At 38.8% G+C, this 72089-nt stretch overlaps 1 protein-coding gene and 1 pseudogene across 2 annotated transcripts; one reads left to right on the forward strand and one right to left on the reverse strand.

Annotated features, from left to right (window-relative positions):
- Positions 1 to 9122: 9122 nt before the first annotated feature.
- BMS1 (BMS1 ribosome biogenesis factor) lies at positions 9123 to 56877 on the reverse strand (the record flags this gene model as incomplete). Its single annotated transcript, XM_084244485.1, has 22 exons — positions 9123 to 9347; positions 9876 to 10037; positions 12491 to 12666; positions 12984 to 13131; positions 14229 to 14351; positions 15056 to 15114; positions 15311 to 15491; positions 15578 to 15766; positions 18606 to 18782; positions 19926 to 19999; positions 35402 to 35483; positions 41142 to 41296; positions 42182 to 42283; positions 42500 to 43254; positions 43824 to 43963; positions 49774 to 49967; positions 50284 to 50405; positions 51099 to 51241; positions 52103 to 52291; positions 54199 to 54278; positions 55514 to 55704; positions 56702 to 56877. 22 exons carry the CDS (start codon positions 56875 to 56877, stop codon positions 9123 to 9125), a joined length of 3843 nt encoding a protein of 1280 aa, XP_084100611.1.
- Positions 37272 to 37436, forward strand: LOC311178109 (short coiled-coil protein B-like; annotated as a pseudogene). Its single transcript has one exon. The product of its transcript is annotated as a short coiled-coil protein B-like (transcript).
- Positions 56878 to 72089: the final 15212 nt, after the last annotated feature.

Raw genomic sequence — 72089 nt, forward strand, 5'->3', positions numbered from 1 at the left:
ATCATTTTGATATTTATATTGTTCATACCCAACATCCCCAGATAACTATTCATCACCTAGCCTCGTATTTCCATGTCCTTCTGAGATTTTGTGTGCATGAAAATGCTTTTCCTGTCTTGTCTATTTATCCATTTCCTCTGCTGTTCAGTTAGAGCTCTTTCCCTCTTACATCTAATTTGCCCTTATGGCCATTGCTTTCTCTGGGGAAGGTTGGTCACTTAGCTGGTCAAATATACTTGACAGGAGGTGCAGGGAGACATAGCACCAATCAGTACCTTGCAGGTTAAGTTCAGGAAAGGTGGGCAACAGGCTCCACGGAGATTTTAGGGCAAGATAACCTTGCTAGGTCAACTCCACAAGGCTACTTTGGCTCCCAGGGAACTTCCCTGTCCTTCTAGCATTGGCACTGTCTTTGTCCAGGGGCTGCCAATCTTCATTGTTATTGATGCCCCTTGGGTTGGAGAGATGCCATGGGAGATGCTAACCTGTCCAGATGTAGCACTCACTCAAGGCAGACTTCAAGCTGCTATGGCATCGCCTGCGTGCATGTGTCTGATATAGGATCTCCTAAACACAGAAACAGTCTGGGTAGCTGATTGCAAGGCAATGCAGGGAGGGCAGGACCTCTTCCATCCTAGCTCTGGGTTACCAATTTCACTCTAGAATGTGCCTCGCTTCTCACCCAGAATCCCACCAGGCTCTGCATCCTGGGATTTCTCATGGATTTTCATGTGTTTCTGGGGTCCAGCAATTAATTATTCCTTTTGTGGCATCTCCAAGGTTCATAGGATAAAGCCAATAATCATATAAACCAATTATTAGGAACCAAAAGCAAATTTTGAAAACAAAAATCCTAACATTACTTTCATGGGTGATGAAAATTAACATGTAGATTGTGCTTGTAGAAATATGAATCGTTATACTATACCAAGGGACATTGTGGACATTTAAGGATCCCAAATGCTTGAAAAATCAGCTGCATGTTTATGACAAGATGGTGTAGACTCACCTGTCCCTGCTCTTACCCTTCAATATGACTAAATGCAATGGACATCAGTTAACATACCATCATGAAAAGGCTGTAAGTGGAAAGAGAAAGAGGCTGGCCAGAAAGCTCAGTCTGCGTAGCTGGTGAGGTATAACATGAGTTCATGAGTTTTCTTTTTATCGCCCATTGTCTTAGTCTACTTGGGCTATATACAAAAATACCATAAACTGATGGGCTTAAGTACAGAAATTTCCTTCTTGCAGTTCTGGAGGCTGGGAAATCCATGATCAAGACCCTGCTGATTCTGAGGTTCAGGAGATATACAGGCTGATATACAAAAGCAAATGCAGGACCTCCCTGGTGGCTTAGAGGTTAAGTCTTAGCACTATCATCGCGAAGGCCCTGAGTTTAACTCCTAGCCAGGGAGCTAATCCACGTGGTGCAGCAGACCTCTCCTATTTCATGAACCCCTGCTCCCCTTAGCAGTGTATTTTGGTAGATCTGCCTGTTCTCCTCCCCACTCTGTATCTGGTGAATCCTCCCACCTACCTCCACCCCCACCTCTGGCCTAAACCCCAGTTCTTCTACACACAATATTTTTTTTTTTTTTTACAAAAATCAGTTAAAAAAAAAAAAAAAAAGGACAGAATGCAGGAAGACCCAACTATAGTCCCAGCATTTCAGTCACAGCCATGAAGCCTTGGCTCTTTATGACTCTTCCTTATCAGAGAATAATTTCTTTCCTTTTCCATCATACAATTTAAGAATAAAAGTCAGATTTTCTTGGATCAAAAAAAAATGAAATTTATATCAGAAGGGAAAAGCCCTAGAATAACTGCAACAATTCTGAAAACAAATGAATTTAGAGGGATCGCACAACCCCTAAAATAGTCTTAATGATAATTAAACAAATAGTTTATTATATAATCACAGTGAGGTTTCAGACTTGAGAAGCAGTCCCACTGGTTTTACTCTGTGAGAGCTGCTCCAATAAACACAAGTTTGAACTTGGTTTATATGGGTGCAAGCAGGGAGTCATTGCCATTAAGAATGTAATTATTCTTGATAGGAGGGACTTCTAAGTTGTCCCAATCTAAAGATATGCTAATACTAGAGGAAGGCAATGCAAGATTTAATCTCCTTTCTTAAGAATGCAGCATAGAAATAAGCCAAAAAGAAAAAGAAAAATACCAGATGGTCTCACTCATAGCAGGAATCTAGAAAACTTAAATAAGGGACCAGGAAAATGAATAACTATAAGAAAGTGAAAATCAAAATCAACAAAAAACTATGAACCAGAGACACTTTTAGGGGGGCGGGGGCGGGAGGGGAGGGATTGGGGTCAGAATGGGGGGCTGCAATTGTATGGGGAATATAACAATAAAATTTATTATCTAATAAAAAAAAATATGAAGACAAAAAAAAAAAAATAAAAAGAATGCAGCATAGAGGGCCTCCCCTGGTGGTGCAGCGGTTGAGCGCTGGGTTGCGAAGCTGCCCGCAGCCTCTGCAGCGCCGGTTGGATCCCTGGCTGCAGGCGTGACAGACCTCTCCTGCCGCGTCCACTGCTCCCCTCAGCAGTGTATTTCATCACTCTGCCTGTTCTGTTCCCTGCTCTGGCTCTGGTGACTTCTCTCACCCTCCCGCACTTCTGACTGTACCCAGTGCTTGCATAAATAAATAAATAAAACTTAAAAAATAAAAGTCCTGTTTTTCAAAAAAAAAAAAAAAACAACAACAAAGTTATGAGACAAATAAACAGGAATGTATAGTTCACACATAAGAAGAAAAAAAAAGAATGCACTGTAGAGATGCAAAGGCTGGGTACCCATTGTTAAATCTTTTTCATCTGGTTTCCTGATCACCATGGGTGTGAAAAGGCTTACTTTACCTGCTGGCATCAGATTTTGTATAACTGTTTCAGATACACATATGGCTTTACTCTCTTGCCTGCTGGAGGCTGAAAGGAGGGGGCTTGGAAAGGGGGCGGAAAATTTTTTAATATATTCACATGACCCAATTTTAATTCTTATAATAAAGACACAATAATCAAAGTTAATGGCAAAAGGATAGACATATCAATCAATAGAACAGAATAGAGAGCCCACAAATAGATCTTCACAAACATGCTCAACTGATTTTTGACAAGGATGTCTTGGGGTAGTTTAATAAGGTTAAAAACTAAGCCCCTACTCCTTGCCCAGTAGGTAATTTTGGGAGGCTTGAAAAGATAAGGGAATAAGATTGCCGTGGGAAATGGGTCATAAGGCCAACCACCATTACAGAAAAATCAGTAGCTCCAGGAATGCAGAAGTAGAGCTAGGGCATATTATGTGTCAAAGGCCAGCACCCAAGACCAGACATCCCAGCAGGTAACTGAAGTAAATTGGAGCCCCAACTAAGAAAGTTGGCAAAAATAAGAGTATAAAAGAGACCCTCAAATCCTTCTTTCATACAGATATCTCCTCTCTCATCCCCTAATCCCTTGCCGGTATTTCAATAAATCTGCCTTCCCTGTTCTCCATTCTCTCTCTGATGAATTCTTTCACCCCCACACCTCTGGCCTCACCCCAATATTATACCACCACAGGATGCAAAGACATTTCAAAGGGGAAAGGATAGTCTTTCACAAATGATTATAGAACAATTGTCTATAAATTTTTTTGATGAAGAACTCCAATCTAAATCTTATACCTTATGTAAAAGTTAACTCAAAATGAAAATCACAGAACTATATAACTATACAACCAAATTCACAATCCAAAAAAGAAGAAATTTAAAAATTAATTTGACAAAAATTTATTATTTTTTAAAAGATTTATTTTTATTTTTATACAAGAACTGGGATACAGGCCAGATGTGCGGGAGGGTGAGAGGATTCACCAGAGACAGAGCGGGGAACAGAACAGGCAGACTGACGAAATACACTGCCAAGGGGAGCAGCAGGCGCGACAGGAGAGGTCTGCCACACCATTGATAAAAATTTTAAACTTTGCTAAAGACACTGTTGAGAGACTTAAAAGACAGCTATAGACTAGTAGGAAACAATTGTGAATTACATAATCTGATAAAATATATGAAGAACTTTCAAAATCAACAATAGGAAAACAAGTCAAATAAAAGGTTGGTAAAAGCTGGAACATAAAATTCACCAAAGTAAACAATGCATAGGAAAAGATGCTCACCATTCTTAGCCATTAGGGAAATTCAAATTAAAACCATAAGGAGCTAGTGATTCAGGACTAAGTTTCCATTATCAGTGCTTTACTTGAGGATTTAATCCCCAGTTAGGCAAGAAGTGAGCCTACTTAGTTGCTGTTGCTGTTTTACGTATTTTTGGTAAAGCTTTTATATATTCCCTTATTTTAGCCAAATAAAATATTTTGACTGGAATCTACTTGGTCAATACTTACTAACTAAGGCTGCATCCTCTAGTCCAGTGGAAGAGGAATGAGTCTGGGGTCAGAATGGCAGGCCACTATCTCTTGACCCAAAGCAGTTCTTTTTCCCTCTTTGAACCCGGCTGTCTCACCCAGTAATATGAGTGTTGATCTAGAATATGAGATCCCAGAGCTAAGGAGGATACTGTGGAATCCACCAGGAAATATGTTAAAAATACCAGCTCTTTGTTTTTGTTGAGTCATGTCAGTTGTTTGTATTATCTTTGTGATCAGTCCCTTATCAGTTGTATGGAATGCAAAATTTTTTTCCCTATCAGTGGGGTGTCTCTTTGTTTTGGTTAATGTCTCTTTTGCTGTACAGAAGCTTTTCAGTTTAATATAATCCCAGGTTTTTATCTTTTCCTTGACTTTCTTTGCTTGGGGAATGTGTCTTGAAAGATGTTACTGAGATGTATGTCTTGTAGTGTTTTACCTATATTTTCTTCTATATATTTTATGGTCAGGTCGAAGATGTGGTATATATACACAATGGAATACTATTCAGATATCAAAAAAAGATAAACTCATGCCATTCACAGCAATGTGGATGGAGCTAGAAGGAATTGTATTCAGTGAAATAAATCAAAAGCAAAAAAAAAATATCAGATGGTTTCACTTACAGGAGGAATACAGGGGAACCAAACAAGATTCTCTGCTTATAGGTTGGAAGAATTAACATTGTTAAAATGGCCATATCCAAAATAATATATGAGTTCAATAAAATCCCTCTCAAAGTTAAAATGGTATTCTTCAAAAAAAGTAGAGCAAACATTACTGAATAGTACATCTGAAATTTATACGGAATCATAGAAGACCCCAAAGTCAAATGAAACTATGATTCAAAAAAATGAACAGAAGCATCATACTACCAGACTTCAAACTGCACTACAAAGCAAGAGTAATCAAAACAGTATGGTACTAGAATTTAAAAATAATCACACAAACCAAAGGAATAGAATTGAGCCCAGAAATAAACCCACAGTTACATGGACAACAGCTAAACTACAACAAAGCAGCCAAGAGTATATATATTGGAAAAAGGAAAATCTCTTCAACAAATGGTGTTGGGAAAACTGAACAGTCTTATGCTACAGAATGAAACTAGACCACTCTCTCACACCATACACAAAAATCAACTCAAAATGGACTAAAAAGTTGGATATAAAGCTATCATTAAAACAAGGAGACCTGGGCCTCCCCTGGTGGTGCAGCAGTTGAGCGCTGGGCTGCAAAGCTGCCCGCACCCTCTGCAGCACCGGTTCGATCCCCAACCGCTGGTGAGGGTCCCACATGGCACGCAGACCTCTCCTGCCATGCCCACTACTCCCCTCAGCAGTGTATTTCGTCGGTCTGCATGTTCTGTTCCCCGCTCTAGCTCTAGTGAAATCTCTCACCCTCATGTGCTTCTGACTGTACCCAGTGCTTGAATAAATAAATAAATAAATCTTTAAAAAAAAAAAAAAGGAACTCTCGTATACTATTGGTTGGAATGTAAACTGGTCAAGTCCCTAAGTTAAACAATATGGTAGTTTCTCAAAATATTAAAAATAGATCAACCATATGATTCAGCAATTCCATGCCTAGGTATCTACCCAAAAATGCAAACACGGGCTTCCCTGGTGGCGCAGCGGTTGAGCGCTGGGTTGCGAAGCTGCCCGCGGCCTCTGCCGTGCCGGTTCGATCCCCGGCTGCTCCCCGGCCACCGGAGGAGGGTCCCACATGGCGCGCAGACCTCTCCTGCCGCCCGCTGCTCCCCTCAGCAGTGTACTTGGGTCCTTCTGCCTGCTCTGCTCCCCGCTCTGGCTCTGGTGAGTTCTCTCACCCTCCCGCGCTTCTGACTGTACCCAGTGCTTGTATAAACAAACAAACAAATAAATAAATAAAACATGCCTCTATAAAAAAAAAAAAATGCAAACACACCAATTCAAAGGGATATGCTTTCCTATGTTCAATGAAGCACTATTCACAATGGCCAAGTTTTAGAACACTCTAAGTGCCCAAGGGCAGATGAGTAGATTGAAAAGCTGTGGTACACATACACAATGGAATACTATATATATATATATATATATATATATATATATATATATATATATAAAAGGATGAACCATTTGCAACTACATGAATGGAACTGGAGGGGATTATGCTAAGGAAATTTTAAGTCAGGAGAAAGGCAAATGGTCTGAAGAGACAAAATGGAGAAAGACCAGACGGTTTCAGTCAGAAAACAAAGAAACAAAAGGGTCAGGCGAAACCAAACCAAAAACAAACCCTAGAAATTAGACTGTAGAATTGAGGCTACCAGAGGAGGATAGGAAGGTGAAGGGTGACGAGAAAAAGGGTGAGAGAGCCCATCAGACTATGGTGGAGCACATGACTACTTTGGTGGTAGGTGGTGTGCTAACTTAGATCTGAATAGTCGTCTCCTGTATCTCTGAATCAGTGTTATATAGCAATGTTACCTTAATTATTATACATATATACTGTCTTTAGGAAGGACAATTATCTGCAACTGTGCTTAAATATTCTTTTATTTTTCCATCATTTTCTAATTGTAGACTCTTAAAGCTAGGTTATATTCGGCAAAAAAAAAAAAGTTGCAAATCGTGGAAGACTTGGTGTTACAGCCTATATTTTTTATTTAGCTTCATATTTTAAAATGTACCTGCAAAAAATGGAAATTAGTCTAAAATACTTTTCTAACTTTTATAGGGATATTATGTGTCAGTCTCCAGACTTATTAGCATATTTCCTAACTACTGCTGAGGAATGAAGGAAAACTGACACCTCGGTTCATTAAAAGTGACAGTGTCCTACTATCACTTTCTATGAAGATGTGGCTCTTGCAGAATTATCTCATCTTCTCTTCTGCAGAGTAGTAAAAAGCAGTTATGGAGACCCAAGGAGAGTTTTGTAAAATCTCCCAAATTAGGTCAACTTATTACAATTCTAGTGGGAAATCTATTGTTAGCCCCAGGGGAATTTACTTTGGGGTGAAAAACTGAAAACAGAGAAGAGTAGAATGGTCTCTGTGCAAGGATGACCTGAAATTTTGTGAAGTGTCCTGTATTTTTATACACACACAAATGAATGTAAGTAAAATGGGAAATTGGAATAAAATCAATGGACCCTATCAATGTTAATATCTGGTTGTGCAGATAAGGGACTAATATCAAAGATCTACAAAAATGGCCCACATCAAAAAAACTGGACACAACAAATGCTGGCAAGGATGTGGTGATAAAGGAACCCTCTTATCCTGCTGGTGGGAATGTAAACTGGTCCAGTCACTATGGAAAGCTGTGTGAAGGTTCCTCAGAACACTAAAAATAGATCTACCATATGATCCAGTGATTCCACTTCTAGGAATCTACCCAAAGGACATAAAAACACTAATTCAAAAGGAAACCTGCACTCCTATGTTTAATCACAGCACTATTTACAATAGCCAAGATATGGAAACCTAAATGCCCCAAAATTAGATGAATGGATCAAAAAGTTGTGGTATATTTATACAATGGAATACTACTCAGTGATCAAAAAAGACAAACTCAAGCCATTTGTGGCAACATGGGTGGAGGTGAAAGGGATTATGCTAGCCAAAATTAGTCAGAAGGAAAAAGATAAACACCAGATGGTCTCACTTATATATGGAATATAGAGAATCCAAATGAAAGGTCAAGAAAAAGTCAAAACTAGCAAGCTGACCATAGAACTGAGACATTCAACAAAGGAGGGAACAGGTGGGGTGAAAAACAAGGAAGGGAAGAACACAAAGGAACATGGTGATGGTCCACGGTGATACGGTGGCATAGGAACTATGGGGACTACAATGATGTAAGAAACAAAATACAATAAAATTTTTTTTAAAAAATAGTTAAAAATATATATCCTGGTTATGATATTTACACTATAATTTTGTAAAATATTACAACTATGGGAAAGTGTACAACTATATGTGGATCTAAGATTATAGCAGGGCTATATCAATATATAATCATATATATGCACCATTATCTCAACAAAAAATGCAAGTTAAAAATAAAGGGCTGGGTGTTAATGAATGAGTGTAATACAAAAAGCCTAATATACATTATTTCTCAGCCCTTATACATAGCAAAACTAGCAATCCTCTGTTTAAAACAGTATTTACCTATTACACTAACACAAAAAGCAGGTGAAGTAATATATAAAACATTGATTAGTCAAAGAATATAACATATGGCAGACAAAAAACCAAAATAATACACTTCTCTAAAATTTTACATTAAAGCTGAGGTTCTAAGTTAATATTTTTTGCCCTTCTGGAAGATTTACATGAAGGTATAAAATAAACAGTTATCCACAACCATCAAACATTCTTTCCTAATAAAAACTACTAAGCCAAAATTAAGAGGAAAATATTTTAATATTTTTGTGGTACAAAAATCAAAGTAAGACAGGTAAAAGTGGTGTAAAGGAATCTATAAAACTATAAATTACAACGCTTTAAGTCTTGACCTAGATGCTGAGAATAAACAGGTTCATCTATCAGCAGTTTTCCATTTCTCTTCTCAAAGGCACCATCGGGCAGTATATCCAACAAAGAGATCTTTCTTGGCCCCGTCCCTTGACTTGTTATTTATAAGTACAATAATACCTGAAACTATCCGTCTCTGAAGATCCAAATGAGTCTATCTGTATAGAGCTGGCTTCTAATGCTCCTCATGCCCCTTCAAGCTAGACTTCTGATTTCTCTTTTCTTTCTGACCCTGAATTCGGAACAGCTTCTTCCTGAGTTCCTTCTGTCTCTTCAGTTTCTCTTCTTCCTCCTTTTGTTTCACTTTGAAGTGTTCTTTATTGTGCAGATGTCGTTGCTCCTTGGCCTTCTTCATCTTCTCACTGTGCACAGTACTCAGAGCATCCAGCAGTGCAAGGACCTGACAAGTATAAAACCCAGTGAGCATCAAAGTATTTTTACAGCCACAATGTACTTACCTCTAAGTTTCAGGGAGCCTAAACACCTCAGCTAGCTGTATCAAAAGCAGAGTCAGTCCAAGATTTAAATGAGTATTAACCTAGTAGAATTAGAAAACCATTGCTTACATGAAATATAAGTAGAAACATTATTTACTTAGCAAAGTATTTAAGTAATAATTGTCTTTACCACAAAACCATCTTTGTTAGTCACTCTGTGGTTACAGATACACGTATAACTAAGACAGGATTCACCAGCTGTATGCCTATTATCCACCATTTAAATGCAAAAGGCAGAGCATAAGGAAACAAAAGAAGGGAAATGGGTTCTGGCCTTTCCTCTAACTTCCAGATCTAGTGCCTTTAGTAAGTCTGGCCCTTATCCTTTCCTGATGAAAAAATGAGAATGCCATAGAAATGCCAAGTTTGCTACAGAAAGCATTATGTTCACATCTAATTGAGAACATCAGGAAGTTTTCCAATGACAGTACCTTTCTTTCATGAGGCTCCCGTATGACAGCTGGTCTCAGCCTGTCCTTTGGCGTCTTGCCTGCCTTTGCTTTAGACTTGGGCTTGTTCTTAAAAGGCAGGGCCTTCTGCAAAGCTTTTGGAATGTGCAATGAATTAAAATGTTTCTTCTGCCTCACAATTGGCTGAAAAGAAAAATAAAAGAGTGTGACATTATGATCTATGATTTATATGCACTTAAAACTTAAAATGAATTTACTTTTCCACAAGATCAGTAATACCAGTATCTGCTAACCATCATAAAAACAAGGATTCAATCATCTATGAACTATCTCAGTGGACATGCACAAGTCTGGGCAAAACAGACGACTATACAGAATATGTTTATAATTCTTCCAATAAATCAACTGCACCCATTTCTATGGTATGAACTATGCTATCTCAACCAAATAGGTGAACAGACCCAAAGTTTCCTTTCATGAAAATTCAGGCTTTATCTTTAGGGCATTCAGATGTTTTTTTTCTAGCCTACTAGTAAGAATAATCCAGTTTTTCATTTTGACTATCAGTCTCTGGATTTAAGGACATGGTTCCTCTAATCAGCGGCCACTGATTCTAATTAAGAAATTTAATCTTAATGGAAGGCTGGCTGAGCAAGCAGAATTTGAACAAAAGATGAAGGCAAAACACTCTGTATTCAATTTTCAAGGTTATTTATTTATTTATTTGTTTGTTTATTTTTGTGGGACCCTTTCCGGCGGCCGGCGGCCGGGGGAACGAACCGGCGCTGCAGAGGCTGGGAGCAGCCTTGCAGCCCAGCGCTCAACAGCTGCACCACCAGGGGAGGCCCGGTAATTTAAATTTTATGCTTAACGTGAGATGACTAAAATTCTTAACGGTCTTATTAAAAATAAGTTGGAAGCTTCACCCTAGATTTTTTTCCAAGGTCAACAACAACCTAATAGAGAATATTGCTGCTACATCTTTAGATGTATTAGATGTATTAAAGACATCACCCATGACAATGACCATGTTCTGTTTAGTAATTTTAAAATGCCATAGAACAAAATTATCACTCTTCTCAAAAACGAATAAACACCAAAGGCTGGGCAATAGGTATCACATCCTGAAGCATATATAGAAATTCATGTAAGATGATTCAAAATTTTATCATTTACAATTTTATAGAAAATGTAATGCATAAGAAACTTCCATTTCTGGGCCTCCCTGGTGGCACAAGGGGTTAAGATGTAACCTATGACGCTCACCACAGCCACTGCAGCACGAGTTTGATCCCTGGCCAGGGAGCTACCCACATGGTGCAGCAGACCTCTCCTGACTCGACCACTGCTCCCCTCAGCAGTGTATTTCGGTCAATCTGCCTGTTCTGTTACACACTCTGTCTCTGGTGAATCCTCTCACCCCCCAACACCTCTGGCCTGTACCCCAGTTCTTATATGTATAAATAAATAAATCTTAAAAAAAAAAGAAACTTCCATTTCCACCAGAATGGCAGACCCTGAACGACCCTCTTATTACAAAACATTAAGTACCCCACATTAAAATAAACGTATCTTTTCAAATCCACTGTTAACCTGTGAAGATAATAAGAAAAGGTCTCAGAGACCAAAATCTAAATGAAATGGGAATCTAGACGGGCTTCAACAAAGAGGTTACTGGGTTATAGAAGGCTGGAAAGGCAAACAGGGTACCAATGAGGCCAACTAATGGCAAGGATGTGGAACAAGAATGCCGACAAGCTGTTAGTGGGAGTCTATCCTGGCATGACTTCAGAATACTACAGGCATCCACTAAAGTTAATACCCTGTCGCCTGGCAATCCCACCCTTGGGTATCTATGCAACAGAAATGTATGCACATGCACACCAAACAAGTGGCATGTAAGAGTTCAAGTATTCACAATATCCAAAAGCTGCAAATAACATCCATCAATGTATAAAGTGACACTGTCAATATAATGAAATTCTACTCTACAACAACAACCAATGAATAGCTGCTATATACAAGAACATGGATGAATCTCATTCCATTAAAGGAAAGCACCTAGATGCAATAGTATGTGCTATAGTTTATAAAACTCAAAGACAGGCAGAACGAATTTACATGTCAGGAGTCAGGATGGTTGCCATCTTTGAGGTGAAGAGAGAGTAGTGCATGGGAAGTCACAAGGAGGAGCACCTGTTGTAATGGTAATTCAACGGCTTGTTAAAATTCACTGTATACTTATGATTTGTGTATTTTTTTGTACATATGTTAACAGTTCAATAAAAAGTTCAATAAAAAGTCTTTTGGGGAAAGACTTTTTCCTCAAAACCCACGTGGCTTCAATAAGAACTAGCAAAATAAGAACCACCATACATAAATATGGTGGAAAAAGAGTTCAAAAGAGAAAAGTTTTAGTATGCTTTTTTTTTAGTATGCTTTTAGTTTTAGTATGGAAAGTTTTAGTATGCTTTCCAATCCACAAAAAACTATTACCACTTCTTAAACATTCTATAATATATAACATATTCAATCAGATTTACCATTAGACTTTCTACTTGAAAATTCAAAGAACAGAAAACATTATGTACAAAGCACCTGGATAACCCTTGTCTAAAGGTTATATATGTCTATACCTTATACAGAGAATCCTTGTTGGGCTTTAGTTTGATACCATGAGCAAGACGGAGTTGACCCGTTGTCCGCATTCCCGACCAGGTGTCTTTCTCACCGACTGGCTTCAACAAAGAGGTTACTGGGTTATAGAAGGCTGGAATGGAAACAGGGTACCAAGTTCTCATGAAGACAATATCTGGAAAGAGAGAAATTTACTTTATCATTTTCAAAGAAGATTCATTCATATAATTTTCAAGAAGATTCATTCAACTTATCAAGCAAAATATTTACCCCAAACTATTTTTGAATATCACAAAAACTTTGGCTAGGTATGAACCAAATAGCTCCAAATGCAGCATGATCTGGCATAGTGCTTAAGATGCTCCAACTGAGAAGTGATGGAGCTAACTCCAATTTTCTAAAGATCTAAATTACAACCTCTTATCCATGCTGGCTATAAATTAATAGTGAAAGGCAACACATTGTGACAAATGCAGCAAAAAGGATATTTACCACTCATCAGCAACTTATCCTCAAAGCTGGCCCGGAAAGCTCCTTCTGGAGCCCGGAGCGCTTTCTTGATTTGTCCCCTTATTCCACTGACAGTTCGAATTGCAGCACCTTCAAATTTAGCCACTTCCAAGGCAGAGTTAAACATTCCCTACAGGTATATGAAAAGTAAAAATAGATACACAAAGTCAGGTACCTTTCCTCTGAGTTCATAAATACCAAAAATATATCCTTGGTTAAAAAATAAAAACTTATTAGAGAATGATAAAGTAATAAAATATCTCCCTACTTAAAAGAATTACTAAAAAACACAACTTTGTGGGATCACCAGCAAGCTCATCACTGATATCTTTGTAGAAGAGATCAAAGAGGTGTTTATGAACTGGCCTAGATAGCCTTGGCTATCATCTCATAGAGATGGACTATAGCTCAAATCCTATCACTTATGTGCACACACACTCAGAAAAAAACAGTAATTTGCAAGCTGACTATAGATCTGAGGCATATAGCAGGAGATGGGAAACAGGGTCAAAACAGGAAAGGGAAGAGAACAAGGCACTGTAGTGATGTATCACGGGTACTATGGTGGTGGTGGTAGAACTACAGGGAGTACACATGAGAGAAGAAATCAAATACTGCCTAAAAATTAACAATAATGTAAGAAAATAAATTAAAAAGAAAAAATAGTGAGATAAATGATGATCCCTATTACCTTATAAGAATATTTAATAATCTTAAACACTATCTTTAAACTAATAAAATCATCAATATGTTGGTCAAACTACCCTCTCATATCATAGTGCTAACAATGTCCATTTCTCTGTACCCTTGCCAAGAGTATTTTGTGAAATGTTTCTATTTTTTTCACCAATCTGTTTGACAAGTCTGTGGCTTTCTCCTTCTCTTAACAACAAACCAGAATGGCAGGTAACTGTAATTCAGTGGATGAGATGACAGGGATCAGTTCTGTGATAGTGTCAGATGTAATAATAATGCCCATTGCTAATTACCTCCATTTTACTTCATCTTAAGATTTCTGATCATATTTAAGCAACATAGAGACTGTATCAAGAAATAAACAAAATATCAAAGACCAATTTTACAAAAGATTTCAAATAATCGTAAAAATATTACTTCTATTAGAAATATTTCATTTTTCTTTTAACAGTGCATAAATTTATAAATATATGAACATTATATACATATACATATATACACACACACACACACACACACACACACACAGACCTTAATAAATGAAGTGTTCTTGAAAATTTTATATGGAAAACCAGTGAGCTTTAATTTCTTCACAATTTTTATGGATTTATCCAGATCAAGGACCACTCCTGTGGCAGCTATCCGGAAATCAGGCTAAAAAGGACCCCCCCAAATTTGAAAACAGGAATATCAGCAACAGGAACAATTTTGTGCAATGCAACAAATTACTAAAGTACATTTACTTATAATCAGCTAAGAAAGAATAAAAAACACTGAACATGCAAATAAGTATTTTAACAAAAGCAATCTGAATTTCTAATACATGGAAGCCAAACTAATGATATCTTCAGTATTATCCTGAGAGTGATTCCACTGTAACATAATTTCACAACAATGGCCTATTTGGAATGAAAAGGAATATGACAATTTGCTTATAATCTTTAAGAAATTAAATTGTGTATCTCTAAGGCAGATTCCATCTGTTCATTATTCTATTTTCTGTTAAATAGATCCAATAAACCTGTTCTAGTTGATCAAATGAAGACAGTGTGAAGACATATTTCACTAAACCAGCATTAGCAGGCGTATGTTTAGATGGTAGCCAACGTACCCTCAGAACTTTATGATGCTTAGCACACAGTGATCATTGCTTAAATATTTTTAGAAAAATAAATCTAAAATATACATAAAAAGTAACATGTCATCGATACCATTAAACTCTTACCTCCTCCATTTCCACTCTACTTTTAAAGATGTAGAAAAATTAAGAGACATTTACTATACTCTGAAAATGAATAATTTTCAATGTTTATATTCAAGATACATTTATCAAACACAAAAACATCCAAGATATTTACCATTATGCCACTGACAGACTGGACTGCCAAGAACCCAGTTCCTTGTGGAGTGATAGGTCCTTAAAGACAACAAACAAAAAATATTGTGAACCACAAATTTTGGATTCTGTTTAAACCACATGTATAATCCACACCAAAAAAAAAAAAAAAAAAACAATCTTAGGAACTGGGATTTTGTAAAAGGAAAAAACCAAAACTATATAATAAATTACATTCATCTTAATCTATAAGAAAGTTATTCTTATCATATTTTACCCCAAAAGGTTGCTCCACAGTGCATATGCTGCGGGGTATATTTTAGAAGCCTCTGTCTTCCATTGTGGTCTTCAATATAATAGAGTGGAATGGTCTGAAACCTCCTCCACCCTACAGAAAAAATGATTGGATCTCGGGACTTGAGAATTTTCTTATACCAACGATGTTTCTTCAGACGCATCTGAGGGGAAAACAGATTTCAATGGAGTATTGATGCAAGTATGTCCAAAAAGCCTCAAATGTAAAGATGTATCAAAGGGTACCTACCTGAACATAGCCGACATTGCCTTCACTATTGCCCAAACCACCCAAAATAATTGGGTAATGGGGGTCAAAATTAAGCACGAATTCACAGGGAACATTCTCTATCTCAATTCGGACATACATCCCAGGTCGAAAACCCTCATACTGAACTCTGGCTTCATCATCTTGATCTTCAAATTCTGCCCGATTAAGCTATATATGAAAGGGGAAAAAACAAACAAAAAAACCTCACAATGCTGTTATCTTTAAAAACAAAAAAGATTAACATTTAAAAGATAAGCAATTTCTAAATAAAGGAACCACAGACAGAATTATTTAGGCTTTATCCTAATTTAAAATAATATACATTTTATCTTTACAGTCTGCTCAGGATATATCCCAACTGCTTTCTTTTCTGCTGCTCTAAGATAAAGCAAATGTAAACAACTGTGAAAGGAGCCCTTAATGCTGGAGAGCAAACATTCTCAACTTCTCCAGTCTACACTTCCTTTTCTTCCCAATTATTTCATACTTCCTGCAAACATCTAATGTTACTCTTCATTCTCACTCCCAGCTGTTGACTGCTTCCTAATTTGTTCAAAAATTAAGCAATCTAAAAGATTTTCTACAGTCAACCCTCTACCAGAGCTAACATCCAGGTCTAGCCTTTTATTATAGCTCTACATTGTTCAATACGGTGGCCACTCAAGACTACTTAAATATAAGTTAATGAACATCAAGAATTTAAAAATTCACATCCTCAATCACATTAGCCACATTTCAAATGGTCAGCATCAACATGTGGCTAGTGGCTGCAATGTAGGAAAAACATTTCCATTATTATAGGAAGCTTCACTAGGAAACTGTTAGAAATTATTTATCCATGCTTTTTATTTAATGCCAGACTTCACTTGCACACTGGATGTCACCCACTCTTGCTGGATTTTATCCAGCAGATATTGTCTGTTATTTCTCTCATCTTAAAGTCTTCTTTGACCCTATATCTTCCATCTATTGCCCCATTTCTGTTTCTGTTTGAAGAAAAATCCCTCATAAGTTTTCTATCACCATAACTAGTTTCTCTGCTCCCATTCTCATAAATCCCTTAAAATTGGTCTTCTACCCACACTCTATAAAAAACGCCACACTCTATAAAAAACGCCAAGTCACTAAAGGCCTCCCCAAGCAATTAACACACTAATGGGTGTGTTACTTTTTCCTACCTAGAATAATTCATGTGCGCTTTGATGTCTTCTCTCTCCTGTACACTATTCAATCCCTTTGCTGCTTCCTCCTCTCTGCCCTGCCTCCTATATTGAGTACCAGTGTCAGTCCTGGTCTTCTCTTCTGTCTTTATGTTTACTCCTTAGGTCACCCTATCCATCTCATGGTTTTAAGTAGCATCTAAATGGTAAGGATTGGGCCTCCCTGGTGGTGCAAGTGGTTGAGCGCCATGCTGTGAATCTGTCTGGAGCCTCTGGAGCACCTGTTTGATCCCGGCCAGCGAGGGTCCCACATGGCGCAGCAGACCTCCTGTTGTGCCCACTGCTCTCTTCAGCAGTGTATTTCCTCAGTCTGCCTGTTCTGTTCCCAGCTCTGTCTCTGGTGAATCCTCTCACCCTCCTGTGCATCTGGCCTGTACCCCGGTTCTTGTGTAAATGAATAAATAAATCTTTACAAAAAAAAATAAAATAAATGCTAAGGATTGTACCTCAAAGTCCTTCTATCTAATATTCCTCACTGACTAGCTTGACATTCCACTTGTCTGAGAGATTACCTCAAATCTAAGAGATCCAAACTTCATCTTCCCAGACAAACCTGCACCAATTAGAGGCTTTTCTCTCTTACTTATGCCAACCTTCTCCTTCCATTAAGTCATCCTTATTTCCTCTCTCACATACCGCATTCAATCTACTTGGACTCCCTATCCATCTAGCTTTCAAATAAAGTATACCAGAATTTAATTCTGGTCCATCGTCACCCTACCCTCACCCCACACCTGTCCCTCAGAGTGAATCACCTTAATCTTCTGAACTCTTGCCAGGCAATCCTTTCAAGGTATGTTTCCCTTCTGCTCAAAACTCCCATGGAACCCCAGAAAACTCAGAGTAAAACATCAAAGTCCAACATCAATGGCCCACAAGGTTCTAGGCAATTTAAATCATAAATGGCCAGAAGCAAAGATTTCAGAACTAGCTTTACAATTCTTAGTTGCTTCTGTCAAAGACCAATTAGACTTGGAACCACTATGTAAATGACTAACTAGATTATACCATCTTTGACTAGATGAAGGTCTAGTTTGAACACAGCCTATTAACCACAAATTCACAAATCATATACTTAATTTGCATAACACACAGGCAGCATTAACATTATGTTCCAGCTTACAGGAATTCTTAGTGGCCCCTCTTATCAAAGGGGAGCTCAACTGTGTATATACATCTTTGTGTTTCCTTCAGAGAGGGCTGATCAACTCAAATAGTTTGCACAGTATCAAAAGGCAGGAGGGCCAGAATCTCCCTTTCAGTGTTGCAAGAGCTCCCTTTATCTCCACACAATGACCTTATACTCAGAATATCCTCTGAACTCTGATCAAGGTGAGTCCTCAAATAATCTTCTCCAGAAAAAAAAAAAAAAACCTTCTCCAGAGAATACAGATGTGTACATAAATCATGCAGGCCAAGGATTACCTACTCATTCAAATTATTTACTTATGGTTCCAAGAAGCAGTACTCAGAATGGCAAGATAATGTTTGCATTTAAAAATAAACACTGTCTCAAATTACTACAGTGTGAGATCCTCAAAAGTGGCTGTTCTGCGCAGGCCATTCTGTTTTCTCAGCATTTAATTCTTGATACAAAATACATACTCATAAATTTCTGCTGAATTTCTGACTGAAGAAATAATTAGATGACTGTGTGAATAAACACATTCACTGCTTACTTAAATAGGAGTCCAAACAACAAGCACAGAGGCAGGCCAGGAAGCAGAGACACAAGTTATGAAAATATTATTACAATCTTGAAGCTAACAGGAACTGAATTTTCTTACCTGTGCTTGTTTCTGCATTTCTCCTTTAAGATCATCAAAATAGGTACTTTCTCCCTCATCATATTCTGCATCAAACATTTCCTTCAATTTTCTCTTTTTTTCCAAATGCTTTTTCTTGGCACTTTCTTCTTCATTTGGGTCAACTTCTTCCTTGACTTCTTCCTTGACATCTTCAACCTTAAATTTACAGAAAAGAAAATGTCTTAAAAGTTTGTGGAAATCAGGCCTCCCCGGTGGTGCAGCGGTTGAGCGCTGGGCTGCGATGCTGCCCACAGCCTCTGCAGCGCCAGTTCGATCCCCGGCTGCCAGCGAGGGTCCCACATAGCACGCAGACCTCTCCTGCCATGCCTGCCGCTCCCCTCAGCAGTGTACTTCGTCAGTCTGCCTGTTCTGCTCCCCGCTCTGGTGAATTCTCTCACCCTCCTGCGCTTCTGACTTTACCCAGTGCTTGTATAAATAAATAAATAAATCTTAAAAAAAAAAAAAGTTTGTGGAAATCTTTTCTTTAAATCATAGAGAATAGGGCCTCTCTGATGGCACAGGTGGTTGAACACAGCGCTGTGAAGCTCTCCACAGCCTCCACAGTGCCAATTCGATCCCCGCCAGCCTCGGAGCAACCCACATGGCAAGCAGACCTCTCCTATCTTGCCCGCTGCTCCCCTCAGCAATTTATTTAGTCTGCCTGTTCTGTTCCCAGCTCTGTCTCTGGTGAATCCTCTCACCCTCCCGCATATCTGGCCTGTACCCTGGCTCTTGTATAAATAAATCTTAAAAAAAAAAATCATAAAGAAAGATTAAAAATTTATATTTGAGCTACAAAAGTCTTAAGTTATTATCATCATATAAACAAAACAAAAAGATTTTGGCTCTAACATGTATAGCTATAAAAAACATTTACGATACATTAGAATTCCTTAATCTGGTTGGGAATGCTAAATATGAATGAAAAGTGTCCTTAACCCAAATGCTCAAATGCTCCTAGATGTTGTTCAAAAGAAACATTAGGGAGAATAGGGGGCTTTTGTTTAGGTGGCACTTAAATTTAAGAAGAGAATGATGGAAAAAAGAAAGACAGTGACTCAGGAGCTAAAACTTTCAATGACTGAAGAATCGTAAGGACAAGAAGTAGTAGGTATCAAGAATAAACCAGCAATCTTTGATTTATCCCCATCCTCTATATTTTTAGGAAGCAATCCAGCCAGTCTATAAATCTACACAGAAAACAAGCAAGGCCTGCACTTCTTAATATAGGCCGCTCTCAGAACATACTGACCACAGATCAAGGATCAGTGGCAAGAGCTGGCTATGAAAAAGGCATACCTGAGTTTCTGGGCCAGACTTCCCTTTGTGCACGTCCCCTGTTTCTAGGTCTTCAAAGTCACCATAGAGTTCTTCTGGAAAAAAGATCCAAATGAGTCCTCTGTGAATAAGGTTGCATATGACACTCTAGCACCACCCAGTACCAGGTGGGCTATGAGTTCTGCATCCCAAATTTCACTTTTCTTGTTCCTATTGCTGCACCCCCCAAAATAATCTGTACTTGTTTCTTTTTCTTTTTAAATTGTTAGTATTTTGTTACATGTTTAGGTTAATTAAATGGACCCAATTCATATTTCCATATTTTACTTCAAAATCTCACTTAGCCAAGAGCTATTTTTCCAGTATAGGGAACAGATACTCTGGTAGCAGATTCACACAGTGGAGGCATGTGGAGGACTACAGCTGCGTCCTCCAAAAACCAACAGTTTAAAGAGCGATTTGAAAAGCTATGGCTTGATAATAACAAGCGTGAAAAACTTTAATAATAAAGATCAACATAACACAACCATATGTCATACCCAGGAAAAATGCTACATTACAAAAAATACTGCATTTGGAGTATAAATAGTACCAAAACAGTGCCAAGCCCACATGAAGAGGTCATCCATCCATCCATCCATCCATCCATCCATCCATTCATTTCTGGAGTTCTAAGTTTAGTTGTAGACAAGAAAATAAATAAATAAGCTAATTGTTGGAAGGCACCATTTATTTTCATATAAGATCCAAAGAACCAAGAGATAAAGAAGATATAATAGATGAACAATTCTATTCATAATAAAAACAAAGAAGAATGAAATACTTAGGCATAAACCTAACAAAAGTGTCCTGAAACTTCATTTTTAATTTTTTAAAAGCTTTACTATGTTACCAAAGGACACATGGAATAACATTAGCTAACACTTGTAAGTACTTTACACTCCGGTACCACTCTAAGTATCTTCCATGCCTTAACTAATATTCTTCAACATCACCCAGTGAAGGAGGTATGATTATCACCTATTGAAAAAATAAAGATTACCATATGCTTGCAGTAAAAGACTCATTATCATGAAAATGTCAATTCTCCCTTTTAACAAGGTTATAATAATAATTTTTAAAAAAGTCACAAAGGATTTCTGGTCTAGTAAAGATGGCGTACCCAAGGTTTCTCTGTGAATAGATATAGCCATCAATTCTAAAAATAATACAAGAGCATAGAGACAACCAAAGAAGCAAACTTTGAAAGTTGAAAAGAAATGTTGGTCAATGAGATTCCCCAGGACTAGAGGAATGGTGAAGTGGCCAGTGTCTCACTGCACTAAATCCACAGAAAGGGCAACCCATAAGGTAGCAATAGAAGGCAGCCCACGTACAGTCATTCTTTCCCCAGATCAAAACGGATTTCCCTGGTAACTTCAGGACATCACTGATAATGAACTGATGAAGGGAAGTGCTCTCCTTCCCCAAAGAACCTGTATCTCCTTTCAGGAGACCAAGATTTATCAGCAAAGGGGGAGTTTCTCTTCCCCCACCTAAAAATGTGTGCCTGCCAACGTCGGTAAAGGAGATCCCCCCATAACAAGCAAACTGGCCCCATAAGCCAAGACAAACTTTCTCCACTTAGCCCTACCAGGTGTCCTAGTCTGGGGAAGCTACTCTGTTCCGGCGAGCTGGCACCAGCAGGGACCTATGGCACCAGATGAACAAAGCAGGCCAACAAATACTGCAAAGACTCTGAAATTAAACTATCATTGGAACCACAGCCCACAAGTAGATATCAAGACAACACACATGCAGCAAGAGATATGGAAAGAGTTTATGACTCATCTAACAAAGTATTATGAGGAAAGCACGGCAGATGTCCCAACCTATTCTAAACATAGCTAGAGAGAGCAGGGAAGAAAAGAATAGGTTGGGCTTTTAATGGTGGTTGGAGCAGGAGATTGGGTTGAGGGCAGGGGTATATATGGCTTGAACATTCTGCTGGTACCAAAAAACAGAGCACCTGGTGTAGGACAGGTATAGGACAGAAAGGGGGAAAGGAGAGGTGAGACTTAAGTCTATACAAATAGACTTAAGAGGTGGAGGCAAATACAATTACAGTTTCTTATATAAGTCAGGCATCCGTCTAACTTAGAGTCCGATCATTCCAATCACAGGAAAAATGAAAACAAATTTCCACAGAAAGACCTATAAATGAATGTTCAGAGTAGCCTTCATTATTAAAGTCTCAAGCTGGAAATAACCTCAGTAGTCAGGAGGAGAAAAATAAAAATTGGGGTATATCGGTGCAATATAATACTAATCAACAAAAGAGCAAACTACAGTTGACCCTTGAACAACAATGAGGTTAGGATATCCTCCTGCCCCATAGTTGAAATCACGTATAACGTTTGACTCTTGCAAAACTTAACCACTAATAGCCTCTGTTTACTCGAAGCCTTACCGATAATAAAAACAATTAACTTATTTTGTATGCTATATGCATCACATACTGTTTTCTGACAATAAAGCAAGGTAAAGAAAATGTTATTATGAAGATCACAAGGAAAAGAAATTACATTTACAATACTGTACTATAATTATGGATACTGTAAGTTTACTTTTGTTTACAAGAAATTTTATGTATAATTGGGTCCCACAGTTCAAATCCATGTTGCTTAAGGTTCAATCATACAAAATGAATGAATTTCATAAACAGTATGCTAAGAAAAATTAATCTAGAGACAAAATAGAGTATACTTATTTTGTAATTCTAGAAAAGGCAAAATTAATCTACATTGACAAAAAGCAGATCACTGGTTGCCTTGAAGCTGGTGTGGTTTTAGGGGATAAAGACTGCTAAAAGCCCATGAGGTGCTATCTGAGGTGAAAGAAACATTGGAATTATTTTATTTCTTGGCTGCAACAACAGTATATGAGCATACAATATCCAAACTAACCAAACTATATTCTTAAAACTGATACATTTACTTGTATATAAAATATATCTCAAAAGGTTGATTTCTTAAAAGGAAAACTATTATGTTGAGGGATAGAACCCAGAAAGTGAAGAATACATACTTTCTGATTACTTTTGTATGAAGCCCAAACTATGGTAATAAGAATCCAAAAGTGGCTGACTAAGGATTGGGTGCTCACTACAAAGTGTACAGGGAAACATTTTGGGATGACAGAAATAGCCTTATCTTGTTATGGGTGACAGGTATAGAAGTATAGAACTGTCAAAATTGATTAAGTTGAACAGTAAGTCATACCTCAATTTAAATAACAAGGCTTAAAGAACAAAAAATTAAAATTCCATAACTAATAAATACAAGTAAAAGGAAAAGCCAAATCTCATTAATTTTCTAATCATGAGGAAAACAGAAGTAAAAAATAAATATGCAAGTATGGATTCACAAAATAGATAACATGCAACTGACTAAAAAAATGGATGAAAAATACATATGAAAAGTGCTTATAACAGATCAGTTTAATTCTAAGTTCAAATTTTCAGTGAAAGTTTTGCGAGAAAATATAACTCATAGCATTCCCATTAAGATCTGGAACAAGACAAGGATGTCCACTCTCACCACTGCTTTTCAACATAATACTGGAAGTCCTAGCCAGAGCAATAAGATAAGAGAAAGACATGCAAGGAATCCAAATAGGAAAAGAAGAAGTCAAACTATCACTATTCGCTGACAATATGGTAATATACATAGAGAACCCCAAAAACTCCACAGAAAAACTAAACTAATCAATCAGTTTAGTAAAGTGGCAGGATACAAAATCAACACACAAAAATCAGTAGCCTTCCTATACACAAACAATAAATCTGAAGAAGAAGAAATCAAGAAAACCATCCATTTTATTATTGATATTAAAAAAAATCAAATACTTGGGCCTCCCCGGTGGCGCAACGGTTGAGCGCTGGGTTGCGAAGCTGCCCGCGGCCTCTGCGTTGCCGGTTCGATCCCCGGCTGCTCCCCGGCCACCGAAGGAGGGTCCCACATGGTGCGCAGACCTCTCCTGCCGCCCACTGCTCCCCTCAGCAGTGTACTTCGGTCCTTCTGCCTGCTCTCCTCCCCCGCTCTGGCTCTGGTGAATTCTCTCGCCCTCCCGCGCTTCTGACTGTGCCCAGTGCATGTATAAACAAAAAACGAACAAACAAACAAACAAATAAATAAAACATGCCTCTATTAAAAAAAAAAAAAATCAAATACTTGGGAATAAACCTAACAAAAGAAGTAAAGGACCTTTACAAAGAAAACTATAAAACACTGTTAAAAGAAATAGAAGTAGGCACAAAGAAATGGAAAGACATCCCCTGCTCATGGATTGGAAGAATTAACATTATCAAAATGGCCATCCTACCGAAAGCAATCTACAGATTCAATGCTATTCCAAATAAAATTTCCATGTCATTCTTCAAAGAAATAGAAAAAATATTGATGAAATTCATATGGAGCCATCAAAACCCCTGAATAGCTAAAACCCTCCTGAAAAAAAAGAAAGGGAATGGCAGCATCACTCTCCCAGATTTCAAACTATACTACAAGGCCATAATAATCAAAACTGCATGGTATTGGAACAAGAACAGACACAGGGACCAATGGAACCGAATAGAAAACCCAGAAATAAACCCACAGATTTATGGTCAACTAATCTTTGACAAAGGAGCAAAGAATATGCATTGGAGCAAAGAAAGTTTGTTCAATAAATGGTGCTGGGAAAACAGGGTCGCTACAGTGGTTGCAGCAACTCAACTCTGCCATTGAAGCTTACAAAGAGTCATAGCTAATACTAAGAAAATACAGTGGCTGTGATCCACTAACACTATTTATGGATACTGAAATTTTAATTTCATGTAATGTTTATATGTCATTTTTAGTCCTTTAAAAATGTAAAATCTATTTTAGCTGCAGGTCAAACAAAAATAGGCAGTAAATTTGATTTGGTCTTCAAGTCCAATTAGTGGGCACCTGATCTAGATTATAAGACGACCAAGAAATTAACAGCTAATGTTATGCATGAAATCAATCAGATCTGATAAGGGGAAAAAACCTTGGCTGGAAACATCTGGGGCTAATTGGAAGAATCTGAACATGGATTAAATTAGATACTATTATGCTACTTTCTATACAGATAAGATTGTAGTTATGCAAAATATCTCTAGATTTAACAGGTGGGCCTCCCCGGTGGCGCAGCAGTTGAGCGCTGGGTTGCGAAGCTGCCTGCAGCCTCTGCAGCGCTGTTTCGATCCCAGGCTGCTCCCCTGCCACCAGAGGAGGGTCCCACATGGCGCGCAGACCTCTCCTGCCGCCCGCTGCTCCCCTCAGCAGTGTACTTCGGTCCTTCTGCCTGCTCTGCTCCCCGCTCTGGCTCTGGTGAATTCTCTCACCCTCCCGCGCTTCTGACTGTACCCAGTGCTTGTATAAATAAAATAAATAAATCTAAAATATATATATATATATATATTAGATTTAACAGGTGCTTGTAGTGGTGAACTGTCATGAAGTCTGCACTTTATTTTAAAATAGTTCAGAATACACACCCACAGAGACAACACATATATATATAGTAACACATACGTAGATAACATACATAAAATATATACGTTGAATGTAGGTACACTTGTGTTTATCATATTATTATTTCAACTTTTCTATAAGTGTAAACTATTTCACAATAAAAAATTGCAAAAATACAAGCAAATAACCCATTTTTCCAGAGAAAATGGGTAACGAGTAAGGAGGAAACCAGCAAATTTAACCAGTGAATTCTTTCACATTTATGATTAAAATAAACTCCAAGTGATAAAAACTGTTATGGCTGACAAAAAAAAGGATTCAAAGAAAGCTATGTATTCAAAATCTGAAAAAGAGAGCATTCGGGAAGAAACAGTAACCCAACTCACTGATAAATACAGTTACAAATGAACAACAGCAAATCTTTTCAGCTGTCCATTAAACAATCATTTATCTAGCTTAAGGATGGCTTAACAGCAGCAAATCTATTAGCATAACACATCACATTAACAGATTCAATAAGGAAAATACATAGTAACATGGAGATGACAAAAAGGGATTAAAAAAATTAATCAGAAATATAAAATTGCTAGGAATAACCATAAGGAATATATGGTGATGCAGAAATCTTTAATCAGAGATAAGATTTAAATATGGCCAAAACATGTTCCTGGAGAGAACAGTATAGAACACTGTAGAAAAGTTTCAACTATTTCCAAGTCAATTTTTCAGTTAATGTAATACCAATTAAAAAACAAAATATATTCTGTGATTCATTAAAATGGTTTTCAAAGTTATTTTGGACCACTAGTTGACCTATCAAACTGGAAAAACTAAAAATAATACATAATAGTGAGTTTTGTTCAAAATGTAGGGAAGCTTTAGAACATTTGTGTAGGACAACATAAGTTCAAAATTAAAATGTATACACCCTTTGATAAAGAAATTCCATTTCTAAAAATCTGCTCTATATATTCCTATAAGTTATTAAAGATGTTCACTGTGACCTTATCTGTAAGAATAATAAACTACATAAAGGCTAAATGGAAATCAATGAGTAAAATAAGTTATGGCACATCAACAAATATACAACCATTAAAAAGAATGAGATTGCTCAAAATATTTGATACAGAGGATGTCTATGACAAACATTTCAGTGACACAAACATATGGAGAACATGTAAGGTTACACAGCAATTTCTGTCTTAACAAAAAATGATTGCACATTTGACAGTGGCTACAGTAACCCCACAAGCAAAGGAAGGAGGGTTCAGCACTTGTAAGTCCAAATTTTTATTTTTTAATTTTTTTTTTGTGATTTTTATGTCTGGACACCATGTCCTCTCCATTTTTTCCTCCTACATACTTCTTTTTTTAATTTGAATTTTATTTTTATATTCCCCATACAATTACAACCCCCTTATTTTGACCCCAAGCCCTCCTTTCCCCGCCCCCCATCCCCCATAGAGTGTCTCTGGTTCATAGTTGTTTGTTGATTTTGATATTTTTTTTCTTATAGTTATTCTTTGAAAATTCTTGTGTTGAATAATCTGCAAGTGTTGTTATTTTTATTTGCATAAATGAAAATTCACTAGAAGTTAATCTAAAAAAAGATGTGATTATGAAGTAAATTTGAAAATGAGGTGTTTTCTTAGATTATAAAAGACATAAGATAACAGCATGAGAATCAAAAGACAACAGCACAGAAGAGATCGCCTTATAACTGACCTTCCATATATGTACACACGTGTGCACACATATAAGAATCAATTTAAATAAGTGTACTATAAAAAACAACTCTAGGCCTAGTCATACAAGTTTCAGTGCTTCAGTGATTGTGCAGTGAATACACATTCCAATGACCTGGAATTAGCCTTAACTATTTTCTTAAAGCTCTCTCATGCTAACTATTTTGTTAAACTCCCTCAGGCAAACCTCCCTTGGTCAGTGCATGATTCATACTGATCAACGACTCTGCTCTGAAACCATAGGTTCAAAGAATTTTGGGGCCCTTTGCTGTAGGAACTTGTCAGCACTGTTTATTGATAACAATGAGATTAAGGAGGTGACACCCCGAGAGCGCTCTGTAGAAGCCAATTATTGAGGAGTACACCTCTGAGACAAACAACATGTGAAAAAAAGACTATTCAGCTTCCAGGTCATTGGTACTCAAACAAAGTGCATCCTGCCACAGCCCTCGCAGAGGGAAGACAGCTGGAGCTGCACCTGGCCTCTGCAGACCCCTGGGCTTTGTCTATACTGATTGCTCAATTGCATCCCTTTCCTGTAATAAACTAGATTTGAAAACACTGTCATTTTGGGTCATGTAAGTCTGTGGTAGTAATGGAAACCTATAAAATTGCCACCCTGGTTAGTGCCTTGACACAAAAGAAAAATCTATGGAAAAAATGAAATGACTCCCCCCCCAAAAAAATTGATAAGACTTTACTACACAATATTTGTAAAATGTATATTTAATGTAATATTAAACAAAATTTTAAAGTTAAATAAAAAGCAGAAAAAAATTGCAACAAATGAAGGATATATGCCCTTTAGAGAGAAATATTAAAAATATTAAAAATATTGAAATAGCAAAATAAATACACTAACATCTCATAAAAAAATATTATATAACAGACAAGGTATTCACCAAAGAAATGCCACAGCTGAAATATCTTAAATAAACTGTCACTTATTATACTAATCCAAAAAATTGCAACGTACAATGGCAATTGGCAAAAAGAAATTTTTTTCATGGGCTTTACTCAAATACTGTAAATATCAAATATCAAACAGTAAAATATGCACTGCTGATCCCTCATCCCTGGAAGCTGAAAATCTATATAGAACTTATAGTCATCCACAGATTCAAACAACATCTCTGGTTGGTTGGATCTCAGTTGGTTTAATCTATAAATGCAGAAACCCCAACCAGTAAAAAAATCTGCCTGTAAATGGCCTATGTTCAAGCCCATGTTGTTCAAGGGTCAACTGTACTAAAATATACTGCTCGCAGGCACAAAATAAATAAAATATCTTCTGGCAATTGTGATCCATAAAAATGACTCAAAAATTCCAACTTTTATGAATTCAACTTATACAAATAAAAAAAAGTGAGCTAAGTTGGCTGAAGTACAGTTATTTACTATATTGATAAAGTAAATTGCTTTAAATGTCAAAACAACAGAACTGTGAAATGAATTAGAATGTGATTAAATACTTAAATCATAAACACTGAATCTTTGAAAAGTGTTAATGACAAATATTAAGGATGATATAGAAAAGTTTATGTGCAGGGCCTCCCCGGTGGCGCAGCGGTTGAGCGCTGGGTTGCGAAGCTGCCCGCGGCCTCTGCAGCGCCGGTTCGATCCCCGGCTGCTCCCCGGCCACCGGAGGAGGGTCCCACCTGGCGCGCAGACCTCTCCTGCCGCCCGCTGCTCCCCTCAGCAGTGTACTTCGGTCCTTCTGCCTGTTCTGCTCCCCGCTCTGGTTCTGGTGAATTCTCTCACCCTCCCGCGCTTCTGACTCTACCCAGTGCTTGTATAAACAAAACAAACAAACAAATAAATAAATAAATAAAACATGCCTCTATAAAAAAAAAAAAAGTTTATGTGCATGTGTATTTTTATAATTATTCTATATCTATTACTTACACACACACACAAAATATATATATTTTTTAAATAAGTTTTATTTTTATATTCCCCATACAATTGCAACCCCCCTAATTTGACCCCAATCCCTCCCTCTCCGCCTCCCCCCCATAAAGTGTCGCTGGTTCATAGTTATTTAATTTTGATTTTCACTTTCTTATAGTTATTCATTTTCCTGGTCCCTTATTTAAGTTTTCTAGATTCCTGCTATGAGTGACACCATCCGGTATTTTCCTTTTTCTTTCTGGTTATTTCGCTGAGCATGATCCCTTCCAGCGCCATCCATGTTGCTGCAAATTGCATGTGTTTATCTTTTTTGAATGCTGAGTAATATTCCATAGTGTATATGTACCACATCTACTTGATCCAGTCATCTATTTTTAGGCATTTGGGTTGTTTCCGAAGCTTAGCTATTGTAAACAGTGCTGCTATAAACATAGGGGTATAGGTGCTCTTTGGAATTGATGTTTCTGTGTCCTTTGGGTAAATCCCTAGGAGTGGAATTGCTGCATCATATGGAAGCTCTATGTTTAGTAGGTACAGAAATCTCCACGCAGCTCTCCATAGTGGTTGGACCAGTTTGCACTCCCACCAACAGTGCAAGAGAGTTCCTTTTTCTCCACAACCTCGCCAACATTTGTTGTTGCTAGTTTTTTTAATATGTGCCATCCTCACTGGTGTAAAATGGTATCTCATGGTAGTTTTGATTTGCATTTCCCTGATGCAAGTGATGTTGAACATTTTTTCATATGCCTGTTGGCCATTTGCCTTTCCTCTTTGGAGAACTTTCTTTTTAGCTCTTCTGCCCATTTTTTGACGGGATTATTTTCTTTGTTGTTGTTGAGTCTCATCAGCTCTTTGCAGAATTTTGTGATCAGTCCTTTATCACTAGTGTTGTGTGCAAAAATGTTTTCCCAGTCGGTGGGGTTTCTTGGTTATTGTCTCTTTTGCTGTGCAGAAGCTCTTTAATGATGTAGTCCCAACTGTTTATCTTTGCCTTCACTATCACTGCTTTGGGTGATGTGTCTGTAAAGATGTCTTTGATGTGCATATCACATAATGTTGTGCCTATATTTCCTTCTATGTATTTCATGGTTTCAGGTCTTATGTCTAGTTCTTTAATCCATTTTTTTTATTTGTTTGTTTTGTTTATACATGCACTGGGTACAGTCAGAAGTGTGGGAGGGTGAGAGAATTCACCAGAGCCAGAGCGGGGAGCAGAGCAGGCAGAAGGACGGAAGCACACTGCTGAGGGGAGCAGTGGGCGGCAAGAGAGGTCTGCCTGCCATATGGGACCCTCCACCAGTGGCCGGGGAGCAGTCGGGGATCGAACCGGCGCCGCAGAGGTCGCCGGCAGCTTAGCAACCCAGCGCTCAAGCGCTGCGCCACCGGGGAGGCCCTCTTTAATCCATTTTGAGTTGGTTTTTGTATATGGTGTGAGGTAGTAGTCAAGCTTCATTCTTTTGCATGTAGCGACCCATTTTTCCCAGCACCATTTATTGAACAAACTTTCTTTGCTCCAATGCATATTCTTTGCTCCTTTGTCAAAGATTAGCTGACCGTAAATCTGTGGGTTTATTTCTGGATTTTCTATTCGATTCCATTGGTCTGTGTGTCTGTTCTTGTTCCAATACCATGCAGTTTTGATGATTATGGCTTTGTAGTATAGTTTGAAGTCTGGGAGTGTGATGCCTCCATTCCCTTCTTTTTTTTTTCAGGAGAGCTTTGGCTATTTGGGGTTTTTGGTGATTCCATATGAATTTCATCAATAATTGTTCTATTTCTTTGAAGAATGACATTGAAATTTTTATTGGAATAGCATTGAATCTGTATATTGCTTTTGGTAGGATGGCCATTTTATTTTATTTGTTTTTTTAACTTGTTCTAAGTTTTTTTTTTTTAAAGATTTTATTTATATATTTATACAAGCACTGGGTACAGTGAGAAGCGTGGGAGGTGAGAGAATTCACTAGAGCCAGAGTGGGGAGCAGAACAGGCAGAAGGCCCGAAGTACACTTCTGAGGGGAGCAGCGGGCAGCAGGAGAGGTCTGCGCGCCATGTGGGACCCTCCCCTGGTGGTCGGGGAGCAGTCGGGAATCGAACCAGTGCTGCAGAGGCTGTGGGCAGCTTCGCAACCCAGCGCTTAACCGCTGCGCCACCGGGGAGGCCCAGGATGGCCATTTTAATAATGTTTATTCTTCCAATCCATGAGCAGGGGATGTCTTTCCATTTCTTTGTGTCTTCTTCTATTTCTTCTAACAGTGCTTTATAGTTTTCTTTGTATAGGTCCTTTATCTCTTTTGTTAGATTTATTCCCAAGTATTTGATTTTTTTAGTTTCTATAATAAAAGGGATGGTTTTTTTGATTTCTTCTTCTTCAGATTTATTGTTTGTGTATAGGAAGGCTACTGACTTTTGCGCATTGATTTTGTATCCTATCACTTTACTGAACTGATTGATGAGTTGAATTAGTTTTTCTGTGGAGTTTTTGGGGTTCTCTATGTGTGTTATCATATCATCTGCAAATAGTGATAGTTTGACTTCTTCTTTTCCTATTTGGATTCTTTGTATGTCTTTCTCTTGTCTTACTGCTCTGGCTAGGACTTCCAGTATTATATTGAAAAGCAGTGGTGAGAGTGGACATCCTTGTCTTGTCCCAGATCTTAATGGAAATGCTTTCCACTTTTCACCATTGAGAATGATACTGGCTGTTGGCTTGTCGTATATGGCCTTTATGATGTTGAGGTATGTTCCTTGTATCCCAAGAATTTCAAGGACTTTTATCATGAATGGGTGTTGCACTTTGTCGAAAGCTTTCTTAGCATCTATTGATATTATCATATGGTTTTTATATTTCTTTTTGTTGATGTGTTGGATAACGTTGATTGATTTTCGGATGTTGAACCATCCTTGCGTCCCTGGCATGAATCCTACTTGGTCGTGGTGAATTATCTTATGGATACATTGTTGGATTCTGATAGCTAAAATTTTATTGAGGATTTTTGCATCAGTGTTCATTAGGGAGATTGGCCTGTAGTTTTCCTTTTTTGTGTTGTCCTTGTTCGGTTTTGGTGTTAGTGTAACGTTGGCTTCATAGAACGTGTTTGGTATTATCCCTTCCTTCTCAATTTTTTGGAAGAGTTTGTGAAGGATAGGCACTCTGAATGTATGGTAGAATTCATTTGTAAATCCATCAGGTCCTGGGCTTTTGTTTTTGGGGAGGTTTTTGATTACCATTTCAATTTCGCTAATTGTAATTGGTCTGTTTAGGTGTTCTATTTCTTCTTTATCTAGCTTTGGGTGATTGTAGAGTTGTAGGAATTTGTCCATCTCCTCTAGATTGTTGAACTTGTTTCCATATAACTGTTCATAGTAGTTACTGATTATTCTTTTGATTTCTGCTGTGTCCGTTGTGATTTCTCCTCTTTCATTGATGATCCTGTTTATTTGTGCTTTCTCCCTTTTTTCCTTTGTGAGCCTGGCTAGAGGTTTGTCTATTTTATTGATTTTTTTTTCGAAGAACCAGCTCTTGGTTTCATTGATCTTTTGGATTGTTTTTTTAGTTTCGATTTATTTCTGCTTTGGTTTTTATTATTTCTTTTCTTCTACTGGTTTTGGGTTTTTTTTGTTGTTCTTTTTCTAGATCTTTGAGCTTCGAGATTAGGTTGTTTCTTTGAGTTCTTTCTTGTTTCTTGATGTGAGCCTCTATTGCTATGTATTTTCCTCTTTTACTGCTTTTGCTGCATCCCATACATTTAGGAAATTGGTGTTCTCATTGTCATTCAATTCAAAGAATTTTTTAATTTCTTCTTTGATCTCCTCATTAGTCCAGTGGTCTTCTAGTAGTGTGGTTTTCAATATTCATGAGGTAGGAGAGTTCCTGGCCTCTTTTTATGGTTTATTTCTAGTTTGATGCCTTCATGGTCAGAGAAGATGATTGGTATGATCTCAATCTTGGTGTATCTGATGATGTTTGTCTTGTGTCCCAGTACGTGATCGATCCTGGAGAATGATCAGTGTGTGCTTGAGAAAAATGTGTACTCCTTTTTTTTGCGTTTAGTGTTCTATAGATGTCTGCCAAGCCCAAGTGCTCTAGGTCCTTATTTAGAGCTTTAGTGTCTTTACTTATTTTTTGTCTCGTTGATCTATCCATTGTTGATAGTGGTGTGTTTAAGTCTCCCACTATGTATGTGTTTTCTCTGATGTCTGTTTTCAGAGAGGACAACAGTTGTCTGATATATTTTGGTGCTCCTTCGTTTAGTGAATATATGTTAATGAGTGTTATTTCTTCTTGAAGTATTGTCCCCTTGATCATAATGTAGTGACCGTTGGCGTCTCTTTTTATTTTTTGAGTTTGAAATCTGTTTTATCTGCTATAAGTATAGCTGTTCCTGCTTTCTTTTTTGGTCCATTTGCTTGTAGGATTGTTTTCCATCCTTTAACTTTGAGTCTATTTTTATCTTTTGTAGCTAAATGTGTTTCCTGGAGACAGCAAAAGGTTGGGTTTTGTTTCTTAATCCAGCCTGCGACTCTGTGTCTTTTTATTGAAGAGTTTAGTCCATTTACATTTAGAGTTAATACTGATATGTTAGCATCTGTATTTGCCATTGTGTTTGTCTTTTCTCTGGTTTTATTTATTTATTCTTTTAATAACTTTTTTTTTTTTTTGGCCTTCTTTCGTTGTTATTTGTCCCTCTGAGGTTCTGGCTTTAGGACTCCTTGTATTATTTTTTGGAGTGGGGGTTTAGTCGTAATGAAATTCCAGAGTTTCTGTTTGTCTGGGAAGGTCCTTATTCTTTCTTCATAGAGGAAGGAGAGCTTTGTGGGATAGAGTATTCTTGGTTGGCATCTGTTTTCTTGGAGTCTGTTGACTATGTCCCTCCACTCTCTCCTTGCCCGGAGTGTTTCTTTGGAGAAGTCTGATGTCAGCCTAACTGGTTTTCCTTTGAATGTTATCTGTTTCTTCCCTCTTGTCAGCTTCATTATTTTTTCCTTGTCCTGGATTCTTGGGAGCTTTACTATTATGAGTCTTGCTGTATTTTTCCTTTCATCGTGAAAGTTTGGTGTTCTTCTTGCTTCTTGTATATCAATTTTCGGCTCCTTCTTCACGTTTGGGAAGTTCTCTTCAATTATCTCCTTGAATATTTTCTCTGTTCCTACATCTTTCTCCTCTCCTTCTGATATTGCTATAACTCTTATATTGCCTTTCCTCATGGAGTCAGATAGTTCCTGAAGTCTTTATTCGGTCTTTTTCCTTCTTACTTCTCTTTCCTTTTCTGTTTTGGTTCTTTTTATTTCTGTGTCTTCAAGAGTACTTATTCGTTCTTCCATTTCATCTATTCTGCTTTCATTGCTTTTCCCAGAGTTCTTTAGTGCCTCCATTAATTCTTTGATCTCCTGCATTTGTTTTACTTCCCTCTTTAGGGACTCAATTTCATTCTTCTGGTCGTCGATTATTTTTCCCTTATCATTGTTTTCCTTTATGACTTCTGTCAGTTTTTTAATCATGGCAATTTTAAATTCTCTTTCTGGAAGGCTCAGAAGTTCTTCCAAGTTACTGTTGTTGCAATCTGGGGGGTGGTTTTCTTTTTGTGGTGTGCTTTTTTCCTGAGGAGTTGCTAGGTTGCGTGTGGTTCTTCTACTCCCTACTGTTTTCTAATTTGCCGTATGCATTGGGACACTGTGTTGCTGGGAGTGGCGGCATCTTGGGTGAACTTCTCCGCTCCCCTCTGGCTCCTCAGGGAGCCTTCTGCTGGTTTCAAGCAGTCTTTACTGAAGAAATGTCCCTGTTCTAAAATGGTGATGTGGGACGCACTCCCTGCGCACCCGGTCTGCCCAGGTGGTGGGTTCCCGCTCCCCCTCTGGGCTTGGACTGCAGGCCAGAAGGGGCCTGGCACTCACACACTATATTTAAATAACCAGGAAGAAATACCTCAGGGTTGAAAAAAATTATTTTTACAATTGGTGGTAGTTACGGTATGTTTTTTTTAACTCTAATTCTCTTTAATGCACACTATATCATCACAAGAAAAATGTAATTTTAGTACATTTTTCACACACACACACAAAATCTATTAATAAGCGCATGACAAAATTTATGGAAAATGCCCTACTTTTTTTTCAGGGTTCACATTTAATAATTAATTAACCAGGGGCAGAAAATAAGATGACCAAGAAAGAAGGAATCATAACTCCTGTTACAGTTCCCCCAAGCATTTTACAATTGACTATTACTTGCAAATTGACTACTAAAGAGATAGTGAAAAGTAAAGTATAGAGAAGGCAGTCTTCTCTGAAAAGTGTTATTTTTACTTTTACCTTTACTTACCATCTTCTGCTAAGATCTTGGCTGCATCTTTATCATCTTCCCACTTCCCAGTCACAAAGCAATCTCTGATACTGTTCATAACCTTACAGAGAAAATGCAGCACTTAGTTGACATACTCCAATCAATCAACAAAAAAACTACTAAGAAATAGTAGATACACAGACGACTCAACAGGGTCATGAAAAGGTGCTCATTATCCTTTAACCATGAGGGAAATGCAAATCCGAACCACAATAAGCCATCGCCTCACACCTGTGAGAGTGGCTACTTTCCAAAAGATAAGAAACAACAAGTTAGTGAGGATGTGAAGGAAAAGGAACCCTCTGCGCTGTTGATGAGAAGTCAAGTGGTATAGGCATAATGGAAAACAGGATGACGGTACCTCAAAAACTAAAAATAGTACTACCATATGATTCAGCAATTCCATTTCTAGATATTTATTCAAAGAGATTTTAGGGACTCCTCTGGTAGCACAGCAGTTAAGCGCTGGGCTGCGAGGCTGCCCGCAGCCTCTGCAGTGCCGGTTTGTTCCGCCGGCGAGGGTCCCACAGGAAAAAAAAAAAAGAGAGATTTTAAAAAATAGAAAGAAAAAGAAAAACCACTACAAACTCAAAAAATGTACACCTATGTTCGCTGCAGCATTATCACAAGACAACACAGGGAGCCAACCTAAGTGTTCATAGGTGGATGAATGAATAAAGAAATTGTGTGTGCAGTATATATTGTATGTACATTGCATGTATATGTATATTGTATATGTAAATAAAGTGTACAAATACACACAATTCACACAACTACACAACTAGACCCACAATGAAATATTACTCAGCATATGAAAGAATAAAATCTTGCCCTCTGCATCAACATAAGGACATTACATTAAGTGAAATAGGTGAAACAGATCAGAGAAAAACAAATACCACGTTTTCACTTATATGTGGAATATAAAAGCAAAACTCCAGCCCCTACTCCAAAACCTAGCTTATATAGAGAGAATAGATTGGAGGCTGCCAGAGGCAGGGGGAAGGGGAGAAGATACGGGTGAAGGGAGTTAAAAAGCACAAACTTCCTGTTATAAAATTAAATAAGTCATGGCAATAGGATATAATGAGTAGCATAATGGCTACAGTTATTAACATTGAATTGCACATTTGCAAGTTGGCGAGAGTAGATTTTTTTTTAAGTATTTTGAAATTCCATCTTTATTTATTTATTTATTTACTTATTTATACATACATACATACATACAAGCACTGGGTACAGTCAGACACGTGGGAGGATGAGAGAATTCACCAGAGCCAGAGCTGGGAGCAGAGCAGGCAGAAGGACCAAAGTACACTGCTGAGGGAACCAGCGGGCGGCAGGAGAGGCCTGCACACCATGTGGGACCCTCCCCCAGTGGCCGGGGAGCAGCCGGGGATCGAACCGGCGCTGCAGAAGCTGCGGGCAGCTTCGCAACCCGGTGCTCAACCGCTGCGCCACCGGGGAGGCCCGGTGAGAGTAGATCTTAAAGGTTGTTATCACAGGAAAAATATTTCTGGAATTATATAAGGTAAGGGACATTAAGTAGACTTAAAAGGTGATTATCATTTTGCAACCTGTATAAATATTGGTTCATGTTGTACACCTGAAACTAGTATGTCAATTATACCTCAGCTTGAAAAAATAAGGAAAAAAATAGAGGTGACAACTTGTCTTTAACTACTTTTCAAAATACTTTTGTGGATTCCAAGTGAGCCTCTTAGATAACTTTACTTTTGATGCAGATAGTGTAACCAGAGATAAAAGCATACATATTTTCCCAGTACCTCAAATGGCAGACCATTCACTAAGATTTTTGTATCCAAGTTCCAAAAGTTTGTTATCTAATATGATGAATGCTGATATGGATGACCTCTCTGCAAGAACAGATGCAGTTTAGGAAGAAAATCCAAAGCTAAAATCAGAAAATCAAGTTCTTGGACAATATATAGAAAACTTCATGCCAGCTTCTAGTGTTTTTCAAACAACTGACACAAAAAGCAAAAAAAATTAAAGGATTTCTATCCCTTTGGTTTTATAAAATTGCGGATTTTTTTTCTCAAAAAGTAAAAGAGACTGCAAGTTACAGTACTTGTTTGTAGCTTCACTGACTATATATGGAGATGTCAAATCCAAGCAAAATTAAGAACTTAACAGGGGCCTCTGTGATGGCCTAGGGCTTAAGTCTCAGCAATACCACCAGGAGGGCCTGAGTTCTATGCCCAGCTAGGGAGCTAACCACATATGTCATGGAGCAGACCTCTCCTGTCTTGCCCACTGCTCCCCTCAGCAGTGAATTTCAGTAGACCCACCTGTTCTGCTACCCACTCTGTCTCTGGTCAATCTTCTCACTCACCCTCCATACCTTTGGTCTGCACACCAGTTCTCTTATGCAAAATAAATATCTTTAAAAAAATGAAGAACATAACAGAAGACTTCACGAATGTGTATGTTAGTCTATGAAAACATGCAAATATATCGTAGAGATTTTGTACTTAGAAATGCAAATATAGGGCCTTCCCTGGTGGCGCAGGCAGTTGAGCGCCACACTGTGAAGCTGTCTACAGCCTCTGCAGCGCTGGTTTAATCCCGGCCGGCGAGGGTCCCCCATGGCGTGGCAGACCTCTCCTGTCGCGCCCCGCTGCTCCCCCCAGCAGTGTATTTTGTCAGTCTGTCTGTTCTGTTCCCAGCTCTGTCTCTGGTGAATCCTCTCACCCTCCTGCGCATCTGGCCTGTACCCCAGTTCTTGTATAAATAAATAAAATCTTTTTTTAAAAAAAAGAAAGAAATGCAAATATTGTCTGAAACTTGAAAATGAATGTTTTATCAAATGTGTTTTGATTTTATAGGTTTATAGGTTTAGTGCTGTCTTTTACTACAGTCATAGTAAGAGATACAAGAAAACCCACCACTGTGTTGTGGAAAGTGACCACAATCATACACCGAACGCACAGCTTTATTTACCCTGTCCATCATCTCGTGCCTCTTCCCCATTAGCTTCTTCCTTCCCGTTTCTCTTCCCATAAGGAAAAAAACTGGTTCCACATTTGTAAAAGTAATTTCAACAGTTAATTATGTGAAAATAACCTGAATTTTAATTGCTGAAACTTCACCAAAATAAGACATTTTCTCAGTTCGGATGTGCTACTTGTTACATTTAGTAATAGAGATAGTGTTATTGGTGTCTCTTTAATCAACTGAAAACAGAGGCTATAAAAATGAAGTATGTTTTTCTATGAAAACAGACTATAAACAGGCTATAAAAAAGTAAGTCAATTTTTCGATGAAACTGAATCACTGAATTGGGAAGATTTGTGAAGACATTCTTTTACATAAAATAACCAACATGACATCTGAAAAGATGAATTCAGGTTGTGTGTATGTTTGAAATACAAACATTTCAGGAAAAATAAAAATACGGCGGGAAAGTACTTGGAAACAATTTCAAGTGTTTTTGTACCACATTTGTGTTATCTCTGGCACAGGGTAGATCTTTGGGAAAAATATACAAACATGGATTAAGTTTGACTAACCTTATATAAACCACATCTGGAAGAGAATATTATGAAAAGTTGGGTCTCGAGGTTTATTTGTAGTAACCAGCAGATCAGCTTTTGCAAAATCACTTAATAGTGTATTAATATCAGAATAATGAATAAGGGCCTCCCCAGTGGCACAGCAGTTGAGCGCTGGGCTGCGAAGCTGCCCGCAGCCTCTGCAGTGCCAGTTCGATCCCCAGCCACCAGCAAGGGTTCCACATGGCGCAGCAGACCTCTCCTGCTGCGCCCACCACTCCCCTCAGCAGTGTACTTCGGTCCTTCTGCCTGTTCTGCTCCCCGCTCTGGCTCTGGTGAATTCTCTCACCCTCCCACGCTTCTGACTGTACCCAGTGCTTGTACAAATAAATAAATAAATCTTTAAAAAAAAATTGAAGTAAAAAAAAAAGAATCATGAATAAAATGGAAGAATTTTACATGTGTACTAGTTAATACTTTTTTTAGTATCTTATGTCACTACTTCTCTCAGAATTTTCTGCAAACCCAACTATTTGGTTTGCAGAGCTGCAATCATTTTTTCACAATTTTTTAAAAATTTAGTTTGTAAATTCCACTCAGTAAGGAAACCAAGTATAAGAAGTAAAGTTAAATGGTTAAAAAAGGAAGAGATCCACTAATACAGCTCATAGTTATTAGATTCAGGCTACTTCTCATCATGGAATAAGCTTATGTTCATACTGGTGTAAAATTCAGTGAATGGCTTTAGCAATATTAACACACAATAGTGAATTGCAAACATTTTACATCCTTTTGTGAACTAATTTACAAACATAAAATTGTGTCCTGATTATGTTTTGCTGGCTAATAAAAAGTTGTTTCGGAAAAAGCAGCATACATGTTATAAAAGTTAAGCAGTGTATAGGTAAGGTATCATTAATCCAGTGACCTCTAAGTAAATAATTATTTACTAATTCAACCAATTTTCAAAAGTTTATTAGTGTTCCGAAAACAACAGTAGCATTTTTAGAAAGTTAGGTTTACTATATGTTAATAGAGACTTCTTATGGCTATTTGAAAACTTAATTCCCTTGACCAATGATAATTTTCTGACAAAATGTTCACAACAGTGCAAAGAGTACTAGTTCCCAGTTCAAGATCACCCATATATACACAAAGCAGATGCCGGATATATATCTCAAATCATAGAATAAAACCTTGCACACAACTGCCCAGTTCAGAGTCTGTTTCCTGGTGAACCTAACATAAGACAGCATGAGTCATTCACTGCCAATGCCCCAAAAGCACATAAAATGTAAGCGGAAAAAAGAAATGAGTAGAGGGGAAGATTATAGACTATATATTTAAAAGGCAGAGCAAAAACCAAAATCCTGGTAAAATCAAACTATGGCATTTACTGATGGAAACTTGGAAGATGAAATCATGAAGAAAAGAAGAAAATGATTATGATAAGTGCCATGATTCCTTCTGCAGGACCAAAGAGAACTAAGCTGAGATGGGCATGTGGTAGTTTCAGGGGTACTTACCTAGTAACTCACTGCATTAAAATTTACTTTTGTGTGGTTTTCTATAATCTGCATTAAAATTTACCATAAACAATGGTTACATAAAATCTCATGAAGTCATAATTGCTACCTACCAAATTGAAATAAGTAATGTGATAATTATTAGGCCTCTCTCAGGAGTAACATTTATGCTAATCTGAATGATCAAAAGAAGCCAGCCTTGGAAAGATCAGCACATCAACCCAGGAGAAAAAACAGAGGGACAAGAATTCTAAGATAGAATTGATAAGCATGGCAAATTTGAAAAGTGAACTTCAATGTGACTAGAGAATGATAAATAGGACATGAAAATTCACTGTGTCATGGATTTCTGTTTGAAAATTATAAACAATACCTCAGGGACACTAGGTATAAGACACAAAATATTTTAAATGCATGAAAATTTACAAGCAATGCTTCAAAATTAAGATTAACTCTACTATCCACAATAAATGTTAAACACCTTCCTTTTCTCCATAACACAAGCACAGTCTGACTAAACTCAACATGTTACTGTTTAGGATGCAAATACCCATTCCAACATCTTACAAAAATAAGAAGCTAATAACAGATAGTAAATATTGAGATCACACTATTTTCTTTTAAAGCAATTCCTGAATACTCTCATATGTCAAGCATACTACTAATATTCAGCCTTACCTCTTCTAAATCCCAATCATGGGGTGCTTCCACGTGAAATCTGGAGCAGTCCAAAGAGTCAGCCTTGTGCTTACACTCTCTGGAAGGGTGGCTGACACGAAACAATCCTCCAAGCTCTTCCCTGGTATCATCATCTTCTTCATTATCCTCTGTCACTAAAGAAATCACAATGTTGGAAAAGTGAGAACAAATGTACATCCTGGAGAACTTGGGACTAAGTGTCCCTATTAATGACAGGTAAAATGGTACCTCTGAGCATATCAGTCACAGGCTGAGAAAGGCTCAACATGTCTGGAGAACTTCTGTCCTCCCACAGGGTAACAGCAAAGACTCCATTGAAGAGGCAGAATATTGGGGGTTAGGGAAGGGAAGAATTTAGAGGCAGAATATCCAATTATCAGAGTTTCTATTGAAGAATATTGAGTCTGTCAATAACAACGTGTACTGAGGCAAAGCCTGAATGGGAATCAGTACGTATTCCTAGATTCAATATTATTAGCCCATGTGTACTCCTCTGAGCCTTGTTTTAATCATGTGGTTCCTGAAGAGCATGAGATAAAGTCTGCCACTTATATTGATATTTTTTACACTATTAACTCGTGCTCTTTCTGAAAAGAACATACAGACAAGTCTAATAAAATATAAAATCGAAGAACAAGGGTGAAAGGAAAAGCAAAAGAGTTATAGAGTTCATATTTAGAAAGAAAAAAACATCTTTACAGGAAGAAATACTTTTTTGGCACCAAATTCTACCAAAATTTCATGAAGGATTTTGTATAGGGGGTATAAAATTACATAATGGACAGTTTTCTATTCAAAAGTTTTATGGAAACCCACAAATCTATTTTGATTGATTTCTGGTGCTTGAGAGCACTGATTTTTAAAATCTGCCAATATAAACCATAACAGACAGGAATATCTTATGGATATCAACAGTACCATATATAATATAAATCTTCCAACCAATTTTTCCAATCTCTTTTGCAGAAAGCAGTCTAAGATACTAAAATATTTCTAGATATAAAACAGAGCTCTTTTACCTGTCCCATAAATAAGCTTTCGAAGGTTTGGAGTTGCTTGTTGCTGCCTCAAAAAGGCTTCAGCTGCCTTCCTAGAAAGGTCCTCCTTCCACTTGAGGGCTCCTGAAAGGACCAAGATCAACATCAGTTAAGTCCTCTCTGCTTAAAATTAACTGCTCATTCATCCTGCAATCTTTTTTGTAAGATGCAGTATCTGAACAGTTAACAAAATCTCCAAAACAGCAAATTGTTATAGCAAATGACTATATTTGAGATATTTGATTTGTAATCTTTTCAGTGCCAAGTTTATAAAGGCAATTATATTAAATACAAGCATACCTGAAGTTTCTGTGGAATAGTTATTTTCTTCCTTGTAATCTTCTTCCTCTTTGAGTAAATCCTCTTCATCATCAATTAAGTTATCTGAGGCCAGTTTCTGATCACTGATCACTTGAGAAGGCTTTGGAAACTTTTTTCTAATAACTTCTTCATTTTCTGAATCCTCTTCATCTCTACTGAGAGAGGAGCTTTCTTCTTCATCTTCAGAAGCAAATGCCTCTTCAGCTGTGCAATGACCTGAATCTGAAGTGGTGAGGGCTGCTTTTTTCAATGTTGAAGACTTCTCCAGATTCAAACTATCACTCAAACCACTAATTTGTAATAGTCTTGGTTTACTACTTTCTCCAACAACCTTATATTCTGAAATATCTGTCTTTCCTTCTGCAGTGGAATCTTCTCCTTCACTGCTTTCAGTGGCTTCCTCTGCTTCTCCTTCTTCCTCTGAACTCCTCTCAAGGTCATCATCACTGTCTGCAAACGCTGGCAAATCCACCTCAACATCTTCTTCCTGCTCTTCAAGCCTCTGCCGTTTGAAACCTTTACCAGTCGTATAGCCTTTATCAGGCATTTCAGCATCTTCCTCCTCTTCTGTTTCATCATCACTGGAGTTATTTTCCAACCTGTCACCTTCAGACATTTCTTCATCATCTTCATTATCACTGTCTCCAGAGTCATCTTCATCTCCAAAAACAGCTTTACGACGTACTCGTCCAGTTTTCAAATCCATCTGCTTTTCCTCTTTTGGCATCCACAGCCTAGATTACCAAGGAAATGCAAAATAATTCAAACTGTACAGTAGTAGGCTAATCTAAGAATAATAAGTCAATAAGTATGCAAAGAAACAGAAAATAATGACAAGGAATGGTTTTTAGTGATATAACGTAGAAAGAAATAATTTGGGGCCTCCCCGGTGGCAGAGCAGGTTGCGCGCCGCGATGTGAAGCTATCTGCAGCCTCTGCAGCACAGGTTTGATCCCGGCCTGCAGACCTCTCCTGTCTTGCCCACTGCTCCCCTCAGCAGTGTACTTAGGTCAATCTGCCTGTTCTGTTCCCCACTCTGTCTCTGGTGAATCCTCTCACCCCCGACACCTCTGGCCTGTACCCCAGCTCTTGTATGCATGAATAAATAAATCTTTAAAAAAAAAAATTCTTCCATGTAATATTATATAAATGAGGAGCCCTCAGAAAAATATACACATACAAAGCAAAACAAAACAAAAGAACCTGGAATGAATTCCACTGAAATGTGTCATGATGGCAGAATTTTGGGTGAAGTAATCTGTAATAAATTTTTTTATTAAAAATAGAAAAATAGCAAACTTACCCTTGATTATCTATATCCTCTGACTCCAGTGGTTGAGAATCAGAAAAAAGTGTCACTCTACTTGAAGCCATCTTGGCATCAATAGTGGAATGAGTGGAAATGAGACTCTGGACCAGTTCATGGTTAGGCCTTGTCTCATCCTGTCAAGGCCACAAGAAAAGGAAAGTGAGGAATGCACAAAGTTTCTAAAGACAGACATACTGATTTTGATCAGTTTCTCAAAATCATTTTAAAGACACTTCCTGAGAACCTCTTATTGCCCCTCCAAAAAAATGTATATCTTCTTATGACAAAGTCTAAAATTGGTATGTCTTCATTGAGCTTTTCCAAGGCTCATACACAACCTGATAACCCAAACACTTAGCTTGAAAAACCTTAGATACCAATTTATTCCACTTTAGGCCAATAAAATATCATCCCAGAATAAAGAAAAATATATATAATCAAATTTCAAAAAGTAACTTTTAATCTAAAACCTTCACTTCAAGAAATTTATTGCATAGAAAGATCAACCCCAGTGAGAAGCCACATACACAGGGTGCTCACTGCAGCACTGTTTAAAACAGAGTCCCATGGTGTCCAAGGATTAGTGAGTAAATGAAGTTTATCCAGTGACATGCTACAGGAGCTTCAAAAGGAGAATAGCTCTACAAGTACTAACAGAAAAAAGTGGAACCACATATTTTAAAATGTGATTTAGGGCCTCCCCGGTGGCGCAGCGGTTGAGTGCTGGCCTGCAAAGATTCCCGGAGCCTCTGCAGTGTCGGTTCAATGCCCTGCCACAGGCGAGGGTCCCACATGGTGCGACAGACCTCTCCTGTCGCGCCCACTGTTCCCCTCAGCAGTGTGTTTCATCAGTCTGTCTGTTCTGCTCCCCACTCTGACTCTGGTGAATTCTCTCACCCTCCCACGCTTCTGACTGTACCAAATACTTGTATAAATAAATAAATAAATAAATAAATCTTTTTTTAAAAAGTGATTTAAAAATGTGCTTTTAAAAATGCTTTTTTTTTAGCAGTAATAAGAGGAAAATATATAGCAATAGAGGCTCACATCAAGAAACAAGAAAGAACTCAAAGAAACAACCTAATCTCGAAGCTCAAAGATCTAGAAAAAGAAAAAAAAAACCCAAAACCAGTAGAAGAAAAGAAATAATAAAAACCAAAGCAGAAATAAATCGAAACTAAAAAAACAATCCAAAAGATCAATGAAACCAAGAGCTGGTTCTTCGAAAAAAAAATCAATAAAATAGACAAACCTCTAGCCAGGCTCACAAAGGAAAAAAGGGAGAAAGCACAAATAAACAGGATCATCAATGAAAGAGGAGAAATCACAACGGACACAGCAGAAATCAAAAGAATAATCAGTAACTACTATGAACAGTTATATGGAAACAGGTTCAACAATCTAGAGGAGATGGACAAATTCCTACAACTCTACAATCACCCAAAGCTAGATAAAGAAGAAATAGAACACCTAAACAGACCAATTACAAGCAGCAAAATTGAAATGGTAATCAAAAACCTCCCCAAAAACAAAAGCCCAGGACCTGATGGATTTTACAAATGAATTCTACCATACATTCAGAGTGCCTATCCTTCACAAACTCTTCCAAAAAATTGAGAAGGAAGGGATAATACCAAACACGTTCTATGAAGCCAACGTTACACTAACACCAAAACCGAACAAGGACAACACAAAAAAGGAAAACTACAGGCCAATCTCCCTAATGAACACTGATGCAAAAATCCTCAATAAAATTTTAGCTATCAGAATCCAACAATGTATCCATAAGATAATTCACCACGACCAAGTAGGATTCATGCCAGGGACGCAAGGATGGTTCAACATCCGAAAATCAATCAACGTTATCCAACACATCAACAAAAAGAAATATAAAAACCATATGATAATATCAATAGATGCTAAGAAAGCTTTCGACAAAGTGCAACACCCATTCATGATAAAAGTCCTTGAAATTCTTGGGATACAAGGAACATACCTCAACATCATAAAGGCCATATACGACAAGCCAACAGCCAGTATCATTCTCAATGGTGAAAAGTGGAAAGCATTTCCATTAAGATCTGGGACAAGACAAGGATGTCCACTCTCACCACTGCTTTTCAATATAATACTGGAAGTCCTAGCCAGAGCAGTAAGACAAGAGAAAGACATACAAAGAATCCAAATAGGAAAAGAAGAAGTCAAACTATCACTATTTGCAGATGATATGATAACACACATAGAGAACCCCAAAAACTCCACAGAAAAACTAATTCAACTCATCAATCAGTTCAGTAAAGTGATAGGATACAAAATCAATGCGCAAAAGTCAGTAGCCTTCCTATACACAAACAATAAATCTGAAGAAGAAGAAATCAAAAAAACCATCCCTTTTATTATAGAAACTAAAAAAATCAAATACTTGGGAATAAATCTAACAAAAGAGATAAAGGACCTATACAAAGAAAACTATAAAGCACTGTTAGAAGAAATAGAAGAAGACACAAAGAAACGGAAAGACATCCCCTGCTCATGGATTGGAAGAATAAACATTATTAAAATGGCCATCCTGGGCCTCCCCGGTGGCGCAGCGGTTAAGCGCTGGGTTGCGAAGCTGCCCACAGCCTCTGCAGCACTGGTTCGATTCCCGACTGCTCCCCGACCACCAGGGGAGGGTCCCACATGGCGCGCAGACCTCTCCTGCTGCCCGCTGCTCCCCTCAGAAGTGTACTTCGGGCCTTCTGTCTGTTCTGCTCCCCACTCTGGCTCTGGTGAATTCTCTCACCTCCCACGCTTCTCGCTGTACCCAGTGCTTGTATAAATAAATAAATAAAATCTTTAAAAAAAAAAAACTTAGAACAAGTTAAAAAAAAATAAAATAAAATGGCCATCCTACCAAAAGCAATATACAGATTCAATGCTATTCCAATAAAAATTTCAATGTCATTCTTCAAAGAAATAGAACAATTATTGATGAAATTCATATGGAATCACCAAAAACCCCAAATAGCCAAAGCTCTCCTGAAAAAAAAAGAAGGGAATGGAGGCATCACACTCCCAGACTTCAAACTATACTACAAAGCCATAATCATCAAAAACTGCATGGTATTGGAACACGAACAGACACAGAGACCAATGGAATCGAATAGAAAATCCAGAAATAAACCCACAGATTTACGGTCAGCTAATCTTTGACAAAGGAGCAAAGAATATGCATTGGAGCAAAGAAAGTTTGTTCAATAAATGGTGCTGGGAAAAATGGGTCGCTACATGCAAAAGAATGAAGCTTGACTACTACCTAACACCATGCACAAAACTCAAAATGGATTAAAGAACTAGACATAAGACCTGAAACCATAAAATACATAGAAGGAAATATAGGCAAAACACTACATGATATGCACATCAAAGACATCTTTACAGACACATCACCCAAAGCAGTGATAGTGAAGGCAAAGATAAACAGCTGGGACTACATCATTAAAGAGCTTCCACACAGCAAAAGAGACAATAACCAAAACAAAGAGAAACCCCACTGACTGGGAGAACATTTTTGCACACAACACTAGTGATAAAGGACTGATGACAAAAATCTACAAAGAGCTGATGAGACAAAGATGAAACAAAAACAAAGAAAATAATCCAGTCAAAAAATGGGCAGAAGAGCTAAAAAGAAACTTCTCTGAAGAGGAAATGCAAATGGCCAACAGGCATATGAAAAAATGTTCAACATCACTTGCATCAGGGAAATGCAAATCAAAACTACCATGAGATACCATTTTACACCAGTGAGGATGGCACATATTAAAAAAACTAGCAACAACAAATGTTGGCGAGGTTGTGGAGAAAAAGGAACTCTCTTGCACTGTTGGTGGGAGTGCAAACTGGTCCAACCACTATGGAGAGCTGTGTGGAGATTTCTGGACCTACTAAACATAGAGCTTCCATATGATGCAGCAATTCCACTCCTAGGGATTTACCCAAAGGACACAGAAACATCAATTCCAAAGAGCACATGCATGCCTATGTTTATAGCAGCACTGTTTACAATAGCTAAGCTTTGGAAACAACCCAAATGCCCAAAAATAGATGACTGGATCAAGAAGATGTGGTACATATACACCATGGAATATTACTCAGCATTCAAAGAAGATAAACACATGCAATTTGCAGCAACATGGATGGTGCTGGAAGGGATCATGCTCAGCGAAATAAACCAGAAAGAAAAAGAAAAATACCGGATGGTCTCACTCATAGCAGGAATCTAGAAAACTTAAAACATGGGACCAGGAAAAAGAATAACTATAAGAAAGTAAAAATCAAAATCAACAAACAACTATGAACCAGAGACAGTCTATGAGGGGTGGGGGGCGGGGAGGAGAGGGATTGGGATCAAAATAAGGGGGTCGCAATTGTATGGGGAATATAAAAATAAAATTTATAATAAAAAAATTTTAAAAAAGGTAAAAAAAAATATTAATAATATGCACCTAGAAAGGTTGTTTAAAGAATTAAACATTTTAGAGTTCAGAAGTGACATTCTTTTTTCACAAGGCTTCAGATTTTCCTTCATTTGATTTGCTGTATACCACTTACTTTAACAACATTTGAAGTTATAGGCTTCATCAAATATTAAGGCTATATCAAGGTCTATGAATCTAGTTATTTTCCATTTTCACTTTAGGCTCTTGAGGAGGTAGGATATGGTAATTCAACTTTACAGATAATACTTTTCATTCATCAACATCATTAGTTCATCAAAAAAAGTTCTTTAACAGTAAAGATGCTTTACCAAAATCTTCATAATGAAGATTATAATTCTCTTCATAAATGAGGACAATGTGCAGTTATTTGCCTAAGTCACCAGATAGAAGACAGGCCATTTGTATTTGTAACCATAACTTTTGGCACATACTAAGTATTCTAAACATGTTTTGAATAGAAGGAAAATTTCCTTACTTCTGACTCATAGAGGATATTTGTATGTTGTAAACTGAAAGGCTGTAACTATGAAACTTTGCTGCACAGAATCATCAGAGCAAGATCGAATGGTTAAAGGAATGGTTACAAAAATTTCTTTGTTGCTACTACACAGTATTGGCTACAATATTAAATAAAAAATACGGATTTTTTAATAAAAGGAAAAAAATAGTATGATATGATTTGATTTCTGAGAAATCAAATATGCTTGTAAAACAACTCAAAAGTAAATGCTCTCTCTGGTTTCACTTTGCTGACGGGGTGGATTTTTGTTGTTCTTTTAGTCATTCCTTTTGCTTACATTTAGTTGTATGTAAGCAAATGACTAATGGGGTCTGCAATACTGGTCAACACATTTGGAAAAGAACAATAAAAAAGAAAAAATAAATAAAAATGCTTTTTTCAAAGTGTTCTGTTTGATTTAAATGTTACATATGATATATCTACCCATGTAAGCATGTAAAATAAAGTTGATTGCCTTTAAAAATAAATAAATAAATAAAAATGCTTTTTTTTTTTTGCGAACTTGGTTTCCACATAACAGTATTACTTCTCTCACACACACCTCAAATACCACAGCTATGTACTACATGCATAAATAAAATGGTGTTGTTTACATGTAATATATATAACAATATAAATATATATAACACAAATGAGTATGTTTAGAGAAAAACAGAAAAAGAGAGAAAGACCAAAGAGAGCTAGAACACAGTGACTTTATATAGAGACAGGGAGCAGAGCAGCCAGACTGCTTTCATTGCTCACACTGGGAGACATGGGAGGCCCTGAACAACTGGGCAGCAGCATCAAAGGGAGGATGTGACTTTTACTTTCTTAGTGCAATTAAGTATTCTGTATATTTATAGTAAGTGTTGTGGTCTTTCTTGAATACATGAATAAATATTAAAAAACTCAGGGAATAAAAAGCTCACTACATTAATCCCTGTGATATCCTTCTCACCGATTCCTGGAAGCCATGGCTACCACCAAGGTCAACATAGACAGCATCTTTGTCATATAGCACACCACCAACTCCAGACAGAGGTGCATAAACCAACTTCTCTTTCTCATTTAAACAGCGCTTCTTTTGTTGTTCAGGAAGCCCACAGGGGTCTGGGAGGAAACTGACATCACTCACAGCAAAATCTCCTACACCTGGAACAGGGACAGAGTAAGATGGCTTCAGTTAACAAGTATTGACTGTTGGCAGAAATGGCCCACAGTTTAAAGGTTTCAATCAAAACAAGGGCATCATATGACCTGGCACCATATCCCTCAAGCTAAATAATAGCACCAGAGGGAGAGGGGTTTAGGGCAATTCAACACCTTTCTGACAACTGCAGAGCTGGATAACTCTTAAAACCTACAGGGTACTCTATCTGATTTTGCCATTTTTCCATTTTCCTAAGAACATTTCATATGCTATCCCAAGAGGTCTATAAATAGAATGTATTTTACAACAAAATGATACCTGGCATGTGAATTTGGCTTTTATTTTTCAAATGTGCTCCTCTTAAATAACCATAGAGAGACACCTTTCGGTCACACTTGATATTTGTTCGGATATCTTCTGGATTTGTCAAATCTTCCATCCTAGAAAAATAAAACCCAATTACATGATAGACATGAATGTCAAAGATCTTATACCTTACTTTATGGGTCAATGACTCATCACAGTCACTAGTTTTCTAAACATGTTCTCCAGAGAATTATTTAAAAAATTCAGAAATAAAAAGGCGCAGTTTACATACACCAGAGAAAAAGGCATGAACAAAAGGTTGCACGTCTCTTATATGAGATATATTTGACTAATGAGACACCACAAGTAGTAAACACTATGCATGTGGGGCCAGGGAAGAGTGGAGGATGCATACAGGAAAGCCCTTCTATGGAAGAGGATGATGCTTTGATATGGGTTTTTTAAATATGGTTTGGGTTCTGGCAAATGGATAAAGGGTATTATTCCAGGCTGAGAAAATATTAAAAAAGCAGAAAGGAAGGAAAGCACAGGCACATCTGAGTGATGGGAGCACCATGTCCTAACACAGCATCACTGAAAATTAAAGTGAAAAAGCAGGATGTGGCCACATCCTATAGCCTTAAATACTTCAAAATTCTCATACTTTCGTAACCTAATTACTCCCAAAGCCACATCTTTAATGTTAAAAAAAAAACTATTTCTCCCCAACCATTCAAAGTAGACACAAAATAAACTCATTATTGTTTTTTCCTAACCTTTTTTCAAAATATACGAGCCTGGAAAAACAGTCTACATTCACTTTTTACCTGTCTGCCAGGATATATGGGTGAGAGGTTTGCCATGTGAGAGGCCTAAACTTCATAACGGTAATAAAACGGCCCAGATTGTGAATTTCTTGGTTTTGATATTCTCCATGTACCATTCCAGAAAGGTAGAACAGCTTGGCACCCTGAACAGTGAAAATAAAATAAAATAAATTTCAATTAAACCTTATCAATACTGCACCAAAATAAAGGTCTCTAAATAAGAAATAATCCAGGCCTCCCTGGTGGCACAGGCGGTTGAGCACTGACAGTGAAGCTGTTCCCAGCCTCTGCAGCGTGGGTTCGATCCCGGCTGGCCAGCGAGAATCCCACAAGGCACAGCAGACCTCTCCTGTCACACCTGCTGCTCTCTTAGCAGTGTGTTTCGACAGTCTGCCTGTTCTGTTTCCCACTGTCTCTGGTGAATCCTCCCACCCTCCCTCGCATCTGGCCTGTACCCCAGCTCTTGTATAAATAAAATAAATCTTTAAATAAATAAATAAATAAATAAGAAACAATGCTAAGATAGGGAGACCCCTAGCAAACCACAGTGCCAATGCTTCAGAATTTCCATCTTCTTTAAATACTGATCTTTTAGGGCTTCACGGGCAAATTGCTAAAACATTTAGTTTCAAGTTGCTTGTCAAACAAGCAATGACATTTGTCCAGAGTATTGCATGAAGAGGGCAGTGATGTTCCTAAGCACAGAAAAAAATTCTGTGACAGATGGGCCAAAGCAATATGGAGGGCAGGAGTGAGAGTATTAGTGCACTACTATTTCTAATCCTGTAAGTAGGATAAACTTCAGATGTATCCTATTTACTCTAAAATCTAGAGCAGTTAAATTTGACACTGCCTGGTTTTGGGGGATATGTTTCAAGGACTATGAACAATAGATAAAGGGAACTCAGAAGGTAAGTCCTGTAAAGATTTTTATTAATCTCTCATATTCACTCTATTGTTAAAGGATTATAGCGACACTATTCAATAATTAAGTCTCTTCCTACCGGGTAGACTTCTGTCCAGAACCTATGTTTTAATCGTTTCTTTGTCTTCTTCAGTTGTTTACTATACTTGAAGGAATCAAGATGAGTAAGAACACCCATAATTTTCGGAAAACCATGTACTTGGCAGATGTTCAGAAATTCAAATGTTTCCATTTCAAACCCAAAACTGGCGTCTATGAGCATCAGAACCTAAAAAAAGAGAAGACACAATCTTTCAAGAAAGCTATCCAAAACAGACTATCAGCAAACTGTAGCCCAGAAACCAAATCCCATCTATCACCTGTCTTGTAACTGAAGTTACACTGGACCATAAACACATAAGTTCATTTACACACTATTTACAGAGGCTTTGGGGCTACAATTGCAAAGCAGTTAAAACAAAAAGTATGACATGCAAAACCTAAAATATTGACTATCGGGCCCAGTCAACCCCTATTCTAAACTAAGTGATCACTTAGGAATCACCGCAGGGAGAAAACACCAACCAGGACAATATCTACCACAACACACTTCTATTTCAAGAATTTGGATATATAAGAAATAACTCTGAAAAGATTGGGTCTAATTTCGCTCTCACTTGAAAAGTCCTTACTTCATGAAATAATGTTTTGTTGTATGGCATTTTTAAGCAAAACAGCAGGTCTCTAACAAGCAAATCACACAACAGTTCTCTGACATGCAAAAAAAGGGATAAGTGGAACCAATACAAAATACCAAAATGTAAAAAAAAACCAAAATTTTTGTTCAACTTTTTCATAAAGAAAAAATATCTTTGCTAGGAAATAATTTTAAAATGCCAAAAAAAAAAAAAAGTTTAGAATTGAGTCAAAGGAGAGTATAGTTATAAACAGTAATTGACATGAAAACATAAGTAGATAATACCAATTTCTTAAAATTTATGACTCTCCAACATGTAAAATAATTTGAGTTGATTATTTGAGACTTTTAAGATATTCAAGACATGGGTTCTTTCCTTTCTGTAGCAAATTAAAAATAAAACTGGAAACAGAAAAACTTATTTTTTATTAAAGAAGAGAACATTCATAATCCTAACACACAAAATACATGAAGGTGGACCACTGAGCACTGGAAGAAAGCGGAGAGGCCGCAGGCACATCATAGGCCACGCTGGCATTCAGAGTTCTCTGGACAGATTAGAACAGGTCAAAGGGGAAGGGCTGACTGTGGAATTATCTCTACACCCTACCAGATACCAGGAGCGCCAAGATGCAAGACATGCTTACAGGATCAGAAAACTAGGTGACAATTCCTTAGCTGACAATCTTTCTCAACTAAAAATAACTGAATCCTGTATTACTCCTCCAATTCACATACATGTGCATGCACACATGTGTGTGCCTTGCCACGATTTAGGAGGCTTAATCACAACCTAATGTACAGCAATCAATATAGTCCAGGTTAAATTAATCATGACACACACTATGGGACACCATGTACAGCCTCCACAGCTTCTGCAACATGAGTTTGATCCCGGCCCCAGCCGGCCAGGGAGCAACCCACAGGGTGAAGCAGACCTCTCCTGACTCACCCCCCTGCTCCCCTCAGCAGCGTACTTTGGTCAATCTGCCTGTTCTGTTTCCCACTCTGTCTCTGGTGAATCCTCTCACAACTCACGCCTTTGTTCTGTACCCCAGCTCTTGTATGCATAAATAAATAAATCTTGAAAAAAAAGAAACTGCACTATTTCCATATGCTAAATACTATCTCCATCATCAAGAGCAACATCTCAAGAGCAATTCATGAACTTACTTTAGCATTAAGAATGGAGGTTCTGACACCATTAAGAGGAAGGATGAGACCTTCCCATCCTCAGACAAATTACTTAACCCCTGGAACCACAACTTCATAATTTTGAACTGGAGAGAACAACTATTTACCTCTAAGGCGAACTGTGGGATTGGATAAGCTAAATTTGTAGAAAGCTTTTAGCACAGCGCTTTCTAACAAGGGTCCAAGAAATGGTACTCACCTTTCTTTTAAACATCAGAAACCTCTCTTCCCTTCAACATGGGATAAATGACCTATCACACTGTTCTAAGTACTCATCAAAAACCTACTCTCTCCCACTGACTTACCAAATCTGCTACTTTAGCTAGATCAATCATCATGTTAATGTCACATCCACATTCAATAAAGGTGAGTCTGCGCTTTTTGCCTGTAAGAGAATAGATGGAAATTTTACTTCTAAAAAAAATCTCATAAAAGTTTATTAATTCTACTAATAATTCTTAATTGCATTATCAAAAGCAGCATACACACTTAGATGAGTATTTCAGAAGTTCATTTTTATAGGAGAAAACAGATATAAAGTATATTCCATCTTACTTTTCTTTTTTTTTTTAAAGATTTATTTATTTATACAAGAACCGGAGTACAGGTCAGATGTGCAGGAGGATGAGAGGATTCACCAGAGCGGGAAGCAGAACAGGTAGACGGACCGAAGACACTACTGAGGGGAGCAGTGGGCGAGACAGGAGAGGTCTGCCAAACCATGTGGGTTTCTTCCCAGCCTGGGAATCGAACCCGTGCTGCAGAGGCTGCGGAGAGCTTCACAGCACTGCACTCAACCCACTGCACCACCAGGGAGGCCCCATCTTACTTTTCTTATTATATTTTCTAATTTTAAAATGATTGAAAAGTTTACCCATATGAATAAAGTGCTTAAACATAAAATTCTGACTGAATTAGGCAGATAAACAGGCTTCATGTCGAAGATGATTCTGTTGTTCAGCAGAGGGGCCAATGCTTCAATTAAAGTGTCCTGTGTTCTACTCTACCTAAAAACATTCTCAAACCAAATATAACACAATGCTCATGGAATAATAATAAATTAAGGTTAAAGAAATCAGTCAGTTGATAGGAATGTCTTTAAGATAAAGAACAGTCTCAATCCATCTATATGACTGCAGTGAGATTTCAGATTCTACCACTGCCACTTTGGGAATTTTCTTCATCTTCCCTGAAACCCACAAAGTTCACCATTTCCCAGAGCAGACAAGTTCTCACAGGAAAAGAGACAAGCTCCTTCATGTCCAAAAGAATGTGGCTTCATAAGGGTAAGCAGGTATGCCTGGTGCATAGCAGATACTATCTGTTAAATGAAGGTGCTCACCATGACCAATTTGGCCTCCCAGGCCAGCCAACCCCTGCAGAGGAGCATACTTTGCAAATCCATAGAGGATTCAGAATAAGGTACAAATCCACATCATTATCACCCCTGGGAATCTATCCTTTTCTGAAGCTACAGTCATATCAGGAAAAACACAGAAGAAGTAATATGAAGTGGCAATGTTACTTTAACATTTATCAGGAAAAAAAATGTTCAATAAAGACATGCATGTGCCCGAAAAGACAACATCTGCTATGTCATTTGCAATACCATCCTCCTACCTGACACGATCGTTATAGGGCCTCTGATTTCCGTCAGCTTCTGCCTGGTGAAGTTCCGAATAAGACACTGGATCAAAGTACTTTTTCCAACTTTTGGAGGTCCCATAACCACCACCACTATCGGTGGGGGCTCTAGTGGCATTCGATCAACCACTGGAATATGATGCTTTTTTGTCTTCAAATCCTGAGTCCTAAATAGTTAAAAAAATTCATTTTCAAAAAATAAAATGCATTATCCTCACAAGTAAAGATTTTAAAGAGAGCAGAATACACAATGTTATGGAATAAAATGAACTTGTTAACTTGGTCTCAATCCAATAACTGCAATTCAATAGATATCTAATAGATTAACTTCAACAGTATAGAGTGGTAAAAACGATACATACATTTTCTGATTGTTTTCTTAGCTGACTGTCAGGCAAACACAGAGGCAATGTATCATAGTATATAAGAGCAGAGGTTTGGGGGTTAAATTTGACATACCTTCTGGGAAAATTTAATTCAATCATGTTTTAAAGCACACAGCTTGCCACATACTAAGGGCTCATTAAATAAAACCACTTAACACTACATATTACAATTACATGAAACATATCCAGAAAAAAAAAAAAAACACAAGTATCCCTACTACCACAGAAATTATTTAAAGGCTATGAATGTATTTAATAAAGAAAAACTATTTAAGGGCCTCCCTGGTGGCACAAGCAGTTAAACACAGCATTGTAAAGCTATCTCCAGCCTCTGCAGCACGAGTTGGATCCCCAGCTGGCCATGGAGCCACCCATATGGCACAGCAGACCTCGCCTGTCTTGCCCGCTGTGTGTATTTCTGTCAATCTGCAGGCTCTGTTACCCGCTCTGCTGTTTCTGGTGAATCCTCTCCTCCCCTGCTCCCCCTGCACCTATGGCTTGTACCCCTGTTCCTGTATGCATAAATAAATCTTTAAAAAAAAAAACTATTTAAGCTTTTCTCCTGGGCAAAAATGTCAGTCACTGTGCAGATCTTGGAGGCAAGGCACTTTCCACAGGCAAGACTCCAATGATTTAATAAAAGAAATATGGCACTCGTTTCCATGCCCTTTAAATTTGGACTAGACTCGTGATTCTAAACATCATCTGGAGAGGTTCCCATTGTTTAAAAAGAACAAACTTTCCAGTGGAAGAACCACTAGACTCCAGGTAAACATACCTGTGAAAGGATCGAGCCATCCGCACAGCAGACTGGACTGCAAAAGCTTTGGGGTTCCTTTTCCGGGCATCTTCTTCATCTCCAAGTTGGAGATTCTGCAGGTGCCGTTTCTTTTTCTTCTCAGCTTTGGGTCCACTGTTTTTCTTTCTATGTTTCTTCTGGTCCTTAGTCTCCATAGTGTCTTTTTAACCAATTCACAAACTTTAACCTACATTGAAGAGGGTGGAGGTGGGGTAAGCATTTTATAATCTAGTCAACACCTCAGGAAAAGCTGTAAATTTCATTCATTTCTTTATGAAGAAATATATATTTGTTCAACTAACTGGGATAGAAACTTCTTAATATTATTCCCAATTTCACTTTGCTGCTGTAATAATGCAATAGTCTACAACTATACCTTTCATTGCCAAAACTATTAGCCACAAGTGGCTATGGTGGACTAAAAATGTACCTAGAGAATCTGAGAAATCCAATTTTAAATTCCAATTTTAATTAATTCAATTCTAAATTTAAATAGCCATATGTTATTAATGGTTACCATACTAAACAGTTCAAGCTTAAAAAATAAAATGGATTAATGAAGTGGTTATCTAACTTAAACTATTTTTACATTTTAAAAATAAAAGCATATTAATAACCCTTCAATAGCACATCAGTATCAATTTTAGTATGTTTTCTATAAAACTAGAAAATTCTAATAATCACCTGCACACTTTTAAAAAGCAGTAACATCTATTCACGTGAGATCGGATAGATTCTGGGTGACATCTGGAGATGTGGATTTGCAGGAACCCTTACAATAATTTCTGAGAGTCCCAGGAATTCTTGGACAGTAAATTGGAGAACAGTGGAACAGGAACAGTTGGGGGGGAGGGGTGTTTGTTTTTTCTTTTTAGGAAATCAGGAAACAAGGGTCAGGGTGTCATTCAAATCAATTATGGTACTGAATGAATATCTGCCCCATAATTTTATCTATGATGTGCTAGACATTATGACTGTAGATGGCTATGACTATAATCTAACTAGGGACGGGAATCCAAACGAACAATTTCCGTGCCAATCAAAAGGTTGATCAATCTTGAGATTTCCCATGATGTATACGTGACAAACACCAACGGAAGTCTGTACACACCAGCGTAATGTCAACGAACAGTGCAGGAACTTAGGAGAGCTGGGTTCCAGGAATGCTTTCAAATTAAACAGCTGTTTAATTTTCAGTCATTATTTCTCTTCACTACTACATTTCGGTTCCAAACGTGTACTGCAACGGGCGGAGGAGCCCAAATTTGGAGTCATCAGATCTGGCTCAGGTCTAAGTCACCCGGCAGAACTACCCTGCCATGAAAGCACCATTCCCAGCCATCCCTCCCCCCACCCCACCCCCCCACCCCCGGCCCAGGCTCTCGGCAAGAATTCATTCAGCCAGTCCCTCAACGACCTCGGAACAATTCCCCTGCGACTACGAGCGGTCAGCCCAGCACGGGAAGTGCTCCTCGGGAGCACAGACTGTCCGGAAGGCCCGGGGAGAGACATTACCACGCGCGCGACTCGCAATGCTCCCAGAGCCCCAGCCCGCGAGACCCCCACCACGGCCGCCTGCCCCAGTCAGTGGCCGTTACCGGGTTCACAACTGCTAATCCTCAGGCCCGCGTGGACGCCGCCGGAAACGGAAATGCGCCCTTCCGTAGCTTCAACAAGCCGACGGGAAACCAGAGACGCAAAAGAAAGGTCCGCGGAGAGACGGCTTTGGGAGGCCAGATGGGAAGATTCATGATTGGCTGAGCGTGAGCGCCAGCGGCGTCTGAGTGGTGCGTTCACCCGGAGCCCCGCCCCTTCGCCTAAGCCCCGCCCCAGGAGCGTCCCGCCCACCCCCTCTACCACACCCCCAACACCACCCACCCCACCCCCTTACCCGCATGCGCGGGCCGGGACGTCTGCTTCACTGCAAGCGGGGAGTCTGGGCTCCAAGCGGTGGGTTCCGTGCCTTTCGGAATCCCGTCCTGAGGCAGTGGAAACAGCGGCCTACCACCCTTCTTGGTAGGAGGCAGAAGCCAGCAGCAACACATTTAGTCCGAGTCTTCCCGGGAGTCACAGCGCGCATTCCCTCCCAAAACTTCAGGCACCAGGTGCCCCAGCTCACCTGATGGAACATCAGTGGGTCGGTTGTCCTCTGCCTGGTTAACTTGCACATCCTTAAAGAAGACAGAGCTGGACATTTCTGGGCTGCTTTTGTGCTGTAATTCCATCTCTTGCTAGGGCGGCAACAAAATGACCCAGCTTGATAGTCCATGGCCTTTCTCCATTCCTAGGAAAGCGGCCACAGCTCTAGGGGCCGGGCTCTGACATCCTGACTTAGGCAGCACAACCAGTTTGTAGAGAGCAAAGTGAAGCTAAGAGAATGCGAATAATTGATGGTTAAGTCAGTACTCTGTGACTTTGAGCTCTCTTGCTTAATCCCAAAGATCTTGCTTTCTCCTTTGCTCTCTGTGCACCAGAGCACACCCCAAGAAATAAATGAGAGTACACAAGGCAAAGTTATCCTGGGAGTGTCAGCAAGGTGGTTCTGGGCCTGCACCAGCTAGGAACCTGAATCTAAAGAGGGCAGGTTGCCAGTGAGGTGAAGCTGTGTGTTCCATGCTCCATGTCTGTGGTCCTGCCCCTCCTGTTCGTCTCATCCTATTCTCCTACCAGCTTCAGGGAACACCTACTTGGTGCTAACATCTAGCAATCCAGAAGGCCTTAGGGACAACCAAGCCTTCAGGGACCTCTCAGGTTAATAGAAGAAAATAGAAACATCAGTGGAGACCTAGAAGATGAAGTGAGAGAGGAAATCGCCACTTAATCTGAGAACACCCAGGAGTGACGCTAAGCAGACCCTTTCAACTGCATCACTCAAGTCTTGTCTAGTGATCTTCTCTTGGCCCTGGGGAGGGGAAGAAAGTAGAAGAATTGGCAGGGATGGAGACAGAGAACCATTTCCTGGCCAGTGGTTTTTATTTTCAAGTTTCTCATCTGCAAGATAGAGGTGGTAACGGCTTAGTCAGAGGGCTAGGAAAGTGGGAATCATTGGAGATAATGTCAAGTTAGTAGATTTCTTGGAGCATGTAAAGTACAAAATTGGGCAGCAGCTAAGATTCTAAGATCAGAAGAAAAACATCACTGTGTATCATTAGTGATTCATTTATAGTGATTTAAAAAAAAAAAGCTGCTCAATATTATCCCTACAATAACCCTATGAGGATGGTCCTCTATTCACCCCATTGCTGAGAGGAAGAACCTGAGGCTGGAAAGGTGTCTTGATTTCCCAAGTCTCACAGCTAGTGGGTGTGCAAGTGACTGCTGTGACACAAGAGGCAGGTGCTCACTTTTTGAGCAGCAGGTCCAGTGCCTGCCAGTTGGTGGCAGAAGCTCTGTAGGCATACAGGAAATGCCGGTGGAGAAGTCTCTTTCTACAAATATGAGCCTCAGGCACTCTTCTCTATCACACTGCCCAGTCTTCTCCCTGCAGGTCTTTTTCATGTTCACTGCTGAGGCATTTTCCTCTGGGGGTGGAACAGAGGAGCGACAAGCAGCACCAAGGACACCGGCAAGGTTGGGGGCTAAACTTAGACAAAACTCCCCAACCATAGGCAGCCAATGGCAAGGAGCGGAGAACAGTTCTCTCAGCAGATAAGAGGTTCTTGGCCTTGGGCCTCCCCTGGTGGCGCAGCGGTTGAGCGCTGGGCTGTGAGCCTGCCCCGCTGCCTGGGCAGTGCCAGTTCGTTCCCCGGCCGCCGGCAAGGGTCCCACAAAAAAAAAAAAAAAAAGAGGTTCTTGGTCTTCTATGCAGAATTGGAGGTGGGTTTGATTCACCCGGTTAGTGACTCAAGTAAGGTTGTGAGCTGAGCAGTGACAGAACTTGCCTGTATTAACTGCATCTTGCCTGTGGTTTCTGGTAAAACACTCCATTCTAGACCTGAGAACTCACAGACTTGTTACCCAACATGCAGAGACCAGCTTATGACAACTGGGTTTGAGGAAAGGGAAAAAAGCTCTATTCCAAACCAATTGGCAAGAGGTAAAAGATAAACCCAAATATACCCCCCCCCCCAATTAAGAAAAGAAATGAGGTCTTGTAGGTTTGGGGGACCAGTGTTGAGAACAAAGAAGGTGAATTTTATTGGCTGAGAAGTGGGTTGGGGGCACAGAAATGTGGACCTGGCTGAGTTCACTGGCTAGTCCCAGGGCACTTCATACATGAAGTATGAAGAGGCTTTTCTTCAGGTCACTGGAATTTTGCATTTCTGTGGGTGGGACCTTCACCAACTCCAGCTGGCTGTGGTGCTCAATCAGGTTGGTTGATAAGTCTCTAAGCTCCACTGTGTCTGTAAAAGCAAGCCTCAGAGAGAAATTTGAATTAGTCTTTTGAATCTCTGTCTTTTGTCCTCTTAGCTCTGAGACTATTTTGACCATTTAACCTCAGTTATAGGCTTCTCCTGGGATGCAAGGGATCAGAATATCAGGACATGTAGCCTACTCAGAGCAGTTGTGTCAAAATCTCCAGAAGGGACTCACATCAAGGTCCCACATCAGTGAATGACTGAATCGCTTGCTACTTGGTCTCCCCACTGGGATGTTGTGCAGCCCAGTGACACCAATTCCTGATGTGGAAGGGCCATGGGCCTGTGCTCCTTGAAGCAGAGATTTGTAGAGAAAATGGACATAATATTGGGGCCTCCCCGGTGGCGCAGCGGTTGAGCGCTGGGTTGCGAAGCTGCCCGCGGCCTCTGTGGCGCTGGTTCGTTCCCCGGCTGCTCCCCGGCCACCGGCGGCGGCGGATCCCACATGGTGCGCAGACCTCTCCTGCCGCCCGCTGCTCCCCTCAGCAGTGTACTTCGGTCCTTCTGCCTACTGTGCTCCCCGCTCTGGCTCTGGTGAATTCTCTCACCCTCCCGCGCTTCTGACTGTACCCAATGCATGTATAAACAAAACAAACAAACAAATAAAATAAATAAATAAAACATGTCTCTATTTAAAAAAGAAAATGGACATAATATGCTAGGAAACTGACATCATTTGAATAGAGATTTCCCTTCCTATCATGATGATGTATAAGACGGAGAAAATGTGGAAGAACTGTCAGGCCAACATAGACAACTAAGGACAAAGTTAAAACCAAAATATCTATAGAAAAATGCAAAATCAGGGGCCTCCCCAGTGGCATAGCAGGTTGAGCGCAGTGCTGTGAAGTTGTCTGCAGCCTCTGCAGCACAGGTTCAATTCCCTGCTGGCCAGGGAGATTCCCACATGGCGTGGCAGACCTCTCCTGACTCTCCCTCTGCTCCCCTCAGCAGTGTGTTTCCGTCCTTCTGCCTGTTCTGCTCCCCACTCTGTCTCTGGTGAATCCTCTCACCCTCCTGTGCCTCTGGCCTGTACCCCAGCTCTTGTATAAAAATAAATAAATCTTTGAAAAAAAAAGAAAAATGCAAAATCATTCTTGATGTGACGTGAAATCATATGAAAGTCTTTTTGTGATATTCCTATAATTATGTGGATATGACTTTAAATCTAGCAAAATCAGAGGCTATCGATGAGGGCAGGTTGGTGGAGGAGATTGGACCCAGATAATTTTCAATCTGGGTTCTAGGAGGAAGCCCAGGAGAGTAGCAAGGTGGTTTGGAGCCTGGGTCCTCTTTGGCTTGTTCAGGGTCTGGGTATAGAGTCTTCCTCTTGCCTGCACTCACCCTCGACCAGTGCTGGACTCTGTTGGTGGCAGGTGGTTCCTGCCCCTCCTGCAGGGAGTTGGAGTACAGGACCTCACTGTTAGCTCCTGTCTGGTCTCCTGGGTGGAGCTCTTTGAAGATAGTGCCCAGCAGCCAGGTGAAAAGCCTCAGCCCCCTGTCAGTCTGTCCCTTTTGTTTCTTAATCCTTCAGGACTTTTTTCACTCCAGACACAGGTGCACCATGTCTTCACAGACCTCCACCAAGGAGGAACAAAGATGACAGCAGGTGGGTCATGGATTCACTTTGGCACAAATTAAGAGGCACTTGAAGAATAACCTTTTCACTCTGTCTTGGTGAGTGCTCATGTCAGGACCACCAGGTCATCAACCACCCAGCAAGCTATGCCCTCCCAGTGTGCTCCTTCCGTCATGTCCCTCTTCCCCACAATGAAGAGGAAGGGGTGTGTGCTTATTCTGGCAGGGCTCAGACTGTGGACCTGGCTGGATTGGACTGTCGTAACATTTTGTTTGACCTCAGGTGACCTGCTAACAAATGGTCAGAGTGACAAAGGGTGAAGGTTGAGTCAACATGTGAAGCATCTAAAAAGGACTCTGGTGAAAAGTTTTCCAGGGTTTCCTGAAGCAAGAGCCCCAGCAAGATGGAGTATATAGCAGGAAAGCGTCTTTGTATATGAAATGTCTCTGGTCAAGTGAGCTGGGCCAGGGGCTATAACTAGATTGTGGGTGCCGGGTTATAGGATTTTCAAATTCCATTGGTGTCCATACAAGGAAGTGACTTCACTTGCTGTTGTCCCCTTACCTGAATCCTTTCCTCAAATAGCACCTATCCTACCAGCCCAGTGGGCGCTAACTGGTCACTCTGATTGACCATGCAGCACCATAGCTGGACACCTTTACACAAACATACCTCTCTCCACAGCCCGCGGGAAGTTCTGCATGTACTGTGAGACAGACCTGGGTTTTGCCCGAACTCATTCCTACCTGTTCCCTAATCATGGATAAGACACTGTGTTTCTCAGGGCCTGTCTCCAGACCTGCGTGCTGGGGATGGTGTAGCACATATTTCCCAGGACTCAGGCATTGGTGGGATAATAACTGTAAGCTAGGGAGACTGGTGTAACATGGCAGGTACTTCTTCCAACCTGTTTTTCCTGTTGTTGCTTCCCTGTGTCTACTCCTCCTTTGATCCCACCCCTTAGTCCTAACAGTTAATGTCACCCTATGTGTGTGTGTGATGTGTTTGCCAATGTTCACATTCTGGATGCCCAGAGAAACAACCCACATATAGGGAATTATGGGCAACAGTTTCCCACAGTCTTATGCTTTCTGATTTTGTAAGCAAAGCATATGGGATGGGTTTGAACCTTCACCTAAAAGTTTTAAACTCACCCTAACCTCTGGACTCTGCCTCATTGTGCCCCTGGGTCTGTCTAGATACTCTGTAGGCTTCAGTTTTCCATTTATCCAATGAGAGATTGGATTAGAACTGCATGAATTCAGAACAGCGTGGTGGCCCTGTCCCTGTACACTGTGTGTGGTGTGGACAGGTTACACTCAGAGGGTTTCCCTGACCGGCTCCTTCTCTCATGAGAATCTGCCAAATGCCTGTCTAGGTTGCCCCATTTGAGTACTTTCTTGTTTCTTAATGTAGGGTCTACCTTTATGAATTGCTCCCCCAGAATTGCTTTGGAGCATCCCGTAAGTTTTAGTATGCTGTGTTTCCAATTTCATTTGTCTCAAGATTTTTTCTGTCTTTTCATTTCTTCTTTGACCCATTAGGTGTTAAGTAGCATGTTGTTTCTGGCAATTTTGTATTCCTTTGTTCCTTTCTCCAGCTCTTGCTGAATTACTTCATCATTTGATGATTTTTTCCCCCTGAGGTTGCCTTTGTCTTTTGTTTGTTTTCTATAAGTTTTTGCTTTGTGACTATGAGGCTTACATAAAACATGCCATATTTATAAGAATCTATTTTCTGTTGATAACAAGTTCACTTGAAAACATCCAAAAACTCTACACTTCAATAGTGTTATGTTTTTAATGTCATAATTTACATCTCCTCAACTTGTGTGTGCATTAATAAATTACTAAAGTTATAGTTATTTTTACATGTTTGTCTTTTTACCCTTTATACTAGATTTATGAGTGATTACTCTGCCATCATTACATTAGATTCTATCAGATTCATAAGGGGCTACTTTCATGCCCTGATGCTGTTCTCCCAATTCCCAGTCTGGGCTGCTCTGTAACTGTTTTCATCTTCTGTGGCATCAGAGGCTATCAGCAGGCAGCCTCTGTCCTTCAACCTTCCTTAAACTTGCTCTTATTTTTCACGCCTCCACAATCCATCAGTGTCTATCAATTGCTTCTAGTAATAACCAATTCAAAACTTCTTTCTAACTAAGTGTGACAAGATAGACCCTGTATTTTGAACACACAAGTTATGTTCAAACCTTGTACTTTGTTTTCACAGTCACAATTTGAATAAAGATCAAGTGCACTAATTCTGTTTAATCTGATGGCCACATTCAGTGTCTTCATCTGGAATAAATGGCTGCCTTCACTATGAGCATTTTTTTCACTGCTGCTCTCTGGTTGCAATAATTCTTTGGCTCGATTTCATCATCAGGTGTGGTCCTTGAGCTCTGAATGTGTCCTGGCAACAAGTACTCATTTTTCATTCAAGTTTGTACTCTTCATACACTTATCCCAGAAGATGAGTATAAAACAAATCCACAATTAACTTCAACCCTCCTAAAAAAAAAGAATGTTTCGTTGTTTCACGGTTAAAATTTATTGTAGCTACATATAACAGACCCACAAATAAGAGTAATTCATACAAAATTTTTTGTCTCTCATACATAAACTCCAATTAGGTAATCTACAAGATCCTTGCAACTCATGTGCCTTCTACACCACCATACCGCCACCCCTAAAGCACTCACACATTGCTCAGGATGACAGTCAGGGCTCCAACTATCTTATTTTCTTTTATTTATTTATTTATTTTTTTGCATCATTGTTCGTTTTTAAACAATATTTGCTTCCCCCAACCCCCTCAAGGTGTAGTCCCCACAGAGTTTCCTTCACCAATGCACCTGTGCACCATCACCTCAGTCCCCTGTGCTCCTCCCTCCCTCTCTCTGAACCCTCTTTCTTCTTCTCCCCTGCAGTATGTCTGGTTTATAATTGTCCATTTTTGCTTTCCAACTATCATATTTTCATTCCAGAAAACAGAATGAGATCAAAGCAGAATGGGCACATTGCATAAAACACCTCTCCTTTAAGGAAGGATTCACCAAATACTACACCATGCATGTATAACATTCTATTGACTAGAATTAGGAACATGGTCAGAATTTAGTCACATGGCCACAGCCATGACACACAACAGAGGCTGGAAAATATGTCATCTTTATTCTGAGATGTCATGATGAAATGAAATGGAATGTGTGCATTTTATTTAAATTCCATTAATGTTAAATTACAGAGAAGAACCACAGTGATGCAGCAAGGAGACTTAATGCACAGAAGTGGGCACACTAGGACTCTAGGCCCACAGTGCCGGGCACTGAGAATGCCTAGTCAGGAGTTGCACTGTCTTCCAGTTCCTCCAGGGTGGGCTGGCTGCTGTTACCTCCTGCTTAGTGTGGGGTCTGGGGCATTGGGGGGTTTCCTGTGTCACTCCACCATTCTCAGCAGCCAGAATTATGCAGGAAGGGGGGTTCTCACATCATGCTCATGCCCCTTCCCCAGCAGTGGACTGCCCAGGTTTACTATTCTGTGAGGTCAAGCAACCCATGGATTGGCTCTACAGGGAAAGCATATCATACAGAATCACAACTGTGATGATCATCTTTATCTGATAGTCTGTGAGAATCTCCTGTCAGTTGCCATGAACCCCATCTGGCTTCCACAGTAGCCAAAGAGGCAGGTAAATGAGCAGTGATGGGAGCTGCCCACCCTACATCTCCCCAGGGCTTGATGTGATTACTAATTTCTCCAGTATTCACCATGGATGTGGTATTGCTTGTGGTTTTACTGTGAGGGAGGAGGTAGTTTCAAGAAACTTATCGGTCACTATTCCCCTAGTATGCCACATTCCTAGGTCCATGAAAACACGGGAATTCCACCAGCCGTTAAATAGATCTGTTTCCCCTCCATAATCTGGAACTGAGGAATTGAGCACAGAATGAATCTGTGGTCTCACTGAGTAAGCTGTTAAACTTGGGCCAAGTCCCTTCTTCCCCAAGACTTCCAAGCTCCCTGTTCCAATGAGTAGGCCACATATTATTGGAGCTCTTTGGGAAACAGCACTTGCTCAGAACCAATACATGAAAGTCCCCAGAAAATATGTATATTTCCTTTTTTCATAGTATCATCACCCTGGTACATGTCTATAGCTCTGGGGACTTTAGGGAGAACTGGGGGATAAGGTGCACACATCTGAGATTACATTGCCACATCATTTCCCAAAACCTCCAGTTTTTCTCTCAGTCTAGCGGATTGAAGTTGATCACTGCCTTAGGTCTCATAGCAAGAAAATCGATCATGAGTCCTCACTAGAGCAATGGCTTAACTAGATTTTTTTTCTTGGCAGGCAGGCTACCTTCAATTTCATTTCTAGACACACTGATTCATTAGTTCGTCAGATATCCCTGTGAGGATATGTTAATGTTAATATGTTAATATGTTAATGTTAATATGTTAATGTCTCTCCTGCCTATGTATGAAGGGAAGGAGATCCTTTTCTTTCATGACACAACTAAGGATGGCTGAAGAGCTTGCATATTTGCTATGTCCTCTGCCTTCTTCCTCCTCTTCTAGTATGGCAAGAAAAGTCTAATAATCCGAACTCATTCACCCAAGACAGGATTGAGAATCTCAATACCTTTTGCAGGTGGCCAAGCCAATACTTAAAATCCCAAATTCTTGGACCTCCTTGGTGGTGCAGGGGTTAAAGTCTCAGTGCTATCAAGCTATCACCAGCCATTGCAGAGATAGCTCCCCAGCCAAGGAGCTAGGCCATGTGGTAAAGCAGACCTCGCCAGTCTTATCCGTTGCTCCCCTCAGCAGTGTATTCCAAATAGATCTGCCTGTTCTGTTCCCCACTCTGTCTCTGGTGAATCTTCTTACCTCCACCCCCGTACCTCTAGCTTACACCCCAGTTCTAGTATGCATAAATAAATAAAATAAATATTTAAAAAATCCCTAATTCTTAGTGAGTACATTCAAGTCAGTGATTGGTCCAATCAAGACCTCTATTTTGACACTTTTCTCAGCTACTCAGAACTTATTTCCTCCAAGATTGTCCAGCCTTTTGAAAACTCAGATTGCCAAGGTATGTAAGTTTCAGTGTATAGTCTATATCTTCCAGGTAAGTCCTTAGAAATCTTTCTACCTAGTTATTATTAATCTGTCATAGGTGTCATGAACTCCATTATGGGGTCCTACCAATATAGATCAGCAAGGCTGATCAATTCTTTCATTGTTTAAGCAACCTGCTTCCTGAGTGAAGAGTAAATCTGGAGGAACCATCAGATGTTACACATCGAGCTAACAATGGATTATAAAAATAAAAAAAAATACTTTTAGTGGTGATGGATACATGTTTTAGAGGTGCGTACTTATGCCAAGAAAATTTTGGAGGTGTGTACTTATGCCAAAACTCACGAAACTATACTTTATACACAAGGATATTTTTGATATATTAAAATAAAATGTAATGACTAACACACTCATGAATCTGATTACTCAGTAATTATTAATTAATTGCTGATTACTCAGTAATTAATAATTATTAATTATTAATCTGATTACTCAGCAATGAAATAAATGCTAAATAAGCAACTGATTTCAAAAATGCTGTCCAATCATAATGAGGAACTCAAGTAGGCCAGAATCATCTACTAGAGAATACATTAAGATTTAAAATCTAGGAAACTAGAACTTAATATATGGATGCTATACTTATTTTCCAAATTCCTCCTTAACATTCTTCAACTCTGAATTTAAAGTGGTATCTCAATGAAAAAGTCAAATATAAAAATGTTAATAAGGTCAGTTATTTCCTAGAAGTAAAAGACCTAGAAATAAAAGTGAAAGTTCTCTAAAAAACCTAACATTTTATACATTTTATCAATAGTTCATCAGAGGAATTTTCATTAAATACATTTAAAAGGTAAATACATTTAAAAGAAAAATTAATGATTTTTCTTGCCATAGATTTCCCCGGTAAAACTGAAGTTTGGGCCATTGATGTACGAGATATTAAGGACTAAGCAGTATTTCTTAAATATTAAGCAGTATTTCTTAAATCATTTATTGACATGGATACAAATATAAATTGAAACATTAACTGATACTATAGCATCCTATGTGATTATTCCATCTAATTTAGATGAAAGTATACAGATATGTGGAGCGGGCGCTCTCCAGTTTCCTAAAATGGTTTACTGTTTAAACATAGAGATGGATCAACGGGCTATGGTACTGGGAGAATCACAGGGACTACACATGAATGGAGAACAGTCACGTAAAAAAAAAATAGAAAACAGGAAAAAAATTCTTCAATTTTGTATATTATTTTTTTAATACCAGAACACACAAAAGTTTGATATAGACCAGTTACTTCCAGTCGTTTCCCACACCATTCTCTGAGGGTCCTGGGAGCAGTGAACTTACCTAGATTTTCTGCTGGTGGATCCAATTGTATAACACAGTGTGCAGTCTCTGAAATACCGCACTTGGAAGAGGTCTGTTTTTTAATAATGTGAAATAACAACACTATGAATCCCACTGGAAGCCACCCCCAAAACATTGTGTCTTACAGACTTTGTTTAGACCCACTTCCGATTTTCACAATGTGTTTGAATAACTCCAAAGGACAAAAGCCACGCAGAGCTTCAGCAATCATGCCTTTCTCAGCTGGCCACCAGAGGGCAGTGTATGCGTGTGCGTTTGCTTGTGCCTGTACCTGTAAGAGGGGAGGAGGAGGAGTTGCTTTAAATCAATGACATTATCCCACTTCAAAAGAAAAACTGTACAACAGCAAAAGAGCCATTAACCAAAACAAAGAGGCACCCTACTGATTCGGAAAAAAATTTTGCACACAATGCTGATAAGGGACTGATCACAAATATCTACAAAGAGCTGACTTGACTCAACAAAAACAAAGTAGACAATCCAGTCAAAAAATGGGCAGAAGAGCTAAAAAGTCACTTTTCCAAAGAAGAAATGCAAATAGCCGAAAGGTATATGAAAAGATGTTCAACATCACTTGTAATCAGGGAAATGCAAATCAAAACTACCTTACACCAGTGAGAATGGCACATCTTAGAAAAAAGGAAACAAGGATTGGCAAGGATGTGGAGAAAAAAAGAACTGTCCTGCACTGCTGGTGGGAATGCAAACTGGTCCAACCACTATAGAAAGCTGTGTGGAGGTCCCTCAAACTACTAAAAATGGACCTTTCATATGACCCAGCAATTCCACTCCTAGATATCTACCCAAAGGACACAAAAACATTAATTCAAAATGATACTTACACCCCTATGTTTATTGCAGCACTATTTTCAATAGGTGAGCTATGGAAACAACCCAAACGCCCAAAAAATAGATGACTGGATCAAGAAAATGTGGTATATATACACAATAGAATACTATTCAGCAATCAAAAAGATAAACTCATGTCATTTGCAGAACTTGGATAGAGCTGGAAGGAATCATGCTCAGCGAAATAAGCCAGAAAGAAAAAGAAAAATATCGCATGGTTTCACTTATAGAAGGAATGTAGGGGAACCAAATAAGGGATCAGGAAAAAAATAATTATAATAAAAAACAAAATAACAGGCAACTATAAATCTGAGACATTCTGCAGGGGAGGGAGAGGGAAAGGGATCAAAACTAGATAGGGAAGAGCACAAGAGACTATAGTGATGGTGCATGGGTGAATTTGTGGTGGGAATTCTATGGGGACTACACCTGAGAGGAGAAAGCAAACATTGTACAAAAACAAAGAATGTTGTAAAAAAAAATCTATATATCTATATATCTATAAAAGAAACGCTGTACAAGTTAGCCTTCATCAGAACATTTTCATAACCTCAGAATTTCTTTCAGGAATATTTACTTTATTTTATTTTTCAATTTCTTTGAAATTTAATGAAACTTCCCTTTGTTTAACAAATTATGGTAATCATTCAGTAGACCAAGTCCCTCCTTACAAATACAGACACACAAAAATATAAATGAATGAGTAAAGGTGGACTCTACTTAGTACCATATAAAAATTAACTCCAAATTAATGAAAGAGCTAATTTTAAGATCTGTAACTATAAAACTCTTGAAGAAAACAGGAACAAATCTTCATAACTTTGGAACTGATACCAGTTTCTTAAAGATATTGCCAAAATCGACAAAAGAAAAAACAGACACTTTGGATGCCAGCAAAATGAAATTGGTGCATCAAAAAAAAAAAAAAAAACCTCAAAAGAGTGAAAAGACACCCTCAGAGTGGTAGAAAATATTTACAAATTATATGTATATATTATTAATCTTCTACCCAAAATATAAAAGGAAATTTTACAGCTCAACGATAAAAATACAAACAACCCAAAAACAAAAAAAAAGCACAAAGCTCTTGAAATACATTTCTCTGAAGACATACAAATGCACAACAAATGCATAGAAAGATGAGCCACATTATTGGATATCAGGGAAATGTAACTTTAAACCATAATGACATATCACTCCACTCTCACTAGCACAGTTTATTATTCAAATTGGGGGGAGGGATAGTGACACAGAGAGCAAATATCAAGTATTGGTAAAGAAGTGGAGAAATCGTGAACCTCATTGTATAATGGTACGAAAACTGTGAAGACAGTTTGGCAGTTCCTCAGTTAAACATAGAGTTTGCTGTTAACCCAGTAACTCCACTCCTAGGTATATAACCAAGAATTGAATGTAAACATTCACTCAAATTGAACACTTGCACACAAATATTAATAGCAGCACTACCCACTATAGTTAAAAAGTGAAAACCACCCAAATGTCCATGAACAGGTGAGTAAACAAAATATAATATATTTAGGTGTAAAGATTGGGGAATGATTGCTTTATAGGTGTACAGTTTCTTACCGGAGGGCTGAAAATGTTCTGGATCCACATAGAGGTGGTGGGGAATAGCATAGTAAACATAGCTGATTTCACTAAACTGTACAACTGAAAATTTTTACTTTAAAAGGTAAACTTCATTTTGTATGTACTGTATAAGATAAAACATAGATAATAATAAAGCAAAGTGGGGAGGAGGTAGCAATGACATAAAAAAGATAGGATGCCTTCACAGGCAAGGGAAAGGAAGGCTCCAGTTTCATAGTTGGTACTGGCTGTATGTATCTTTGGAACTGACCCTGTAGGTGTTTCCAGAATTGGCTCTCACTCTACAGCTGGTGGCAGGGCTGACTCCAGCTATGCATCAGTCTCTGAAACTGGCTTTAGCCAGCTTGCATCAGCCTGAAGTCTAGCATTAGAGATAACAGTGAAGTTTCTTCTACCTCTGTATATAGTGATAGATCTGGTGGTGGAACTGGTTCTAGGTCCGTAGTCTCTAGTGCTCCAATATCTGCCCTCTGCCCTGGAGGAATGCTCAGAAATTTGCCCTG

Source organism: Talpa europaea (genome assembly GCF_964194135.1).
Source record: "Talpa europaea genome assembly, chromosome: 10".
Classification (NCBI taxonomy): domain Eukaryota; kingdom Metazoa; phylum Chordata; class Mammalia; order Eulipotyphla; family Talpidae; genus Talpa; species Talpa europaea.